Source organism: Aulonocara stuartgranti (assembly GCF_965226115.1).
Source record: "Aulonocara stuartgranti genome assembly, chromosome: 10".
NCBI classification, from domain to species: Eukaryota; Metazoa; Chordata; class Actinopteri; order Cichliformes; family Cichlidae; genus Aulonocara; species Aulonocara stuartgranti.
Genome location: NC_138946.1, coordinates 27,959,980 through 28,032,068, shown reverse-complemented (window position 1 = coordinate 28,032,068; position 72,089 = coordinate 27,959,980). Strand labels below are relative to the sequence as shown.

At 36.9% G+C, this 72,089-nt stretch overlaps 1 long non-coding RNA gene across 9 annotated transcripts; it reads right to left on the bottom strand.

Moving 5' to 3' along the window:
• Positions 1–41,143: 41,143 nt before the first annotated feature.
• Positions 41,144–52,239, bottom strand: LOC309715362. 9 transcript variants are annotated; one of them, XR_014279191.1, is made up of 11 exons: positions 52,154–52,239; positions 51,868–51,948; positions 50,490–50,650; positions 49,791–49,952; positions 49,430–49,538; positions 49,205–49,324; positions 48,901–49,062; positions 44,928–45,041; positions 44,044–44,201; positions 43,559–43,616; positions 41,692–42,165 (listed from the first exon to the last, which is right to left on the bottom strand). It is a non-coding gene; the product is annotated as an uncharacterized lncRNA (long non-coding RNA). The 9 variants fall into 9 exon arrangements; XR_014279187.1 differs by having other exon boundaries at positions 41,144–42,162; positions 43,559–43,613; positions 51,868–52,239; XR_014279188.1 differs by having other exon boundaries at positions 41,688–42,165; positions 43,559–43,613; positions 51,868–52,239.
• Positions 52,240–72,089: the final 19,850 nt, after the last annotated feature.

The window sequence follows — 72,089 nt, the reverse complement described above, 5'->3', positions numbered from 1 at the left end:
GCTTTATTTCGCCAAGACAATGCGTTTCTCACTGTTACATGCATTTGAATGGGAAACTCGCCTGAAACAACGTATAGGTTTTCATTATGTGAATAATTTTAAAATCTTAGCTCAAACGGCTGCAAAACCTGTTTGCCCAGCACGGGGATATTGAGTTCTATAAGATAAAGCCATAAACATGTTTGTCTGAGTCTTCTATCAAAAGTTACAGCGATTTATATGAAGTTGTTCAAAAACGCTTTATTTCGCCAAGACAGTGTGTTTCTCACTGTTACATGCATTTGAATGGGAAACTCGCCTGAAACAAAGTATAGGTTTTCATTATGTGAATAATTTTAAAATCTTAGCTCAAACGGCTGCAAAACCTGTTTGCCCAGCACGGGGATATTGAGTTCTATAAGATAAAGCCATAAACATGTTTGTCTGAGTCTTCTATCAAAAGTTACAGCGATTTATATGAAGTTGTTCAAAAACGCTTTATTTCGCCAAGACAATGCGTTTCTCACTGTTACATGCATTTGAATGGGAAACTCGCCTGAAACAAAGTATAGGTTTTCATTATGTGAATAATTTTAAAATCTTAGCTCAAACGGCTGCAAAACCTGTTTGCCCAGCACGGGGATATTGAGTTCTATAAGATAAAGCCATAAACATGTTTGTCTGAGTCTTCTATCAAAAGTTACAGCGATTTATATGAAGTTGTTCAAAAACGCTTTATTTCGCCAAGACAATGCGTTTCTCACTGTTACATGCATTTGAATGGGAAACTCGCCTGAAACAAAGTATAGGTTTTCATTATGTGAATAATTTTAAAATCTTAGCTCAAACGGCTGCAAAACCTGTTTGCCCAGCACAGGGATATTGAGTTCTATAAGATAAAGCCATAAACATGTTTGTCTGAGTCTTCTATCAAAAGTTACAGCGATTTATATGAAGTTGTTCAAAAACGCTTTATTTCGCCAAGACAGTGTGTTTCTCACTGTTACATGCATTTGAATGGGAAACTCGCCTGAAACAACGTATAGGTTTTCATTATGTGAATAATTTTAAAATCTTAGCTCAAACGGCTGCAAAACCTGTTTGCCCAGCACGGGGATATTGAGTTCTATAAGATAAAGCCATAAACATGTTTGTCTGAGTCTTCTATCAAAAGTTACAGCGATTTATATGAAGTTGTTCAAAAACGCTTTATTTCGCCAAGACAGTGTGTTTCTCACTGTTACATGCATTTGAATGGGAAACTCGCCTGAAACAACGTATAGGTTTTCATTATGTGAATAATTTTAAAATCTTAGCTCAAACGGCTGCAAAACCTGTTTGCCCAGCACGGGGATATTGAGTTCTATAAGATAAAGCCATAAACATGTTTGTCTGAGTCTTCTATCAAAAGTTACAGCGATTTATATGAAGTTGTTCAAAAACGCTTTATTTCGCCAAGACAATGCGTTTCTCACTGTTACATGCATTTGAATGGGAAACTCGCCTGAAACAAAGTATAGGTTTTCATTATGTGAATAATTTTAAAATCTTAGCTCAAACGGCTGCAAAACCTGTTCTGTTTGCCCAGCACGGGGATATTGAGTTCTATAAGATAAAGCCATAAACATGTTTGTCTGAGTCTTCTATCAAAAGTTACAGCGATTTATATGAAGTTGTTCAAAAACGCTTTATTTCGCCAAGACAATGCGTTTCTCACTGTTACATGCATTTGAATGGGAAACTCGCCTGAAACAACGTATAGGTTTTCATTATGTGAATAATTTTAAAATCTTAGCTCAAACGGCTGCAAAACCTGTTCTGTTTGCCCAGCACGGGGATATTGAGTTCTATAAGATAAAGCCATAAACATGTTTGTCTGAGTCTTCTATCAAAAGTTACAGCTATTTATATGAAGTTGTTCAAAAACGCTTTCTTTCGCCAAGACAATGCGTTTCTCACTGTTACATGCATTTGAATGGGAAACTCGCCTGAAACAAAGTATAGGTTTTCATTATGTGAATAATTTTAAAATCTTAGCTCAAACGGCTGCAAGACCTGTTGCCCAGCACGGGGATATTGAGTTCTATAAGATAAAGCCATAAACATGTTTGTCTGAGTCTTCTATCAAAAGTTACAGCGATTTATATGAAGTTGTTCAAAAACGCTTTATTTCGCCAAGACAGTGTGTTTCTCACTGTTACATGCATTTGAATGGGAAACTCGCCTGAAACAAAGTATAGGTTTTCATTATGTGAATAATTTTAAAATCTTAGCTCAAACGGCTGCAAAACCTGTTTGCCCAGCACGGGGATATTGAGTTCTATAAGATAAAGCCATAAACATGTTTGTCTGAGTCTTCTATCAAAAGTTACAGCGATTTATATGAAGTTGTTCAAAAACGCTTTATTTCGCCAAGACCATGCGTTTCTCACTGTTACATGCATTTGAATGGGAAACTCGCCTGAAACAACGTATAGGTTTTCATTATGTGAATAATTTTAAAATCTTAGCTCAAACGGCTGCAAAACCTGTTTGCCCAGCACAGGGATATTGAGTTCTATAAGATAAAGCCATAAACATGTTTGTCTGAGTCTTCTATCAAAAGTTACAGCGATTTATATGAAGTTGTTCAAAAACGCTTTATTTCGCCAAGACAATGCGTTTCTCACTGTTACATGCATTTGAATGGGAAACTCGCCTGAAACAAAGTATAGGTTTTCATTATGTGAATAATTTTAAAATCTTAGCTCAAACGGCTGCAAAACCTGTTCTGTTTGCCCAGCACGGGGATATTGAGTTCTATAAGATAAAGCCATAAACATGTTTGTCTGAGTCTTCTATCAAAAGTTACAGCGATTTATATGAAGTTGTTCAAAAACGCTTTATTTCGCCAAGACAATGCGTTTCTCACTGTTACATGCATTTGAATGGGAAACTCGCCTGAAACAACGTATAGGTTTTCATTATGTGAATAATTTTAAAATCTTAGCTCAAACGGCTGCAAAACCTGTTTGCCCAGCACGGGGATATTGAGTTCTATAAGATAAAGCCATAAACATGTTTGTCTGAGTCTTCTATCAAAAGTTACAGCGATTTATATGAAGTTGTTCAAAAACGCTTTATTTCGCCAAGACAATGCGTTTCTCACTGTTACATGCATTTGAATGGGAAACTCGCCTGAAACAAAGTATAGGTTTTCATTATGTGAATAATTTTAAAATCTTAGCTCAAACGGCTGCAAAACCTGTTCTGTTTGCCCAGCACGGGGATATTGAGTTCTATAAGATAAAGCCATAAACATGTTTGTCTGAGTCTTCTATCAAAAGTTACAGCGATTTATATGAAGTTGTTCAAAAACGCTTTATTTCGCCAAGACAGTGTGTTTCTCACTGTTACATGCATTTGAATGGGAAACTCGCCTGAAACAAAGTATAGGTTTTCATTATGTGAATAATTTTAAAATCTTAGCTCAAACGGCTGCAAAACCTGTTTGCCCAGCACAGGGATATTGAGTTCTATAAGATAAAGCCATAAACATGTTTGTCTGAGTCTTCTATCAAAAGTTACAGCGATTTATATGAAGTTGTTCAAAAACGCTTTATTTCGCCAAGACAATGCGTTTCTCACTGTTACATGCATTTGAATGGGAAACTCGCCTGAAACAACGTATAGGTTTTCATTATGTGAATAATTTTAAAATCTTAGCTCAAACGGCTGCAAAACCTGTTTGCCCAGCACGGGGATATTGAGTTCTATAAGATAAAGCCATAAACATGTTTGTCTGAGTCTTCTATCAAAAGTTACAGCGATTTATATGAAGTTGTTCAAAAACGCTTTATTTCGCCAAGACAATGCGTTTCTCACTGTTACATGCATTTGAATGGGAAACTCGCCTGAAACAAAGTATAGGTTTTCATTATGTGAATAATTTTAAAATCTTAGCTCAAACGGCTGCAAAACCTGTTTGCCCAGCACAGGGATATTGAGTTCTATAAGATAAAGCCATAAACATGTTTGTCTGAGTCTTCTATCAAAAGTTACAGCGATTTATATGAAGTTGTTCAAAAACGCTTTATTTCGCCAAGACAATGCGTTTCTCACTGTTACATGCATTTGAATGGGAAACTCGCCTGAAACAAAGTATAGGTTTTCATTATGTGAATAATTTTAAAATCTTAGCTCAAACGGCTGCAAAACCTGTTTGCCCAGCACAGGGATATTGAGTTCTATAAGATAAAGCCATAAACATGTTTGTCTGAGTCTTCTATCAAAAGTTACAGCGATTTATATGAAGTTGTTCAAAAACGCTTTATTTCGCCAAGACAATGCGTTTCTCACTGTTACATGCATTTGAATGGGAAACTCGCCTGAAACAACGTATAGGTTTTCATTATGTGAATAATTTTAAAATCTTAGCTCAAACGGCTGCAAAACCTGTTTGCCCAGCACGGGGATATTGAGTTCTATAAGATAAAGCCATAAACATGTTTGTCTGAGTCTTCTATCAAAAGTTACAGCGATTTATATGAAGTTGTTCAAAAACGCTTTATTTCGCCAAGACCATGCGTTTCTCACTGTTACATGCATTTGAATGGGAAACTCGCCTGAAACAACGTATAGGTTTTCATTATGTGAATAATTTTAAAATCTTAGCTCAAACGGCTGCAAAACCTGTTTGCCCAGCACGGGGATATTGAGTTCTATAAGATAAAGCCATAAACATGTTTGTCTGAGTCTTCTATCAAAAGTTACAGCGATTTATATGAAGTTGTTCAAAAACGCTTTATTTCGCCAAGACAATGCGTTTCTCACTGTTACATGCATTTGAATGGGAAACTCGCCTGAAACAAAGTATAGGTTTTCATTATGTGAATAATTTTAAAATCTTAGCTCAAACGGCTGCAAAACCTGTTCTGTTTGCCCAGCACGGGGATATTGAGTTCTATAAGATAAAGCCATAAACATGTTTGTCTGAGTCTTCTATCAAAAGTTACAGCGATTTATATGAAGTTGTTCAAAAACGCTTTATTTCGCCAAGACCATGCGTTTCTCACTGTTACATGCATTTGAATGGGAAACTCGCCTGAAACAACGTATAGGTTTTCATTATGTGAATAATTTTAAAATCTTAGCTCAAACGGCTGCAAAACCTGTTTGCCCAGCACGGGGATATTGAGTTCTATAAGATAAAGCCATAAACATGTTTGTCTGAGTCTTCTATCAAAAGTTACAGCGATTTATATGAAGTTGTTCAAAAACGCTTTATTTCGCCAAGACAGTGTGTTTCTCACTGTTACATGCATTTGAATGGGAAACTCGCCTGAAACAACGTATAGGTTTTCATTATGTGAATAATTTTAAAATCTTAGCTCAAACGGCTGCAAAACCTGTTTGCCCAGCACGGGGATATTGAGTTCTATAAGATAAAGCCATAAACATGTTTGTCTGAGTCTTCTATCAAAAGTTACAGCGATTTATATGAAGTTGTTCAAAAACGCTTTATTTCGCCAAGACAATGCGTTTCTCACTGTTACATGCATTTGAATGGGAAACTCGCCTGAAACAAAGTATAGGTTTTCATTATGTGAATAATTTTAAAATCTTAGCTCAAACGGCTGCAAAACCTGTTCTGTTTGCCCAGCACGGGGATATTGAGTTCTATAAGATAAAGCCATAAACATGTTTGTCTGAGTCTTCTATCAAAAGTTACAGCGATTTATATGAAGTTGTTCAAAAACGCTTTATTTCGCCAAGACAATGCGTTTCTCACTGTTACATGCATTTGAATGGGAAACTCGCCTGAAACAACGTATAGGTTTTCATTATGTGAATAATTTTAAAATCTTAGCTCAAACGGCTGCAAAACCTGTTTGCCCAGCACGGGGATATTGAGTTCTATAAGATAAAGCCATAAACATGTTTGTCTGAGTCTTCTATCAAAAGTTACAGCGATTTATATGAAGTTGTTCAAAAACGCTTTATTTCGCCAAGACAATGCGTTTCTCACTGTTACATGCATTTGAATGGGAAACTCGCCTGAAACAAAGTATAGGTTTTCATTATGTGAATAATTTTAAAATCTTAGCTCAAACGGCTGCAAAACCTGTTCTGTTTGCCCAGCACGGGGATATTGAGTTCTATAAGATAAAGCCATAAACATGTTTGTCTGAGTCTTCTATCAAAAGTTACAGCGATTTATATGAAGTTGTTCAAAAACGCTTTATTTCGCCAAGACCATGCGTTTCTCACTGTTACATGCATTTGAATGGGAAACTCGCCTGAAACAACGTATAGGTTTTCATTATGTGAATAATTTTAAAATCTTAGCTCAAACGGCTGCAAAACCTGTTTGCCCAGCACGGGGATATTGAGTTCTATAAGATAAAGCCATAAACATGTTTGTCTGAGTCTTCTATCAAAAGTTACAGCGATTTATATGAAGTTGTTCAAAAACGCTTTATTTCGCCAAGACAGTGTGTTTCTCACTGTTACATGCATTTGAATGGGAAACTCGCCTGAAACAACGTATAGGTTTTCATTATGTGAATAATTTTAAAATCTTAGCTCAAACGGCTGCAAAACCTGTTTGCCCAGCACGGGGATATTGAGTTCTATAAGATAAAGCCATAAACATGTTTGTCTGAGTCTTCTATCAAAAGTTACAGCGATTTATATGAAGTTGTTCAAAAACGCTTTATTTCGCCAAGACAATGCGTTTCTCACTGTTACATGCATTTGAATGGGAAACTCGCCTGAAACAAAGTATAGGTTTTCATTATGTGAATAATTTTAAAATCTTAGCTCAAACGGCTGCAAAACCTGTTCTGTTTGCCCAGCACGGGGATATTGAGTTCTATAAGATAAAGCCATAAACATGTTTGTCTGAGTCTTCTATCAAAAGTTACAGCGATTTATATGAAGTTGTTCAAAAACGCTTTATTTCGCCAAGACCATGCGTTTCTCACTGTTACATGCATTTGAATGGGAAACTCGCCTGAAACAACGTATAGGTTTTCATTATGTGAATAATTTTAAAATCTTAGCTCAAACGGCTGCAAAACCTGTTTGCCCAGCACAGGGATATTGAGTTCTATAAGATAAAGCCATAAACATGTTTGTCTGAGTCTTCTATCAAAAGTTACAGCGATTTATATGAAGTTGTTCAAAAACGCTTTATTTCGCCAAGACAATGCGTTTCTCACTGTTACATGCATTTGAATGGGAAACTCGCCTGAAACAAAGTATAGGTTTTCATTATGTGAATAATTTTAAAATCTTAGCTCAAACGGCTGCAAAACCTGTTCTGTTTGCCCAGCACGGGGATATTGAGTTCTATAAGATAAAGCCATAAACATGTTTGTCTGAGTCTTCTATCAAAAGTTACAGCGATTTATATGAAGTTGTTCAAAAACGCTTTATTTCGCCAAGACAATGCGTTTCTCACTGTTACATGCATTTGAATGGGAAACTCGCCTGAAACAACGTATAGGTTTTCATTATGTGAATAATTTTAAAATCTTAGCTCAAACGGCTGCAAAACCTGTTTGCCCAGCACGGGGATATTGAGTTCTATAAGATAAAGCCATAAACATGTTTGTCTGAGTCTTCTATCAAAAGTTACAGCGATTTATATGAAGTTGTTTAAAAAAACGCTTTATTTCGCCAAGACAATGCGTTTCTCACTGTTACATGCATTTGAATGGGAAACTCGCCTGAAACAAAGTATAGGTTTTCATTATGTGAATAATTTTAAAATCTTAGCTCAAACGGCTGCAAAACCTGTTTGCCCAGCACAGGGATATTGAGTTCTATAAGATAAAGCCATAAACATGTTTGTCTGAGTCTTCTATCAAAAGTTACAGCGATTTATATGAAGTTGTTCAAAAACGCTTTATTTCGCCAAGACAATGCGTTTCTCACTGTTACATGCATTTGAATGGGAAACTCGCCTGAAACAAAGTATAGGTTTTCATTATGTGAATAATTTTAAAATCTTAGCTCAAACGGCTGCAAAACCTGTTCTGTTTGCCCAGCACGGGGATATTGAGTTCTATAAGATAAAGCCATAAACATGTTTGTCTGAGTCTTCTATCAAAAGTTACAGCGATTTATATGAAGTTGTTCAAAAACGCTTTATTTCGCCAAGACAATGCGTTTCTCACTGTTACATGCATTTGAATGGGAAACTCGCCTGAAACAACGTATAGGTTTTCATTATGTGAATAATTTTAAAATCTTAGCTCAAACGGCTGCAAAACCTGTTTGCCCAGCACGGGGATATTGAGTTCTATAAGATAAAGCCATAAACATGTTTGTCTGAGTCTTCTATCAAAAGTTACAGCGATTTATATGAAGTTGTTCAAAAACGCTTTATTTCGCCAAGACAATGCGTTTCTCACTGTTACATGCATTTGAATGGGAAACTCGCCTGAAACAAAGTATAGGTTTTCATTATGTGAATAATTTTAAAATCTTAGCTCAAACGGCTGCAAAACCTGTTCTGTTTGCCCAGCACGGGGATATTGAGTTCTATAAGATAAAGCCATAAACATGTTTGTCTGAGTCTTCTATCAAAAGTTACAGCGATTTATATGAAGTTGTTCAAAAACGCTTTATTTCGCCAAGACCATGCGTTTCTCACTGTTACATGCATTTGAATGGGAAACTCGCCTGAAACAACGTATAGGTTTTCATTATGTGAATAATTTTAAAATCTTAGCTCAAACGGCTGCAAAACCTGTTTGCCCAGCACGGGGATATTGAGTTCTATAAGATAAAGCCATAAACATGTTTGTCTGAGTCTTCTATCAAAAGTTACAGCGATTTATATGAAGTTGTTCAAAAACGCTTTATTTCGCCAAGACAGTGTGTTTCTCACTGTTACATGCATTTGAATGGGAAACTCGCCTGAAACAACGTATAGGTTTTCATTATGTGAATAATTTTAAAATCTTAGCTCAAACGGCTGCAAAACCTGTTTGCCCAGCACGGGGATATTGAGTTCTATAAGATAAAGCCATAAACATGTTTGTCTGAGTCTTCTATCAAAAGTTACAGCGATTTATATGAAGTTGTTCAAAAACGCTTTATTTCGCCAAGACAATGCGTTTCTCACTGTTACATGCATTTGAATGGGAAACTCGCCTGAAACAAAGTATAGGTTTTCATTATGTGAATAATTTTAAAATCTTAGCTCAAACGGCTGCAAAACCTGTTCTGTTTGCCCAGCACGGGGATATTGAGTTCTATAAGATAAAGCCATAAACATGTTTGTCTGAGTCTTCTATCAAAAGTTACAGCGATTTATATGAAGTTGTTCAAAAACGCTTTATTTCGCCAAGACCATGCGTTTCTCACTGTTACATGCATTTGAATGGGAAACTCGCCTGAAACAACGTATAGGTTTTCATTATGTGAATAATTTTAAAATCTTAGCTCAAACGGCTGCAAAACCTGTTTGCCCAGCACAGGGATATTGAGTTCTATAAGATAAAGCCATAAACATGTTTGTCTGAGTCTTCTATCAAAAGTTACAGCGATTTATATGAAGTTGTTCAAAAACGCTTTATTTCGCCAAGACAATGCGTTTCTCACTGTTACATGCATTTGAATGGGAAACTCGCCTGAAACAAAGTATAGGTTTTCATTATGTGAATAATTTTAAAATCTTAGCTCAAACGGCTGCAAAACCTGTTCTGTTTGCCCAGCACGGGGATATTGAGTTCTATAAGATAAAGCCATAAACATGTTTGTCTGAGTCTTCTATCAAAAGTTACAGCGATTTATATGAAGTTGTTCAAAAACGCTTTATTTCGCCAAGACAATGCGTTTCTCACTGTTACATGCATTTGAATGGGAAACTCGCCTGAAACAACGTATAGGTTTTCATTATGTGAATAATTTTAAAATCTTAGCTCAAACGGCTGCAAAACCTGTTTGCCCAGCACGGGGATATTGAGTTCTATAAGATAAAGCCATAAACATGTTTGTCTGAGTCTTCTATCAAAAGTTACAGCGATTTATATGAAGTTGTTCAAAAACGCTTTATTTCGCCAAGACAATGCGTTTCTCACTGTTACATGCATTTGAATGGGAAACTCGCCTGAAACAAAGTATAGGTTTTCATTATGTGAATAATTTTAAAATCTTAGCTCAAACGGCTGCAAAACCTGTTCTGTTTGCCCAGCACGGGGATATTGAGTTCTATAAGATAAAGCCATAAACATGTTTGTCTGAGTCTTCTATCAAAAGTTACAGCGATTTATATGAAGTTGTTCAAAAACGCTTTATTTCGCCAAGACAGTGTGTTTCTCACTGTTACATGCATTTGAATGGGAAACTCGCCTGAAACAAAGTATAGGTTTTCATTATGTGAATAATTTTAAAATCTTAGCTCAAACGGCTGCAAAACCTGTTTGCCCAGCACAGGGATATTGAGTTCTATAAGATAAAGCCATAAACATGTTTGTCTGAGTCTTCTATCAAAAGTTACAGCGATTTATATGAAGTTGTTCAAAAACGCTTTATTTCGCCAAGACAATGCGTTTCTCACTGTTACATGCATTTGAATGGGAAACTCGCCTGAAACAACGTATATGTTTTCATTATGTGAATAATTTTAAAATCTTAGCTCAAACGGCTGCAAAACCTGTTTGCCCAGCACGGGGATATTGAGTTCTATAAGATAAAGCCATAAACATGTTTGTCTGAGTCTTCTATCAAAAGTTACAGCGATTTATATGAAGTTGTTCAAAAACGCTTTATTTCGCCAAGACAATGCGTTTCTCACTGTTACATGCATTTGAATGGGAAACTCGCCTGAAACAACGTATAGGTTTTCATTATGTGAATAATTTTAAAATCTTAGCTCAAACGGCTGCAAAACCTGTTTGCCCAGCACGGGGATATTGAGTTCTATAAGATAAAGCCATAAACATGTTTGTCTGAGTCTTCTATCAAAAGTTACAGCGATTTATATGAAGTTGTTCAAAAACGCTTTATTTCGCCAAGACAGTGTGTTTCTCACTGTTACATGCATTTGAATGGGAAACTCGCCTGAAACAAAGTATAGGTTTTCATTATGTGAATAATTTTAAAATCTTAGCTCAAACGGCTGCAAAACCTGTTTGCCCAGCACGGGGATATTGAGTTCTATAAGATAAAGCCATAAACATGTTTGTCTGAGTCTTCTATCAAAAGTTACAGCGATTTATATGAAGTTGTTCAAAAACGCTTTATTTCGCCAAGACAATGCGTTTCTCACTGTTACATGCATTTGAATGGGAAACTCGCCTGAAACAAAGTATAGGTTTTCATTATGTGAATAATTTTAAAATCTTAGCTCAAACGGCTGCAAAACCTGTTTGCCCAGCACGGGGATATTGAGTTCTATAAGATAAAGCCATAAACATGTTTGTCTGAGTCTTCTATCAAAAGTTACAGCGATTTATATGAAGTTGTTCAAAAACGCTTTATTTCGCCAAGACAATGCGTTTCTCACTGTTACATGCATTTGAATGGGAAACTCGCCTGAAACAAAGTATAGGTTTTCATTATGTGAATAATTTTAAAATCTTAGCTCAAACGGCTGCAAAACCTGTTTGCCCAGCACAGGGATATTGAGTTCTATAAGATAAAGCCATAAACATGTTTGTCTGAGTCTTCTATCAAAAGTTACAGCGATTTATATGAAGTTGTTCAAAAACGCTTTATTTCGCCAAGACAGTGTGTTTCTCACTGTTACATGCATTTGAATGGGAAACTCGCCTGAAACAACGTATAGGTTTTCATTATGTGAATAATTTTAAAATCTTAGCTCAAACGGCTGCAAAACCTGTTTGCCCAGCACGGGGATATTGAGTTCTATAAGATAAAGCCATAAACATGTTTGTCTGAGTCTTCTATCAAAAGTTACAGCGATTTATATGAAGTTGTTCAAAAACGCTTTATTTCGCCAAGACAGTGTGTTTCTCACTGTTACATGCATTTGAATGGGAAACTCGCCTGAAACAACGTATAGGTTTTCATTATGTGAATAATTTTAAAATCTTAGCTCAAACGGCTGCAAAACCTGTTTGCCCAGCACGGGGATATTGAGTTCTATAAGATAAAGCCATAAACATGTTTGTCTGAGTCTTCTATCAAAAGTTACAGCGATTTATATGAAGTTGTTCAAAAACGCTTTATTTCGCCAAGACAATGCGTTTCTCACTGTTACATGCATTTGAATGGGAAACTCGCCTGAAACAAAGTATAGGTTTTCATTATGTGAATAATTTTAAAATCTTAGCTCAAACGGCTGCAAAACCTGTTCTGTTTGCCCAGCACGGGGATATTGAGTTCTATAAGATAAAGCCATAAACATGTTTGTCTGAGTCTTCTATCAAAAGTTACAGCGATTTATATGAAGTTGTTCAAAAACGCTTTATTTCGCCAAGACAATGCGTTTCTCACTGTTACATGCATTTGAATGGGAAACTCGCCTGAAACAACGTATAGGTTTTCATTATGTGAATAATTTTAAAATCTTAGCTCAAACGGCTGCAAAACCTGTTCTGTTTGCCCAGCACGGGGATATTGAGTTCTATAAGATAAAGCCATAAACATGTTTGTCTGAGTCTTCTATCAAAAGTTACAGCTATTTATATGAAGTTGTTCAAAAACGCTTTCTTTCGCCAAGACAATGCGTTTCTCACTGTTACATGCATTTGAATGGGAAACTCGCCTGAAACAAAGTATAGGTTTTCATTATGTGAATAATTTTAAAATCTTAGCTCAAACGGCTGCAAGACCTGTTGCCCAGCACGGGGATATTGAGTTCTATAAGATAAAGCCATAAACATGTTTGTCTGAGTCTTCTATCAAAAGTTACAGCGATTTATATGAAGTTGTTCAAAAACGCTTTATTTCGCCAAGACAGTGTGTTTCTCACTGTTACATGCATTTGAATGGGAAACTCGCCTGAAACAAAGTATAGGTTTTCATTATGTGAATAATTTTAAAATCTTAGCTCAAACGGCTGCAAAACCTGTTTGCCCAGCACGGGGATATTGAGTTCTATAAGATAAAGCCATAAACATGTTTGTCTGAGTCTTCTATCAAAAGTTACAGCGATTTATATGAAGTTGTTCAAAAACGCTTTATTTCGCCAAGACAATGCGTTTCTCACTGTTACATGCATTTGAATGGGAAACTCGCCTGAAACAAAGTATAGGTTTTCATTATGTGAATAATTTTAAAATCTTAGCTCAAACGGCTGCAAAACCTGTTCTGTTTGCCCAGCACGGGGATATTGAGTTCTATAAGATAAAGCCATAAACATGTTTGTCTGAGTCTTCTATCAAAAGTTACAGCGATTTATATGAAGTTGTTCAAAAACGCTTTATTTCGCCAAGACAGTGTGTTTCTCACTGTTACATGCATTTGAATGGGAAACTCGCCTGAAACAAAGTATAGGTTTTCATTATGTGAATAATTTTAAAATCTTAGCTCAAACGGCTGCAAAACCTGTTTGCCCAGCACGGGGATATTGAGTTCTATAAGATAAAGCTATAAACATGTTTGTCTGAGTCTTCTATCAAAAGTTACAGCGATTTATATGAAGTTGTTCAAAAACGCTTTATTTCGCCAAGACAATGCGTTTCTCACTGTTACATGCATTTGAATGGGAAACTCGCCTGAAACAAAGTATAGGTTTTCATTATGTGAATAATTTTAAAATCTTAGCTCAAACGGCTGCAAAACCTGTTTGCCCAGCACGGGGATATTGAGTTCTATAAGATAAAGCCATAAACATGTTTGTCTGAGTCTTCTATCAAAAGTTACAGCGATTTATATGAAGTTGTTCAAAAACGCTTTATTTCGCCAAGACAATGCGTTTCTCACTGTTACATGCATTTGAATGGGAAACTCGCCTGAAACAAAGTATAGGTTTTCATTATGTGAATAATTTTAAAATCTTAGCTCAAACGGCTGCAAAACCTGTTTGCCCAGCACAGGGATATTGAGTTCTATAAGATAAAGCCATAAACATGTTTGTCTGAGTCTTCTATCAAAAGTTACAGCGATTTATATGAAGTTGTTCAAAAACGCTTTATTTCGCCAAGACAATGCGTTTCTCACTGTTACATGCATTTGAATGGGAAACTCGCCTGAAACAAAGTATAGGTTTTCATTATGTGAATAATTTTAAAATCTTAGCTCAAACGGCTGCAAAACCTGTTCTGTTTGCCCAGCACGGGGATATTGAGTTCTATAAGATAAAGCCATAAACATGTTTGTCTGAGTCTTCTATCAAAAGTTACAGCTATTTATATGAAGTTGTTCAAAAACGCTTTATTTCGCCAAGACAATGCGTTTCTCACTGTTACATGCATTTGAATGGGAAACTCGCCTGAAACAAAGTATAGGTTTTCATTATGTGAATAATTTTAAAATCTTAGCTCAAACGGCTGCAAAACCTGTTTGCCCAGCACATGGATATTGAGTTCTATAAGATAAAGCCATAAACATGTTTGTCTGAGTCTTCTATCAAAAGTTACAGCGATTTATATGAAGTTGTTCAAAAACGCTTTATTTCGCCAAGACAATGCGTTTCTCACTGTTACATGCATTTGAATGGGAAACTCGCCTGAAACAACGTATAGGTTTTCATTATGTGAATAATTTTAAAATCTTAGCTCAAACGGCTGCAAAACCTGTTTGCCCAGCACGGGGATATTGAGTTCTATAAGATAAAGCCATAAACATGTTTGTCTGAGTCTTCTATCAAAAGTTACAGCGATTTATATGAAGTTGTTAAAAAAAAACTTTATTTCGCCAAGACAATGCGTTTCTCACTGTTACATGCATTTGAATGGGAAACTCGCCTGAAACAAAGTATAGGTTTTCATTATGTGAATAATTTTAAAATCTTAGCTCAAACGGCTGCAAAACCTGTTTGCCCAGCACGGGGATATTGAGTTCTATAAGATAAAGCCATAAACATGTTTGTCTGAGTCTTCTATCAAAAGTTACAGCGATTTATATGAAGTTGTTCAAAAACGCTTTATTTCGCCAAGACAGTGTGTTTCTCACTGTTACATGCATTTGAATGGGAAACTCGCCTGAAACAAAGTATAGGTTTTCATTATGTGAATAATTTTAAAATCTTAGCTCAAACGGCTGCAAAACCTGTTCTGTTTGCCCAGCACGGGGATATTGAGTTCTATAAGATAAAGCCATAAACATGTTTGTCTGAGTCTTCTATCAAAAGTTACAGCGATTTATATGAAGTTGTTCAAAAACGCTTTATTTCGCCAAGACAGTGTGTTTCTCACTGTTACATGCATTTGAATGGGAAACTCGCCTGAAACAAAGTATAGGTTTTCATTATCTGAATAATTTTACAATCTTAGCTCAAACGGCTGCAAAACCTGTTTGCCCAGCACGGGGATATTGAGTTCTATAAGATAAAGCCATAAACATGTTTGTCTGAGTCTTCTATCAAAAGTTACAGCGATTTATATGAAGTTGTTAAAAAAAAACTTTATTTCGCCAAGACAATGCGTTTCTCACTGTTACATGCATTTGAATGGGAAACTCGCCTGAAACAAAGTATAGGTTTTCATTATGTGAATAATTTTAAAATCTTAGCTCAAACGGCTGCAAAACCTGTTTGCCCAGCACAGGGATATTGAGTTCTATAAGATAAAGCCATAAACATGTTTGTCTGAGTCTTCTATCAAAAGTTACAGCGATTTATATGAAGTTGTTCAAAAACGCTTTATTTCGCCAAGACAATGCGTTTCTCACTGTTACATGCATTTGAATGGGAAACTCGCCTGAAACAACGTATAGGTTTTCATTATGTGAATAATTTTAAAATCTTAGCTCAAACGGCTGCAAAACCTGTTTGCCCAGCACGGGGATATTGAGTTCTATAAGATAAAGCCATAAACATGTTTGTCTGAGTCTTCTATCAAAAGTTACAGCGATTTATATGAAGTTGTTAAAAAAAAACTTTATTTCGCCAAGACAATGCGTTTCTCACTGTTACATGCATTTGAATGGGAAACTCGCCTGAAACAAAGTATAGGTTTTCATTATGTGAATAATTTTAAAATCTTAGCTCAAACGGCTGCAAAACCTGTTTGCCCAGCACGGGGATATTGAGTTCTATAAGATAAAGCCATAAACATGTTTGTCTGAGTCTTCTATCAAAAGTTACAGCGATTTATATGAAGTTGTTCAAAAACGCTTTATTTCGCCAAGACAGTGTGTTTCTCACTGTTACATGCATTTGAATGGGAAACTCGCCTGAAACAAAGTATAGGTTTTCATTATGTGAATAATTTTAAAATCTTAGCTCAAACGGCTGCAAAACCTGTTCTGTTTGCCCAGCACGGGGATATTGAGTTCTATAAGATAAAGCCATAAACATGTTTGTCTGAGTCTTCTATCAAAAGTTACAGCGATTTATATGAAGTTGTTCAAAAACGCTTTATTTCGCCAAGACAGTGTGTTTCTCACTGTTACATGCATTTGAATGGGAAACTCGCCTGAAACAAAGTATAGGTTTTCATTATGTGAATAATTTTACAATCTTAGCTCAAACGGCTGCAAAACCTGTTTGCCCAGCACGGGGATATTGAGTTCTATAAGATAAAGCCATAAACATGTTTGTCTGAGTCGTCTATCAAAAGTTACAGCGATTTATATGAAGTTGTTAAAAAAAAAACTTTATTTCGCCAAGACAATGCGTTTCTCACTGTTACATGCATTTGAATGGGAAACTCGCCTGAAACAAAGTATAGGTTTTCATTATGTGAATAATTTTAAAATCTTAGCTCAAACGGCTGCAAAACCTGTTTGCCCAGCACGGGGATATTGAGTTCTATAAGATAAAGCCATAAACATGTTTGTCTGAGTCTTCTATCAAAAGTTACAGCGATTTATATGAAGTTGTTCAAAAACGCTTTATTTCGCCAAGACAGTGTGTTTCTCACTGTTACATGCATTTGAATGGGAAACTCGCCTGAAACAAAGTATAGGTTTTCATTATGTGAATAATTTTAAAATCTTAGCTCAAACGGCTGCAAAACCTGTTCTGTTTGCCCAGCACGGGGATATTGAGTTCTATAAGATAAAGCCATAAACATGTTTGTCTGAGTCTTCTATCAAAAGTTACAGCGATTTATATGAAGTTGTTCAAAAACGCTTTATTTCGCCAAGACAGTGTGTTTCTCACTGTTACATGCATTTGAATGGGAAACTCGCCTGAAACAAAGTATAGGTTTTCATTATGTGAATAATTTTACAATCTTAGCTCAAACGGCTGCAAAACCTGTTTGCCCAGCACGGGGATATTGAGTTCTATAAGATAAAGCCATAAACATGTTTGTCTGAGTCGTCTATCAAAAGTTACAGCGATTTATATGAAGTTGTTAAAAAAAAACTTTATTTCGCCAAGACAATGCGTTTCTCACTGTTACATGCATTTGAATGGGAAACTCGCCTGAAACAAAGTATAGGTTTTCATTATGTGAATAATTTTACAATCTTAGCTCAAACGGCTGCAAAACCTGTTTGCCCAGCACGGGGATATTGAGTTCTATAAGATAAAGCCATAAACATGTTTGTCTGAGTCGTCTATCAAAAGTTACAGCGATTTATATGAAGTTGTTAAAAAAAAAACTTTATTTCGCCAAGACAATGCGTTTCTCACTGTTACATGCATTTGAATGGGAAACTCGCCTGAAACAAAGTATAGGTTTTCATTATGTGAATAATTTTAAAATCTTAGCTCAAACGGCTGCAAAACCTGTTTGCCCAGCACGGGGATATTGAGTTCTATAAGATAAAGCCATAAACATGTTTGTCTGAGTCTTCTATCAAAAGTTACAGCGATTTATATGAAGTTGTTCAAAAACGCTTTATTTCGCCAAGACAATGCGTTTCTCACTGTTACATGCATTTGAATGGGAAACTCGCCTGAAACAAAGTATAGGTTTTCATTATGTGAATAATTTTAAAATCTTAGCTCAAACGGCTGCAAAACCTGTTTGCCCAAGCACGGGGATATTGAGTTCTATAAGATAAAGCCATAAACATGTTTGTCTGAGTCTTCTATCAAAAGTTACAGCGATTTATATGAAGTTGTTCAAAAACGCTTTATTTCGCCAAGACAATGCGTTTCTCACTGTTACATGCATTTGAATGGGAAACTCGCCTGAAACAAAGTATAGGTTTTCATTATGTGAATAATTTTAAAATCTTAGCTCAAACGGCTGCAAAACCTGTTCTGTTTGCCCAGCACGGGGATATTGAGTTCTATAAGATAAAGCCATAAACATGTTTGTCTGAGTCTTCTATCAAAAGTTACAGCGATTTATATGAAGTTGTTCAAAAACGCTTTATTTCGCCAAGACAATGCGTTTCTCACTGTTACATGCATTTGAATGGGAAACTCGCCTGAAACAACGTATAGGTTTTCATTATGTGAATAATTTTAAAATCTTAGCTCAAACGGCTGCAAAACCTGTTTGCCCAGCACGGGGATATTGAGTTCTATAAGATAAAGCCATAAACATGTTTGTCTGAGTCTTCTATCAAAAGTTACAGCGATTTATATGAAGTTGTTCAAAAACGCTTTATTTCGCCAAGACAATGCGTTTCTCACTGTTACATGCATTTGAATGGGAAACTCGCCTGAAACAAAGTATAGGTTTTCATTATGTGAATAATTTTAAAATCTTAGCTCAAACGGCTGCAAAACCTGTTTGCCCAAGCACGGGGATATTGAGTTCTATAAGATAAAGCCATAAACATGTTTGTCTGAGTCTTCTATCAAAAGTTACAGCGATTTATATGAAGTTGTTCAAAAACGCTTTATTTCGCCAAGACAATGCGTTTCTCACTGTTACATGCATTTGAATGGGAAACTCGCCTGAAACAAAGTATAGGTTTTCATTATGTGAATAATTTTAAAATCTTAGCTCAAACGGCTGCAAAACCTGTTTGCCCAGCACGGGGATATTGAGTTCTATAAGATAAAGCCATAAACATGTTTGTCTGAGTCTTCTATCAAAAGTTACAGCGATTTATATGAAGTTGTTAAAAAAAACGCTTTATTTCGCCAAGACAATGCGTTTCTCACTGTTACATGCATTTGAATGGGAAACTCGCCTGAAACAAAGTATAGGTTTTCATTATGTGAATAATTTTAAAATCTTAGCTCAAACGGCTGCAAAACCTATTTGCCCAGCACGGGGATATTGAGTTCTATAAGATAAAGCCATAAACATGTTTGTCTGAGTCTTCTATCAAAAGTTACAGCGATTTATATGAAGTTGTTCAAAAACGCTTTATTTCGCCAAGACAATGCGTTTCTCACTGTTACATGCATTTGAATGGGAAACTCGCCTGAAACAACGTATAGGTTTTCATTATGTGAATAATTTTAAAATCTTAGCTCAAACGGCTGCAAAACCTGTTTGCCCAGCACAGGGATATTGAGTTCTATAAGATAAAGCCATAAACATGTTTGTCTGAGTCTTCTATCAAAAGTTACAGCGATTTATATGAAGTTGTTCAAAAACGCTTTATTTCGCCAAGACAATGCGTTTCTCACTGTTACATGCATTTGAATGGGAAACTCGCCTGAAACAACGTATAGGTTTTCATTATGTGAATAATTTTAAAATCTTAGCTCAAACGGCTGCAAAACCTGTTTGCCCAGCACAGGGATATTGAGTTCTATAAGATAAAGCCATAAACATGTTTGTCTGAGTCTTCTATCAAAAGTTACAGCGATTTATATGAAGTTGTTCAAAAACGCTTTATTTCGCCAAGACAGTGTGTTTCTCACTGTTACATGCATTTGAATGGGAAACTCGCCTGAAACAAAGTATAGGTTTTCATTATGTGAATAATTTTAAAATCTTAGCTCAAACGGCTGCAAAACCTGTTTGCCCAGCACGGGGATATTGAGTTCTATAAGATAAAGCCATAAACATGTTTGTCTGACTCTTCTATCAAAAGTTACAGCGATTTATATGAAGTTGTTAAAAAAAACGCTTTATTTCGCCAAGACAATGCGTTTCTCACTGTTACATGCATTTGAATGGGAAACTCGCCTGAAACAAAGTATAGGTTTTCATTATGTGAATAATTTTAAAATCTTAGCTCAAACGGCTGCAAAACCTGTTTGCCCAGCACGGGGATATTGAGTTCTATAAGATAAAGCCATAAACATGTTTGTCTGAGTCTTCTATCAAAAGTTACAGCGATTTATATGAAGTTGTTCAAAAACGCTTTATTTCGCCAAGACAATGCGTTTCTCACTGTTACATGCATTTGAATGGGAAACTCGCCTGAAACAAAGTATAGGTTTTCATTATGTGAATAATTTTAAAATCTTAGCTCAAACGGCTGCAAAACCTGTTCTGTTTGCCCAGCACGGGGATATTGAGTTCTATAAGATAAAGCCATAAACATGTTTGTCTGAGTCTTCTATCAAAAGTTACAGCGATTTATATGAAGTTGTTCAAAAACGCTTTATTTCGCCAAGACCATGCGTTTCTCACTGTTACATGCATTTGAATGGGAAACTCGCCTGAAACAACGTATAGGTTTTCATTATGTGAATAATTTTAAAATCTTAGCTCAAACGGCTGCAAAACCTGTTTGCCCAGCACAGGGATATTGAGTTCTATAAGACAAAGCCATAAACATGTTTGTCTGAGTCTTCTATCAAAAGTTACAGCGATTTATATGAAGTTGTTCAAAAACGCTTTATTTCGCCAAGACAGTGTGTTTCTCACTGTTACATGCATTTGAATGGGAAACTCGCCTGAAACAACGTATAGGTTTTCATTATGTGAATAATTTTAAAATCTTAGCTCAAACGGCTGCAAAACCTGTTTGCCCAAGCACGGGGATATTGAGTTCTATAAGATAAAGCCATAAACATGTTTGTCTGAGTCTTCTATCAAAAGTTACAGCGATTTATATGAAGTTGTTCAAAAACGCTTTATTTCGCCAAGACAATGCGTTTCTCACTGTTACATGCATTTGAATGGGAAACTCGCCTGAAACAAAGTATAGGTTTTCATTATGTGAATAATTTTAAAATCTTAGCTCAAACGGCTGCAAAACCTGTTTGCCCAGCACGGGGATATTGAGTTCTATAAGATAAAGCCATAAACATGTTTGTCTGAGTCTTCTATCAAAAGTTACAGCGATTTATATGAAGTTGTTCAAAAACGCTTTATTTCGCCAAGACAATGCGTTTCTCACTGTTACATGCATTTGAATGGGAAACTCGCCTGAAACAAAGTATAGGTTTTCATTATGTGAATAATTTTAAAATCTTAGCTCAAACGGCTGCAAAACCTGTTTGCCCAAGCACGGGGATATTGAGTTCTATAAGATAAAGCCATAAACATGTTTGTCTGAGTCTTCTATCAAAAGTTACAGCGATTTATATGAAGTTGTTCAAAAACGCTTTATTTCGCCAAGACAATGCGTTTCTCACTGTTACATGCATTTGAATGGGAAACTCGCCTGAAACAAAGTATAGGTTTTCATTATGTGAATAATTTTAAAATCTTAGCTCAAACGGCTGCAAAACCTGTTTGCCCAGCACGGGGATATTGAGTTCTATAAGATAAAGCCATAAACATGTTTGTCTGAGTCTTCTATCAAAAGTTACAGCGATTTATATGAAGTTGTTAAAAAAAACGCTTTATTTCGCCAAGACAATGCGTTTCTCACTGTTACATGCATTTGAATGGGAAACTCGCCTGAAACAAAGTATAGGTTTTCATTATGTGAATAATTTTAAAATCTTAGCTCAAACGGCTGCAAAACCTATTTGCCCAGCACGGGGATATTGAGTTCTATAAGATAAAGCCATAAACATGTTTGTCTGAGTCTTCTATCAAAAGTTACAGCGATTTATATGAAGTTGTTAAAAAAAAACTTTATTTCGCCAAGACAATGCGTTTCTCACTGTTACATGCATTTGAATGGGAAACTCGCCTGAAACAAAGTATAGGTTTTCATTATGTGAATAATTTTAAAATCTTAGCTCAAACGGCTGCAAAACCTGTTTGCCCAGCACGGGGATATTGAGTTCTATAAGATAAAGCCATAAACATGTTTGTCTGAGTCTTCTATCAAAAGTTACAGCGATTTATATGAAGTTGTTAAAAAACGCTTTATTTCGCCAAGACAATGCGTTTCTCACTGTTACATGCATTTGAATGGGAAACTCGCCTGAAACAACGTATAGGTTTTCATTATGTGAATAATTTTAAAATCTTAGCTCAAACGGCTGCAAAACCTGTTTGCCCAAGCACGGGGATATTGAGTTCTATAAGATAAAGCCATAAACATGTTTGTCTGAGTCTTCTATCAAAAGTTACAGCGATTTATATGAAGTTGTTCAAAAACGCTTTATTTCGCCAAGACAATGCGTTTCTCACTGTTACATGCATTTGAATGGGAAACTCGCCTGAAACAAAGTATAGGTTTTCATTATGTGAATAATTTTAAAATCTTAGCTCAAACGGCTGCAAAACCTGTTTGCCCAGCACGGGGATATTGAGTTCTATAAGATAAAGCCATAAACATGTTTGTCTGAGTCTTCTATCAAAAGTTACAGCGATTTATATGAAGTTGTTAAAAAAAACGCTTAATTTCGCCAAGACAATGCGTTTCTCACTGTTACATGCATTTGAATGGGAAACTCGCCTGAAACAAAGTATAGGTTTTCATTATGTGAATAATTTTAAAATCTTAGCTCAAACGGCTGCAAAACCTGTTTGCCCAAGCACGGGGATATTGAGTTCTATAAGATAAAGCCATAAACATGTTTGTCTGAGTCTTCTATCAAAAGTTACAGCGATTTATATGAAGTTGTTTAAAAAAACGCTTTATTTCGCCAAGACAATGCGTTTCTCACTGTTACATGCATTTGAATGGGAAACTCGCCTGAAACAAAGTATAGGTTTTCATTATGTGAATAATTTTAAAATCTTAGCTCAAACGGCTGCAAAACCTGTTTGCCCAAGCACGGGGATATTGAGTTCTATAAGATAAAGCCATAAACATGTTTGTCTGAGTCTTCTATCAAAAGTTACAGCGATTTATATGAAGTTGTTAAAAAAAACGCTTAATTTCGCCAAGACAATGCGTTTCTCACTGTTACATGCATTTGAATGGGAAACTCGCCTGAAACAAAGTATAGGTTTTCATTATGTGAATAATTTTAAAATCTTAGCTCAAACGGCTGCAAAACCTGTTTGCCCAAGCACGGGGATATTGAGTTCTATAAGATAAAGCCATAAACATGTTTGTCTGAGTCTTCTATCAAAAGTTACAGCGATTTATATGAAGTTGTTTAAAAAAACGCTTTATTTCGCCAAGACAATGCGTTTCTCACTGTTACATGCATTTGAATGGGAAACTCGCCTGAAACAAAGTATAGGTTTTCATTATGTGAATAATTTTAAAATCTTAGCTCAAACGGCTGCAAAACCTGTTTGCCCAGCACGGGGATATTGAGTTCTATAAGATAAAGCCATAAACATGTTTGTCTGAGTCTTCTATCAAAAGTTACAGCGATTTATATGAAGTTGTTAAAAAAAACGCTTAATTTCGCCAAGACAATGCGTTTCTCACTGTTACATGCATTTGAATGGGAAACTCGCCTGAAACAAAGTATAGGTTTTCATTATGTGAATAATTTTAAAATCTTAGCTCAAACGGCTGCAAAACCTGTTTGCCCAAGCACGGGGATATTGAGTTCTATAAGATAAAGCCATAAACATGTTTGTCTGAGTCTTCTATCAAAAGTTACAGCGATTTATATGAAGTTGTTTAAAAAAACGCTTTATTTCGCCAAGACAATGCGTTTCTCACTGTTACATGCATTTGAATGGGAAACTCGCCTGAAACAAAGTATAGGTTTTCATTATGTGAATAATTTTAAAATCTTAGCTCAAACGGCTGCAAAACCTGTTTGCCCAGCACCGGGATATTGAGTTCTATAAGATAAAGCCATAAACATGTTTGTCTGAGTCTTCTATCAAAAGTTACAGCGATTTATATGAAGTTGTTTAAAAAAAACTTTATTTCGCCAAGACAATGCGTTTCTCACTGTTACATGCATTTGAATGGGAAACTCGCCTGAAACAAAGTATAGGTTTTCATTATGTGAATAATTTTAAAATCTTAGCTCAAACGGCTGCAAAACCTGTTTGCCCAGCACGGGGATATTGAGTTCTATAAGATAAAGCCATAAACATGTTTGTCTGAGTCTTCTATCAAAAGTTACAGCGATTTATATGAAGTTGTTAAAAAAAAACTTTATTTCGCCAAGACAATGCGTTTCTCACTGTTACATGCATTTGAATGGGAAACTCGCCTGAAACAAAGTATAGGTTTTCATTATGTGAATAATTTTAAAATCTTAGCTCAAACGGCTGCAAAACCTGTTTGCCCAGCACGGGGATATTGAGTTCTATAAGATAAAGCCATAAACATGTTTGTCTGAGTCTTCTATCAAAAGTTACAGCGATTTATATGAAGTTGTTCAAAAACGCTTTATTTCGCCAAGACAATGCGTTTCTCACTGTTACATGCATTTGAATGGGAAACTCGCCTGAAACAACGTATAGGTTTTCATTATGTGAATAATTTTAAAATCTTAGCTCAAACGGCTGCAAAACCTGTTTGCCCAAGCACGGGGATATTGAGTTCTATAAGATAAAGCCATAAACATGTTTGTCTGAGTCTTCTATCAAAAGTTACAGCGATTTATATGAAGTTGTTCAAAAACGCTTTATTTCGCCAAGACAATGCGTTTCTCACTGTTACATGCATTTGAATGGGAAACTCGCCTGAAACAAAGTATAGGTTTTCATTATGTGAATAATTTTAAAATCTTAGCTCAAACGGCTGCAAAACCTGTTTGCCCAGCACGGGGATATTGAGTTCTATAAGATAAAGCCATAAACATGTTTGTCTGAGTCTTCTATCAAAAGTTACAGCGATTTATATGAAGTTGTTAAAAAAAACGCTTAATTTCGCCAAGACAATGCGTTTCTCACTGTTACATGCATTTGAATGGGAAACTCGCCTGAAACAAAGTATAGGTTTTCATTATGTGAATAATTTTAAAATCTTAGCTCAAACGGCTGCAAAACCTGTTTGCCCAAGCACGGGGATATTGAGTTCTATAAGATAAAGCCATAAACATGTTTGTCTGAGTCTTCTATCAAAAGTTACAGCGATTTATATGAAGTTGTTCAAAAACGCTTTATTTCGCCAAGACAATGCGTTTCTCACTGTTACATGCATTTGAATGGGAAACTCGCCTGAAACAAAGTATAGGTTTTCATTATGTGAATAATTTTAAAATCTTAGCTCAAACGGCTGCAAAACCTGTTTGCCCAGCACAGGGATATTGAGTTCTATAAGATAAAGCCATAAACATGTTTGTCTGAGTCTTCTATCAAAAGTTACAGCGATTTATATGAAGTTGTTCAAAAACGCTTTATTTCGCCAAGACAGTGTGTTTCTCACTGTTACATGCATTTGAATGGGAAACTCGCCTGAAACAAAGTATAGGTTTTCATTATGTGAATAATTTTAAAATCTTAGCTCAAACGGCTGCAAAACCTGTTTGCCCAGCACGGGGATATTGAGTTCTATAAGATAAAGCCATAAACATGTTTGTCTGAGTCTTCTATCAAAAGTTACAGCGATTTATATGAAGTTGTTAAAAAAAAACTTTATTTCGCCAAGACAATGCGTTTCTCACTGTTACATGCATTTGAATGGGAAACTCGCCTGAAACAAAGTATAGGTTTTCATTATGTGAATAATTTTAAAATCTTAGCTCAAACGGCTGCAAAACCTGTTTGCCCAGCACGGGGATATTGAGTTCTATAAGATAAAGCCATAAACATGTTTGTCTGAGTCTTCTATCAAAAGTTACAGCGATTTATATGAAGTTGTTCAAAAACGCTTTATTTCGCCAAGACAATGCGTTTCTCACTGTTACATGCATTTGAATGGGAAACTCGCCTGAAACAACGTATAGGTTTTCATTATGTGAATAATTTTAAAATCTTAGCTCAAACGGCTGCAAAACCTGTTTGCCCAAGCACGGGGATATTGAGTTCTATAAGATAAAGCCATAAACATGTTTGTCTGAGTCTTCTATCAAAAGTTACAGCGATTTATATGAAGTTGTTCAAAAACGCTTTATTTCGCCAAGACAATGCGTTTCTCACTGTTACATGCATTTGAATGGGAAACTCGCCTGAAACAAAGTATAGGTTTTCATTATGTGAATAATTTTAAAATCTTAGCTCAAACGGCTGCAAAACCTGTTTGCCCAGCACGGGGATATTGAGTTCTATAAGATAAAGCCATAAACATGTTTGTCTGAGTCTTCTATCAAAAGTTACAGCGATTTATATGAAGTTGTTAAAAAAAACGCTTAATTTCGCCAAGACAATGCGTTTCTCACTGTTACATGCATTTGAATGGGAAACTCGCCTGAAACAAAGTATAGGTTTTCATTATGTGAATAATTTTAAAATCTTAGCTCAAACGGCTGCAAAACCTGTTTGCCCAAGCACGGGGATATTGAGTTCTATAAGATAAAGCCATAAACATGTTTGTCTGAGTCTTCTATCAAAAGTTACAGCGATTTATATGAAGTTGTTCAAAAACGCTTTATTTCGCCAAGACAATGCGTTTCTCACTGTTACATGCATTTGAATGGGAAACTCGCCTGAAACAAAGTATAGGTTTTCATTATGTGAATAATTTTAAAATCTTAGCTCAAACGGCTGCAAAACCTGTTTGCCCAGCACAGGGATATTGAGTTCTATAAGATAAAGCCATAAACATGTTTGTCTGAGTCTTCTATCAAAAGTTACAGCGATTTATATGAAGTTGTTCAAAAACGCTTTATTTCGCCAAGACAGTGTGTTTCTCACTGTTACATGCATTTGAATGGGAAACTCGCCTGAAACAAAGTATAGGTTTTCATTATGTGAATAATTTTAAAATCTTAGCTCAAACGGCTGCAAAACCTGTTTGCCCAGCACCGGGATATTGAGTTCTATAAGATAAAGCCATAAACATGTTTGTCTGAGTCTTCTATCAAAAGTTACAGCGATTTATATGAAGTTGTTTTAAAAAACGCTTTATTTCGCCAAGACAATGCGTTTCTCACTGTTACATGCATTTGAATGGGAAACTCGCCTGAAACAAAGTATAGGTTTTCATTATGTGAATAATTTTAAAATCTTAGCTCAAACGGCTGCAAAACCTATTTGCCCAGCACGGGGATATTGAGTTCTATAAGATAAAGCCATAAACATGTTTGTCTGAGTCTTCTATCAAAAGTTACAGCGATTTATATGAAGTTGTTCAAAAACGCTTTATTTCGCCAAGACAATGCGTTTCTCACTGTTACATGCATTTGAATGGGAAACTCGCCTGAAACAAAGTATAGGTTTTCATTATGTGAATAATTTTAAAATCTTAGCTCAAACGGCTGCAAAACCTGTTTGCCCAAGCACGGGGATATTGAGTTCTATAAGATAAAGCCATAAACATGTTTGTCTGAGTCTTCTATCAAAAGTTACAGCGATTTATATGAAGTTGTTCAAAAACGCTTTATTTCGCCAAGACAATGCGTTTCTCACTGTTACATGCATTTGAATGGGAAACTCGCCTGAAACAAAGTATAGGTTTTCATTATGTGAATAATTTTAAAATCTTAGCTCAAACGGCTGCAAAACCTATTTGCCCAGCACGGGGATATTGAGTTCTATAAGATAAAGCCATAAACATGTTTGTCTGAGTCTTCTATCAAAAGTTACAGCGATTTATATGAAGTTGTTAAAAAAAAACTTTATTTCGCCAAGACAATGCGTTTCTCACTGTTACATGCATTTGAATGGGAAACTCGCCTGAAACAAAGTATAGGTTTTCATTATGTGAATAATTTTAAAATCTTAGCTCAAACGGCTGCAAAACCTGTTTGCCCAGCACGGGGATATTGAGTTCTATAAGATAAAGCCATAAACATGTTTGTCTGAGTCTTCTATCAAAAGTTACAGCGATTTATATGAAGTTGTTAAAAAAAAACTTTATTTCGCCAAGACAATGCGTTTCTCACTGTTACATGCATTTGAATGGGAAACTCGCCTGAAACAAAGTATAGGTTTTCATTATGTGAATAATTTTAAAATCTTAGCTCAAACGGCTGCAAAACCTGTTTGCCCAGCACGGGGATATTGAGTTCTATAAGATAAAGCCATAAACATGTTTGTCTGAGTCTTCTATCAAAAGTTACAGCGATTTATATGAAGTTGTTAAAAAAAAACTTTATTTCGCCAAGACAATGCGTTTCTCACTGTTACATGCATTTGAATGGGAAACTCGCCTGAAACAAAGTATAGGTTTTCATTATGTGAATAATTTTAAAATCTTAGCTCAAACGGCTGCAAAACCTGTTTGCCCAGCACGGGGATATTGAGTTCTATAAGATAAAGCCATAAACATGTTTGTCTGAGTCTTCTATCAAAAGTTACAGCGATTTATATGAAGTTGTTCAAAAACGCTTTATTTCGCCAAGACAATGCGTTTCTCACTGTTACATGCATTTGAATGGGAAACTCGCCTGAAACAAAGTATAGGTTTTCATTATGTGAATAATTTTAAAATCTTAGCTCAAACGGCTGCAAAACCTGTTTGCCCAAGCACGGGGATATTGAGTTCTATAAGATAAAGCCATAAACATGTTTGTCTGAGTCTTCTATCAAAAGTTACAGCGATTTATATGAAGTTGTTCAAAAACGCTTTATTTCGCCAAGACAATGCGTTTCTCACTGTTACATGCATTTGAATGGGAAACTCGCCTGAAACAAAGTATAGGTTTTCATTATGTGAATAATTTTAAAATCTTAGCTCAAACGGCTGCAAAACCTGTTTGCCCAGCACAGGGATATTGAGTTCTATAAGATAAAGCCATAAACATGTTTGTCTGAGTCTTCTATCAAAAGTTACAGCGATTTATATGAAGTTGTTCAAAAACGCTTTATTTCGCCAAGACAATGCGTTTCTCACTGTTACATGCATTTGAATGGGAAACTCGCCTGAAACAAAGTATAGGTTTTCATTATGTGAATACTTTTAAAATCTTAGCTCAAACGGCTGCAAAACCTGTTTGCCCAGCACGGGGATATTGAGTTCTATAAGATAAAGCCATAAACATGTTTGTCTGAGTCTTCTATCAAAAGTTACAGCGATTTATATGAAGTTGTTCAAAAACGCTTTATTTCGCCAAGACAATGCGTTTCTCACTGTTACATGCATTTGAATGGGAAACTCGCCTGAAACAAAGTATAGGTTTTCATTATGTGAATACTTTTAAAATCTTAGCTCAAACGGCTGCAAAACCTGTTTGCCCAGCACGGGGATATTGAGTTCTATAAGATAAAGCCATAAACATGTTTGTCTGAGTCTTCTATCAAAAGTTACAGCGATTTATATGAAGTTGTTCAAAAACGCTTTATTTCGCCAAGACAATGCGTTTCTCACTGTTACATGCATTTGAATGGGAAACTCGCCTGAAACAAAGTATAGGTTTTCATTATGTGAATAATTTTAAAATCTTAGCTCAAACGGCTGCAAAACCTGTTTGCCCAAGCACGGGGATATTGAGTTCTATAAGATAAAGCCATAAACATGTTTGTCTGAGTCTTCTATCAAAAGTTACAGCGATTTATATGAAGTTGTTCAAAAACGCTTTATTTCGCCAAGACAATGCGTTTCTCACTGTTACATGCATTTGAATGGGAAACTCGCCTGAAACAAAGTATAGGTTTTCATTATGTGAATAATTTTAAAATCTTAGCTCAAACGGCTGCAAAACCTGTTTGCCCAGCACAGGGATATTGAGTTCTATAAGATAAAGCCATAAACATGTTTGTCTGAGTCTTCTATCAAAAGTTACAGCGATTTATATGAAGTTGTTCAAAAACGCTTTATTTCGCCAAGACAATGCGTTTCTCACTGTTACATGCATTTGAATGGGAAACTCGCCTGAAACAACGTATAGGTTTTCATTATGTGAATAATTTTAAAATCTTAGCTCAAACGGCTGCAAAACCTGTTTGCCCAAGCACGGGGATATTGAGTTCTATAAGATAAAGCCATAAACATGTTTGTCTGAGTCTTCTATCAAAAGTTACAGCGATTTATATGAAGTTGTTAAAAAAAACGCTTAATTTCGCCAAGACAATGCGTTTCTCACTGTTACATGCATTTGAATGGGAAACTCGCCTGAAACAAAGTATAGGTTTTCATTATGTGAATAATTTTAAAATCTTAGCTCAAACGGCTGCAAAACCTGTTTGCCCAAGCACGGGGATATTGAGTTCTATAAGATAAAGCCATAAACATGTTTGTCTGAGTCTTCTATCAAAAGTTACAGCGATTTATATGAAGTTGTTCAAAAACGCTTTATTTCGCCAAGACAATGCGTTTCTCACTGTTACATGCATTTGAATGGGAAACTCGCCTGAAACAAAGTATAGGTTTTCATTATGTGAATACTTTTAAAATCTTAGCTCAAACGGCTGCAAAACCTGTTTGCCCAGCACGGGGATATTGAGTTCTATAAGATAAAGCCATAAACATGTTTGTCTGAGTCTTCTATCAAAAGTTACAGCGATTTATATGAAGTTGTTCAAAAACGCTTTATTTCGCCAAGACAATGCGTTTCTCACTGTTACATGCATTTGAATGGGAAACTCGCCTGAAACAAAGTATAGGTTTTCATTATGTGAATAATTTTAAAATCTTAGATCAAACGGCTGCAAAACCTGTTTGCCCAAGCACGGGGATATTGAGTTCTATAAGATAAAGCCATAAACATGTTTGTCTGAGTCTTCTATCAAAAGTTACAGCGATTTATATGAAGTTGTTCAAAAACGCTTTATTTCGCCAAGACAATGCGTTTCTCACTGTTACATGCATTTGAATGGGAAACTCGCCTGAAACAAAGTATAGGTTTTCATTATGTGAATACTTTTAAAATCTTAGCTCAAACGGCTGCAAAACCTGTTTGCCCAGCACGGGGATATTGAGTTCTATAAGATAAAGCCATAAACATGTTTGTCTGAGTCTTCTATCAAAAGTTACAGCGATTTATATGAAGTTGTTCAAAAACGCTTTATTTCGCCAAGACAATGCGTTTCTCACTGTTACATGCATTTGAATGGGAAACTCGCCTGAAACAAAGTATAGGTTTTCATTATGTGAATAATTTTAAAATCTTAGCTCAAACGGCTGCAAAACCTGTTTGCCCAAGCACGGGGATATTGAGTTCTATAAGATAAAGCCATAAACATGTTTGTCTGAGTCTTCTATCAAAAGTTACAGCGATTTATATGAAGTTGTTCAAAAACGCTTTATTTCGCCAAGACAATGCGTTTCTCACTGTTACATGCATTTGAATGGGAAACTCGCCTGAAACAAAGTATAGGTTTTCATTATGTGAATAATTTTAAAATCTTAGCTCAAACGGCTGCAAAACCTGTTTGCCCAGCACAGGGATATTGAGTTCTATAAGATAAAGCCATAAACATGTTTGTCTGAGTCTTCTATCAAAAGTTACAGCGATTTATATGAAGTTGTTCAAAAACGCTTTATTTCGCCAAGACAATGCGTTTCTCACTGTTACATGCATTTGAATGGGAAACTCGCCTGAAACAAAGTATAGGTTTTCATTATGTGAATACTTTTAAAATCTTAGCTCAAACGGCTGCAAAACCTGTTTGCCCAGCACGGGGATATTGAGTTCTATAAGATAAAGCCATAAACATGTTTGTCTGAGTCTTCTATCAAAAGTTACAGCGATTTATATGAAGTTGTTCAAAAACGCTTTATTTCGCCAAGACAATGCGTTTCTCACTGTTACATGCATTTGAATGGGAAACTCGCCTGAAACAAAGTATAGGTTTTCATTATGTGAATAATTTTAAAATCTTAGATCAAACGGCTGCAAAACCTGTTTGCCCAAGCACGGGGATATTGAGTTCTATAAGATAAAGCCATAAACATGTTTGTCTGAGTCTTCTATCAAAAGTTACAGCGATTTATATGAAGTTGTTCAAAAACGCTTTATTTCGCCAAGACAATGCGTTTCTCACTGTTACATGCATTTGAATGGGAAACTCGCCTGAAACAAAGTATAGGTTTTCATTATGTGAATACTTTTAAAATCTTAGCTCAAACGGCTGCAAAACCTGTTTGCCCAGCACGGGGATATTGAGTTCTATAAGATAAAGCCATAAACATGTTTGTCTGAGTCTTCTATCAAAAGTTACAGCGATTTATATGAAGTTGTTCAAAAACGCTTTATTTCGCCAAGACAATGCGTTTCTCACTGTTACATGCATTTGAATGGGAAACTCGCCTGAAACAAAGTATAGGTTTTCATTATGTGAATAATTTTAAAATCTTAGCTCAAACGGCTGCAAAACCTGTTTGCCCAAGCACGGGGATATTGAGTTCTATAAGATAAAGCCATAAACATGTTTGTCTGAGTCTTCTATCAAAAGTTACAGCGATTTATATGAAGTTGTTCAAAAACGCTTTATTTCGCCAAGACAATGCGTTTCTCACTGTTACATGCATTTGAATGGGAAACTCGCCTGAAACAAAGTATAGGTTTTCATTATGTGAATAATTTTAAAATCTTAGCTCAAACGGCTGCAAAACCTGTTTGCCCAGCACAGGGATATTGAGTTCTATAAGATAAAGCCATAAACATGTTTGTCTGAGTCTTCTATCAAAAGTTACAGCGATTTATATGAAGTTGTTCAAAAACGCTTTATTTCGCCAAGACAATGCGTTTCTCACTGTTACATGCATTTGAATGGGAAACTCGCCTGAAACAACGTATAGGTTTTCATTATGTGAATAATTTTAAAATCTTAGCTCAAACGGCTGCAAAACCTGTTTGCCCAAGCACGGGGATATTGAGTTCTATAAGATAAAGCCATAAACATGTTTGTCTGAGTCTTCTATCAAAAGTTACAGCGATTTATATGAAGTTGTTAAAAAAAACGCTTAATTTCGCCAAGACAATGCGTTTCTCACTGTTACATGCATTTGAATGGGAAACTCGCCTGAAACAAAGTATAGGTTTTCATTATGTGAATAATTTTAAAATCTTAGCTCAAACGGCTGCAAAACCTGTTTGCCCAAGCACGGGGATATTGAGTTCTATAAGATAAAGCCATAAACATGTTTGTCTGAGTCTTCTATCAAAAGTTACAGCGATTTATATGAAGTTGTTCAAAAACGCTTTATTTCGCCAAGACAATGCGTTTCTCACTGTTACATGCATTTGAATGGGAAACTCGCCTGAAACAAAGTATAGGTTTTCATTATGTGAATACTTTTAAAATCTTAGCTCAAACGGCTGCAAAACCTGTTTGCCCAGCACGGGGATATTGAGTTCTATAAGATAAAGCCATAAACATGTTTGTCTGAGTCTTCTATCAAAAGTTACAGCGATTTATATGAAGTTGTTCAAAAACGCTTTATTTCGCCAAGACAATGCGTTTCTCACTGTTACATGCATTTGAATGGGAAACTCGCCTGAAACAAAGTATAGGTTTTCATTATGTGAATAATTTTAAAATCTTAGATCAAACGGCTGCAAAACCTGTTTGCCCAAGCACGGGGATATTGAGTTCTATAAGATAAAGCCATAAACATGTTTGTCTGAGTCTTCTATCAAAAGTTACAGCGATTTATATGAAGTTGTTCAAAAACGCTTTATTTCGCCAAGACAATGCGTTTCTCACTGTTACATGCATTTGAATGGGAAACTCGCCTGAAACAAAGTATAGGTTTTCATTATGTGAATAATTTTAAAATCTTAGCTCAAACGGCTGCAAAACCTGTTTGCCCAGCACAGGGATATTGAGTTCTATAAGATAAAGCCATAAACATGTTTGTCTGAGTCTTCTATCAAAAGTTACAGCGATTTATATGAAGTTGTTCAAAAACGCTTTATTTCGCCAAGACAATGCGTTTCTCACTGTTACATGCATTTGAATGGGAAACTCGCCTGAAACAACGTATAGGTTTTCATTATGTGAATAATTTTAAAATCTTAGCTCAAACGGCTGCAAAACCTGTTTGCCCAAGCACGGGGATATTGAGTTCTATAAGATAAAGCCATAAACATGTTTGTCTGAGTCTTCTATCAAAAGTTACAGCGATTTATATGAAGTTGTTAAAAAAAACGCTTAATTTCGCCAAGACAATGCGTTTCTCACTGTTACATGCATTTGAATGGGAAACTCGCCTGAAACAAAGTATAGGTTTTCATTATGTGAATAATTTTAAAATCTTAGCTCAAACGGCTGCAAAACCTGTTTGCCCAAGCACGGGGATATTGAGTTCTATAAGATAAAGCCATAAACATGTTTGTCTGAGTCTTCTATCAAAAGTTACAGCGATTTATATGAAGTTGTTAAAAAAAACGCTTAATTTCGCCAAGACAATGCGTTTCTCACTGTTACATGCATTTGAATGGGAAACTCGCCTGAAACAAAGTATAGGTTTTCATTATGTGAATAATTTTAAAATCTTAGCTCAAACGGCTGCAAAACCTGTTTGCCCAAGCACGGGGATATTGAGTTCTATAAGATAAAGCCATAAACATGTTTGTCTGAGTCTTCTATCAAAAGTTACAGCGATTTATATGAAGTTGTTCAAAAACGCTTTATTTCGCCAAGACAATGCGTTTCTCACTGTTACATGCATTTGAATGGGAAACTCGCCTGAAACAAAGTATAGGTTTTCATTATGTGAATACTTTTAAAATCTTAGCTCAAACGGCTGCAAAACCTGTTTGCCCAGCACGGGGATATTGAGTTCTATAAGATAAAGCCATAAACATGTTTGTCTGAGTCTTCTATCAAAAGTTACAGCGATTTATATGAAGTTGTTCAAAAACGCTTTATTTCGCCAAGACAATGCGTTTCTCACTGTTACATGCATTTGAATGGGAAACTCGCCTGAAACAAAGTATAGGTTTTCATTATGTGAATAATTTTAAAATCTTAGATCAAACGGCTGCAAAACCTGTTTGCCCAAGCACGGGGATATTGAGTTCTATAAGATAAAGCCATAAACATGTTTGTCTGAGTCTTCTATCAAAAGTTACAGCGATTTATATGAAGTTGTTCAAAAACGCTTTATTTCGCCAAGACAATGCGTTTCTCACTGTTACATGCATTTGAATGGGAAACTCGCCTGAAACAAAGTATAGGTTTTCATTATGTGAATACTTTTAAAATCTTAGCTCAAACGGCTGCAAAACCTGTTTGCCCAGCACGGGGATATTGAGTTCTATAAGATAAAGCCATAAACATGTTTGTCTGAGTCTTCTATCAAAAGTTACAGCGATTTATATGAAGTTGTTCAAAAACGCTTTATTTCGCCAAGACAATGCGTTTCTCACTGTTACATGCATTTGAATGGGAAACTCGCCTGAAACAAAGTATAGGTTTTCATTATGTGAATACTTTTAAAATCTTAGCTCGAACGGCTGCAAAACCTGTTTGCCCAGCACGGGGATATTGAGTTCTATAAGATAAAGCCATAAACATGTTTGTCTGAGTCTTCTATCAAAAGTTACAGCGATTTATATGAAGTTGTTCAAAAACGCTTTATTTCGCCAAGACAATGCGTTTCTCACTGTTACATGCATTTGAATGGGAAACTCGCCTGAAACAACGTATAGGTTTTCATTATGTGAATAATTTTAAAATCTTAGCTCAAACGGCTGCAAAACCTGTTTGCCCAAGCACGGGGATATTGAGTTCTATAAGATAAAGCCATAAACATGTTTGTCTGAGTCTTCTATCAAAAGTTACAGCGATTTATATGAAGTTGTTCAAAAACGCTTTATTTCGCCAAGACAATGCGTTTCTCACTGTTACATGCATTTGAATGGGAAACTCGCCTGAAACAAAGTATAGGTTTTCATTATGTGAATAATTTTAAAATCTTAGCTCAAACGGCTGCAAAACCTGTTTGCCCAGCACGGGGATATTGAGTTCTATAAGATAAAGCCATAAACATGTTTGTCTGAGTCTTCTATCAAAAGTTACAGCGATTTATATGAAGTTGTTAAAAAAAACGCTTAATTTCGCCAAGACAATGCGTTTCTCACTGTTACATGCATTTGAATGGGAAACTCGCCTGAAACAAAGTATAGGTTTTCATTATGTGAATAATTTTAAAATCTTAGCTCAAACGGCTGCAAAACCTGTTTGCCCAAGCACGGGGATATTGAGTTCTATAAGATAAAGCCATAAACATGTTTGTCTGAGTCTTCTATCAAAAGTTACAGCGATTTATATGAAGTTGTTCAAAAACGCTTTATTTCGCCAAGACAATGCGTTTCTCACTGTTACATGCATTTGAATGGGAAACTCGCCTGAAACAAAGTATAGGTTTTCATTATGTGAATAATTTTAAAATCTTAGCTCAAACGGCTGCAAAACCTGTTTGCCCAGCACAGGGATATTGAGTTCTATAAGATAAAGCCATAAACATGTTTGTCTGAGTCTTCTATCAAAAGTTACAGCGATTTATATGAAGTTGTTCAAAAACGCTTTATTTCGCCAAGACAGTGTGTTTCTCACTGTTACATGCATTTGAATGGGAAACTCGCCTGAAACAAAGTATAGGTTTTCATTATGTGAATAATTTTAAAATCTTAGCTCAAACGGCTGCAAAACCTGTTTGCCCAGCACCGGGATATTGAGTTCTATAAGATAAAGCCATAAACATGTTTGTCTGAGTCTTCTATCAAAAGTTACAGCGATTTATATGAAGTTGTTTAAAAAAACGCTTTATTTCGCCAAGACAATGCGTTTCTCACTGTTACATGCATTTGAATGGGAAACTCGCCTGAAACAAAGTATAGGTTTTCATTATGTGAATAATTTTAAAATCTTAGCTCAAACGGCTGCAAAACCTATTTGCCCAGCACGGGGATATTGAGTTCTATAAGATAAAGCCATAAACATGTTTGTCTGAGTCTTCTATCAAAAGTTACAGCGATTTATATGAAGTTGTTCAAAAACGCTTTATTTCGCCAAGACAATGCGTTTCTCACTGTTACATGCATTTGAATGGGAAACTCGCCTGAAACAAAGTATAGGTTTTCATTATGTGAATAATTTTAAAATCTTAGCTCAAACGGCTGCAAAACCTGTTTGCCCAAGCACGGGGATATTGAGTTCTATAAGATAAAGCCATAAACATGTTTGTCTGAGTCTTCTATCAAAAGTTACAGCGATTTATATGAAGTTGTTCAAAAACGCTTTATTTCGCCAAGACAATGCGTTTCTCACTGTTACATGCATTTGAATGGGAAACTCGCCTGAAACAAAGTATAGGTTTTCATTATGTGAATAATTTTAAAATCTTAGCTCAAACGGCTGCAAAACCTATTTGCCCAGCACGGGGATATTGAGTTCTATAAGATAAAGCCATAAACATGTTTGTCTGAGTCTTCTATCAAAAGTTACAGCGATTTATATGAAGTTGTTAAAAAAAAACTTTATTTCGCCAAGACAATGCGTTTCTCACTGTTACATGCATTTGAATGGGAAACTCGCCTGAAACAAAGTATAGGTTTTCATTATGTGAATAATTTTAAAATCTTAGCTCAAACGGCTGCAAAACCTGTTTGCCCAGCACGGGGATATTGAGTTCTATAAGATAAAGCCATAAACATGTTTGTCTGAGTCTTCTATCAAAAGTTACAGCGATTTATATGAAGTTGTTAAAAAAAAACTTTATTTCGCCAAGACAATGCGTTTCTCACTGTTACATGCATTTGAATGGGAAACTCGCCTGAAACAAAGTATAGGTTTTCATTATGTGAATAATTTTAAAATCTTAGCTCAAACGGCTGCAAAACCTGTTTGCCCAGCACGGGGATATTGAGTTCTATAAGATAAAGCCATAAACATGTTTGTCTGAGTCTTCTATCAAAAGTTACAGCGATTTATATGAAGTTGTTAAAAAAAAACTTTATTTCGCCAAGACAATGCGTTTCTCACTGTTACATGCATTTGAATGGGAAACTCGCCTGAAACAAAGTATAGGTTTTCATTATGTGAATAATTTTAAAATCTTAGCTCAAACGGCTGCAAAACCTGTTTGCCCAGCACGGGGATATTGAGTTCTATAAGATAAAGCCATAAACATGTTTGTCTGAGTCTTCTATCAAAAGTTACAGCGATTTATATGAAGTTGTTCAAAAACGCTTTATTTCGCCAAGACAATGCGTTTCTCACTGTTACATGCATTTGAATGGGAAACTCGCCTGAAACAAAGTATAGGTTTTCATTATGTGAATAATTTTAAAATCTTAGCTCAAACGGCTGCAAAACCTGTTTGCCCAGCACGGGGATATTGAGTTCTATAAGATAAAGCCATAAACATGTTTGTCTGAGTCTTCTATCAAAAGTTACAGCGATTTATATGAAGTTGTTAAAAAAAAACTTTATTTCGCCAAGACAATGCGTTTCTCACTGTTACATGCATTTGAATGGGAAACTCGCCTGAAACAAAGTATAGGTTTTCATTATGTGAATAATTTTAAAATCTTAGCTCAAACGGCTGCAAAACCTGTTTGCCCAGCACGGGGATATTGAGTTCTATAAGATAAAGCCATAAACATGTTTGTCTGAGTCTTCTATCAAAAGTTACAGCGATTTATATGAAGTTGTTCAAAAACGCTTTATTTCGCCAAGACAATGCGTTTCTCACTGTTACATGCATTTGAATGGGAAACTCGCCTGAAACAAAGTATAGGTTTTCATTATGTGAATAATTTTAAAATCTTAGCTCAAACGGCTGCAAAACCTGTTTGCCCAAGCACGGGGATATTGAGTTCTATAAGATAAAGCCATAAACATGTTTGTCTGAGTCTTCTATCAAAAGTTACAGCGATTTATATGAAGTTGTTCAAAAACGCTTTATTTCGCCAAGACAATGCGTTTCTCACTGTTACATGCATTTGAATGGGAAACTCGCCTGAAACAAAGTATAGGTTTTCATTATGTGAATAATTTTAAAATCTTAGCTCAAACGGCTGCAAAACCTGTTTGCCCAGCACAGGGATATTGAGTTCTATAAGATAAAGCCATAAACATGTTTGTCTGAGTCTTCTATCAAAAGTTACAGCGATTTATATGAAGTTGTTCAAAAACGCTTTATTTCGCCAAGACAATGCGTTTCTCACTGTTACATGCATTTGAATGGGAAACTCGCCTGAAACAAAGTATAGGTTTTCATTATGTGAATACTTTTAAAATCTTAGCTCAAACGGCTGCAAAACCTGTTTGCCCAGCACGGGGATATTGAGTTCTATAAGATAAAGCCATAAACATGTTTGTCTGAGTCTTCTATCAAAAGTTACAGCGATTTATATGAAGTTGTTCAAAAACGCTTTATTTCGCCAAGACAATGCGTTTCTCACTGTTACATGCATTTGAATGGGAAACTCGCCTGAAACAAAGTATAGGTTTTCATTATGTGAATAATTTTAAAATCTTAGCTCAAACGGCTGCAAAACCTGTTTGCCCAGCACGGGGATATTGAGTTCTATAAGATAAAGCCATAAACATGTTTGTCTGAGTCTTCTATCAAAAGTTACAGCGATTTATATGAAGTTGTTCAAAAACGCTTTATTTCGCCAAGACAATGCGTTTCTCACTGTTACATGCATTTGAATGGGAAACTCGCCTGAAACAAAGTATAGGTTTTCATTATGTGAATAATTTTAAAATCTTAGCTCAAACGGCTGCAAAACCTGTTTGCCCAAGCACGGGGATATTGAGTTCTATAAGATAAAGCCATAAACATGTTTGTCTGAGTCTTCTATCAAAAGTTACAGCGATTTATATGAAGTTGTTCAAAAACGCTTTATTTCGCCAAGACAATGCGTTTCTCACTGTTACATGCATTTGAATGGGAAACTCGCCTGAAACAAAGTATAGGTTTTCATTATGTGAATAATTTTAAAATCTTAGCTCAAACGGCTGCAAAACCTGTTTGCCCAGCACAGGGATATTGAGTTCTATAAGATAAAGCCATAAACATGTTTGTCTGAGTCTTCTATCAAAAGTTACAGCGATTTATATGAAGTTGTTCAAAAACGCTTTATTTCGCCAAGACAATGCGTTTCTCACTGTTACATGCATTTGAATGGGAAACTCGCCTGAAACAAAGTATAGGTTTTCATTATGTGAATACTTTTAAAATCTTAGCTCGAACGGCTGCAAAACCTGTTTGCCCAGCACGGGGATATTGAGTTCTATAAGATAAAGCCATAAACATGTTTGTCTGAGTCTTCTATCAAAAGTTACAGCGATTTATATGAAGTTGTTCAAAAACGCTTTATTTCGCCAAGACAATGCGTTTCTCACTGTTACATGCATTTGAATGGGAAACTCGCCTGAAACAAAGTATAGGTTTTCATTATGTGAATAATTTTAAAATCTTAGCTCAAACGGCTGCAAAACCTGTTCTGTTTGCCCAGCACGGGGATATTGAGTTCTATAAGATAAAGCCATAAACATGTTTGTCTGAGTCTTCTATCAAAAGTTACAGCGATTTATATGAAGTTGTTCAAAAACGCTTTATTTTGCCAAGACAATGCGTTTCTCACTGTTACATGCATTTGAATGGGAAACTCGCCTGAAACAACGTATAGGTTTTCATTATGTGAATAATTTTAAAATCTTAGCTCAAACAGCTGCAAAACCTGTTTGCCCAGCACGGGGATATTGAGTTCTATAAGATAAAGCCATAAACATGTTTGTCTGAGTCTTCTATCAAAAGTTACAGCGATTTATATGAAGTTGTTCAAAAACGCTTTATTTCGCCAAGACAGTGGGTTTTAGAGTCTTCATCATTAAATCTCTGGTTGCTTCATTTTTCTATCCTATATCAGATATTTTAAAGGTTATCTTAGGTAAAGTTCCATTCTCATGGTGAGGGAAAGTGCTTTATGTGTGTGTGTGCCCGTGTCATGAACGGCTATAAAAGGCCTATAATTAAAGAACAAAGCGGGGTTTGAGTTCGAGTTGCGGCAGACTGTCACTACTTGTAAATGGAACGCAGCCTTCCTACGGCGGACAGCTAATAACAGGAATCGGACGCGGTCCAGCCAAGTCCACAGCAACCACCATAGCAACCGCCTAGCATGACCTTAAAAACATATTCTGTCTTCATAACTATCAAAATCGTGAAATGATTTGCAAAGTGTGAAAGTGTTACAGCTGCAGAGAGCTATGGCGGTATCTATGGAAGCTGTTTACATAGCTAATAATATACGATGTAACCATGGAGACAGTCAGTCACTTGAGCTAGCGGTGCATGTTTACTACAGTGAATAAGGTGATTGAGTGCACAGCGTCCACACTCTGCAGGGGGTAAAGACATTACTTCAATATTGTTTTATATTGATATATATTAGCCTTCTGTTGACCATCACCTCAGGTTCACCATTACAGTTTCAGATTACAGATGCACACTGTCTAAACACATTCAAAAACTCATGTCTCAGAAATAAGCACAGCTGTTCATGTTTGTCATTAGAGTTTTATTTGTAAGAAAATTATGAACTTCATATTGTGCATTAAATAAAAGAACATTTCACAACTCTGAGTCAACAGAAACAGGTAACAGAAATGTCTCTAATGTGTACAGTGTAGTGTAAGCATTAAAAGATCATAAAGGAAAAACTAACATTTATGTGAAACTAATTGTAATAAAAAATGAGCAGGTGCTTTATAGATTTAAAAGAAAGAATCTGAAAACAACACTTTTTTGGTCTAAGTGATCAAAGTAGAAAACAGAACTGATGTTCAAGAACAAACCGTAGCTGCACTAATATTACACATCTCGATCGTTGTACTGAACAGACATGTTGCTTTTAAAACCACATGCAGTGTGTGACCATGACTGTTCACTGAGACCATGAACGCCACTTCGCTGAAGCATTCTTCTTCTTCTTCTTGCCATTAAATTGGAAGCAGAAGCAGCACGAGCTGATTTGATCTACTGAAAGGAAAAAGCAGAACATCTGAGTTGAAACCAGTCAGCTGAAATCATTAAGACAGGAACAAATTCAATGCAGTGTGTCAAGTGGCTTAGCCTGTTACAACTGTTGATACAAGCTAAATACGGTTAACACACAGTGTCAGGGAGCTCCAGTGTGGGAACTAGTGGCTTTAGGTTTGTAGTCATTTAACTTTCATCCATTCATTCATTTAATTCAGGAGGAAGAAATGCCAGGTTGGTGCAGGCTGGTTACATGCATTTGGTCCCATGCTGTCTTTAATTAAATGACTTGGTTCATTTTATGGCTGGGCTGTATGTGGGGTTATATCATGTTATTTGGGCAGGAGTACCTGTCCCCTGTTAGACTTAGAAAGTTTCTCCATAAGTAGAGTTTCTAACTCTTCTAGCACATCTGTGGCTGACAGCTTTTTGGTGGCTCTTTTTACCCCACACTGGTTGTGAGTGTGTAAATAGCCCCACTAGTTATTTTCAGAGCGTTCTCACTCCCGAGGCGTAACATGTCGACGTTTTGTCACGTCCCGCGGCGTTCCTGAGGAACGCGAAAGGAGACCTTCGGCGTTCTTATGGTACGCGGCGGGTTATGGCTGGAATCCAGTGCAATGACGCTCCCGCGGTAGTAGACGTTCCAGCCCTGTATTCCAGCCCTAAACCTAACCTTATCCCTAGCCCTGACCATAACCTTATTCCTGACCTTAACCAGGACTTTAATGATGTTAAATAGCGTGTTTCTAAGCGATTTGAAGAAAAAGAGCGAACATGTGTAGGTTCAGTCCAGACGGTTCTCATATTTCCTCTTTTTCCGAGGTCGTCATTTAGGAACGTGGTGGGTAGCCGAAAACGTAATATGGTGACGATTTGTCACCTAGCGTAAAATGTTACGCTTTGGGAGTGAGAACGGGTTGTTATTTTGGGTTGCAGTTAACTAGGGAGGAAGGGGTGGGTATGCCATGATTAGGTGAATAACAATTATATGTGATACATAAATTTCACAATGCATGCATATATCTCTATCAATTAAACCTGGCCTGAGGGCTGCCATTTTTTACATTCAGTTATTTCTCTTAGAAATGTTGGAACTAAATAATGAATGTGTTACAGTTAAAGTGAAACACTGGTCAGTGTAAATGGCTCATTGGGACACAGAAACCTTTAAATTAAACCTGATATCTAGTGTCAAACAATATCAAAGCTGTAAAAGATGTTTACATTCAGAATTTATAAAACTATGATTGTAAATAAATTCAAACAAGTGAGCTTTTCTCTTTGTGCTGAATATCAACACTGTGGTTTCTTAGACTGTAAGCTGTACTTTAGTGCAACCAGTTGCAGAAGCTGCCACTCCAAATGTCTTTTGATAACAAGAAAAAAATACCTTTTCAGTACACGGCCTGAAGTTCTTCTCCGAAATCTTCTGCAATCGGCTTTGTCTGCTGGTTTGAAGACAATAAACCATAAAAAAGATGATTTAGTCACTTTGTCTGTGTCATGCAGCTCGAATGTGTCGTGTAACGATGTTGAATAGCCGTCGTTATCCCTCTGCTGCGTCAGTAGGATTGTACTGTACAGCATCTCATTGATATGTGAGGAATGCTAATGTAACACGATAACAGACTTACATCATTAAAATATAAAGTGCAGGAGATATTTAGATATTTTTTATATTTATATTACATTTTATAGCTGACGGATATTACTAAATAGATAGAATTTACTAAATAGCTGGATGAACATGAAAAATATGTCTATAATAACAAATGACCATGAGAGCCAGTAGAATTAATTCAGCTGGACACTCAAAAGACGTCCTTAAATGCTCTTTAAGTGGCAGAACAGATGAACAAACAGTTAATCGCTTACTTGAGATGAAATCTGCTCAGCTACTTTGAAAACAGCTTCTAACTGGTTCCTCCTTTAACAGGATGACTGCTCAGGGGTAAGGCCATCATGCAATCCAGCAACCTTTATGGTTCTGCTTTGATTCACCAGGAACTATTAGGGAAACCTTCCAGCGCCTCCTGTGAAAGACACAGGCATAAACACACAAACATTTATTAACATGTTCCACAGTGTTCCAGTTTGATTTTCTTATCCTGTGGACAACAACGTACATGGATGCAGGTTTATTGTTAACTTTTGTAAGGTTTATTTAATGAACATATCCAGCTGCAGCTCCACTGTGATCCTGAACTGGATAAGCACTTAAGAAAATGTGTCAATAAATGGACAAACATCAACTTACTATATTTATCCAAACAGACAGGACCAATAATGCTTCGCTGAGTTAGAGACTTTAACAGACTCTTCTATGTAAGAATGTCTCGTGCTGATATACCTGCAAACTTGACAACAAAGGTTTTTTAGACTACATGTAGCTGTCCTCTATGTCAGCTAACACATTTACATTTATGTCACACTTATTTCTGCTTTCCCATTTTATAATTATTACTTACATTTTGATTAGATACCTTGAGTTTGTAAATGATCAGATTACATAATTGGAATACAATGTATCCAATTCAGGGTTGCGGGAGGATGAAGCCTATCCCAGCTGATACAGGACAAAGACAGGCTGCCAGTTTATTGCAGGGCTAATACAACATGTGTAACAGAAAATCCACTTAAATGTTTGATATTTCTTATAATAATCATAATTATGACTATTATTTAAAGGTTTCTTCATAAATACATTTTGATTTTTTATAACCCCTAAAATATAAACCTGAGCTGTTTCAGATTCTGACCTCTGACCTCAGTGACCTGGCTGTGTCCTCACTGCAGCTCCCTCTTGGAAGTACGTCTGCTTCTTGTCTTCCCCCAGTGTTGACCGCCTGATATCAAGATATCACGTACTGTAACTGAGGAACAAAAAAGGACAAACACTTGCCTTCATTTAAAAGTACATTCATACAGAGATAATCTATGGAAACACACTAGTTCACAGTTTGGGAGGAACCAGTTCCTGTGAAACATTTCTGTATATGAACATCATGTGGAGAATGAATGAAATGAGTTCTTCAGGTGACTCAGCAGTCCCACACTGACAAATGAAATCTAGTTAAACTATTAAGCATATTTGCTCTTCTGAAATCTGTGTTAAACAACAACAAACATAAATTAGTAACAAAAACTACAGCTGAGTATAGGCTTTACAAACCACCAGCAGCCATAATGCTAAATTTTAATCTTCAAATGTTTCTGAGCTGTCTTCAACCTGCTTTTAGCACATTAAAGTCTCAATAAATAAAGTCAATGCAGACTCAATCCTAAATGTTCAGCACACAGAGACACAGAGGTACTGTTTAAAGTTTAGTGTTAACTTGAGTCACTGATCATTCACAGTATTACAGAGTCTGGCAGTCTTTGCATGATGTCCACGTCACTGTAAGTTTCTAGCTGACTCTCAGGTGTGCCAGCAGGAAAGAGTAATAATAACCTGCATCCTGAGGTTTGTCATGCAGGATTAAAGGAGCCAAGCTTTGTTCACACAGCTAGGATTGTATTTTACACTGACCCTGGGTCAGTATCAACTTCAAGAAGACAGCTGTAACTGTTGATAGAAGAATCACACACACATATTTATGGCTTTGCCTTATAGAATTCAGCATCTCAGTGCTCAGGAAATAGGTTTTGCAGCTGTTTGAGCTAAGATTTTCAAGTTATTCACAAATTAAAACCTATACTTTGTGTCGGGCAAGAACTAAATTCAAATGCATGTAACAGTGAGAAACGCGTTTCTCATCAACTTCATAGAGCTTGCTGTAACTTTTGATAGAAGACTCAGACAAACATATTCATGGCTTTATCTTATAGACTTCAATATCCCCCCAATGTGTGTGTGAGTCTTCTCTCAAAATTTACAGCTGTCTTTATGAAGTTTATGGAAAAACGCTTTATTTCACCACGTTAGTGCGTTTCTCGCTATTACATGCATTTGAATGGAGTTCTCGCCCGACACAAAGTATAGGTTTTCAATTTGTGAATAACTTGAAAATCTTAGCTCAAACAGCTGCAAAACCTATTTCCTCAGCACGGAGATGCTGAATTCTATAAGGCAAAGCCATAAATATGTGTGTGTGTGAGTCCTCTATCAAAAGTTACAGCTGTCTTCATGAAGTTGATACTGACCCAGGGTCAGTGTAAAATACAAGTTATTCACATAATGAAAACTTATACTTTGTTTCGTGCAAGAACTCCATTCAAATGCATGTAATAGTCAGAAACGCACTGTCTCGGCGAAATGAAGCCTTTTTGTACAACTTCATGAAGTTAGCTGTAACTTTTGATAAAAGGCTCAAAGCAGAGGGATAACGACGGCTATTCAACATCGTTACACGACACATTCGAGCTGCATGACGCAGACAAAGTGACTAAATCATCTTTTTTGTGGTTTATTGTCTTCAAACCAGCAGACAAAGCCGATTGCAGAAGATGTCGGAGAAGAACTTCAGGCCGTGTACTGAAAAGGTATTTTTTTCTTGTTATCAAAAGACATTTGGAGTGGCAGCTTCTGCAACTGGTTGCACTAAAGTACAGCTTACAGTCTAAGAAACCACAGTGTTGATATTCAGCACAAAGAGAAAAGCTCACTTGTTTGAATTTATTTACAATCATAGTTTTATAAATTCTGAATGTAAACATCTTTTACAGCTTTGATATTGTTTGACACTAGATATCAGGTTTAATTTAAAGGTTTCTGTGTCCCAATGAGCCATTTACACTGACCAGTGTTTCACTTTAACTGTAACACATTCATTATTTAGTTCCAACATTTCTAAGAGAAATAACTGAATGTAAAAAATGGCAGCCCTCAGGCCAGGTTTAATTGATAGAGATATATGCATGCATTGTGAAATTTATGTATCACATATAATTGTTATTCACCTAATCATGGCATACCCACCCCTTCCTCCCTAGTTAACTGCAACCCAAAATAACTAGTGGGGCTATTTACACACTCACAACCAGTGTGGGGTAAAAAGAGCCACCAAAAAGCTGTCAGCCACAGATGTGCTAGAAGAGTTAGAAACTCTACTTATGGAGAAACTTTCTAAGTCTAACAGGGGACAGGTACTCCTGCCCAAATAACATGATATAACCCCACATACAGCCCAGCCATAAAATGAACCAAGTCATTTAATTAAAGACAGCATGGGACCAAATGCATGTAACCAGCCTGCACCAACCTGGCATTTCTTCCTCCTGAATTAAACGAATGAATGGATGAAAGTTAAATGACTACAAACCTAAAGCCACTAGTTCCCACACTGGAGCTCCCTGACACTGTGTGTTAACCGTATTTAGCTTGTATCAACAGTTGTAACAGGCTAAGCCACTTGAGACACTGCATTGAATTTGTTCCTGTCTTAATGATTTCAGCTGACTGGTTTCAACTCAGATGTTCTGCTTTTTCCTTTCAGTAGATCAAATCAGCTCGTGCTGCTTCTGCTTCCAATTTAATGGCAAGAAGAAGAAGAAGAATGCTTCAGCGAAGTGGCGTTCATGGTCTCAGTGAACAGTCATGGTCACACACTGCATGTGGTTTTAAAAGCAACATGTCTGTTCAGTACAACGATCGAGATGTGTAATATTAGTGCAGCTACGGTTTGTTCTTGAACATCAGTTCTGTTTTCTACTTTGATCACTTAGACCAAAAAAGTGTTGTTTTCAGATTCTTTCTTTTAAATCTATAAAGCACCTGCTCATTTTTTATTACAATTAGTTTCACATAAATGTTAGTTTTTCCTTTATGATCTTTTAATGCTTACACTACACTGTACACATTAGAGACATTTCTGTTACCTGTTTCTGTTGACTCAGAGTTGTGAAATGTTCTTTTATTTAATGCACAATATGAAGTTCATAATTTTCTTACAAATAAAACTCTAATGACAAACATGAACAGCTGTGCTTATTTCTGAGACATGAGTTTTTGAATGTGTTTAGACAGTGTGCATCTGTAATCTGAAACTGTAATGGTGAACCTGAGGTGATGGTCAACAGAAGGCTAATATATATCAATATAAAACAATATTGAAGTAATGTCTTTACTCCCTGCAGAGTGTGGACGCTGTGCACTCAATCACCTTATTCACTGTAGTAAACATGCACCGCTAGCTCAAGTGACTGACTGTCTCCATGGTTACATCGTATATTATTAGCTATGTAAACAGCTTCCATAGATACCGCCATAGCTCTCTGCAGCTGTAACACTTTCACACTTTGCAAATCATTTCACGATTTTGATAGTTATGAAGACAGAATATGTTTTTAAGGTCATGCTAGGCGGTTGCTATGGTGGTTGCTGTGGACTTGGCTGGACCGCGTCCGATTCCTGTTATTAGCTGTCCGCCGTAGGAAGGCTGCGTTCCATTTACAAGTAGTGACAGTCTGCCGCAACTCGAACTCAAACCCCGCTTTGTTCTTTAATTATAGGCCTTTTATAGCCGTTCATGACACGGGCACACACACACATAAAGCACTTTGCCTCACCATGAGAATGGAACTTTACCTAAGCTAACCTTTAAAATATCTGATATAGGATAGAAAAATTGAAGCAACCAGAGATTTAATGATGAAGACTCTGGGTTCTGTAGTGACCTGAATGACTCTTTGCATACAATTTATTGAAGAGGACTTTAGAATGCACTTTACATTTAGACTGTTGCTGTTTAATTTTTTACATTGTTGCGGTGTTATGTCATGAATAAAGTTCACCTGCTGGGGGTTTGATGGATCAGATCATCATAATCAATGGGTCCTGAGGTTGGCGGGACTGTCTCTGGTGATGTCACCATGAAGGAACAGCATCTGGCACGTGTTGCTGAAACATCCCAGTACACTGGTGTAGTTTCCTCTCCAGCTGTTTGACATTTGACACTTCAACATTAAGGAGAAGAAGAAGAAACAGTGTTAGGTCAGGTGACCACATGGTTTCTAAAGTAACTGACAGGAAGTAACCAGGCCGTTAGAAATGGATGGCATGTGTTTAGAGTTACTGGAGTTGGGTAACTCTACTTACCAAAAGCAGAAGCACACAGATGAAGGATCAGATGCTGAATGTTGCAGGAACATGCTCGTGCGGTGGTCATTCAGTGCTGCTCCGGCAGGTTAGACAGTCCAAGACTGATATACTGCCCATCTGAGAGTTTGAAAACACACATGCAAAGATTTATTTTGTATTACAGTCAAAGTTGGATGTTCATTTTTGTCCTTTAAAAATGTTTGTGTATTTGAAAGCGCTAACATTTAAGGATGACTTGGATCGTCTCCTTTAAAGGGGAGACAAGTGTATCCACTGATCCACGTCACTTTACCTGGATGATGACTCCTCTCCCCCTCACTCAGAAACGCTCCTAATATAACCAAGCAAATAAATAATATTGAAGATTTACTTACATCATTACAAAAACAGGAAAAACATCTCCCTTTGATTCTATTTCTCCATTCCTGCTGAACATCAGGCAACAAATATCTCAATAAATCACAGTAAAATGTAAAGCACATGTTTTCTCTGCTTTGTCTAACCTCTGCAGAGCCTCTGTCAAGAAAAACATATCTGTAAGCATAAAACAAATATACATTTCATAACACGTCACTGGACAAACCTCGGTCAGTTGATTTCCTCTGTGCAGTGTAGACGAACATCAGTCAGCAAGTCAAGGTGGTGAGATGGACTGGTGTCCTTTGTGACTCTGCTGGTTCTTCTGAGGAAATACCACCGTCTCTCCACACCGTCACCATCTGTGAGCACAAACTGCTGCTCTGCTCTGCCAGCATGTAGGAAATCACATATCACACACACAGGGGTGAAGAAACATTAGAACTCAACTTTGGATACTTTAGATCTAAACAGATCAAAGTAGCTCTTAGCTTCAACAATCAGTGAACAGACAAACAATGATACCATACTGATTCTGTATGAATACAATATGGTATTTTCAATACAGGTGTCAAATTAATTTACTAAAACTAATACAGATATATGTATTTTTTTTTTTATAAATTCGTTTGCTAAATTATAAGAATATATATTTTTTCATTTAACAATTGCAACTGAAAGAAATTAAATATTGAACAAAAATATATTGTCACATTCTGAGCATGCTCAGCATGCTGACAGACTTGAAGTTGCTACAGATTTTAAGAAGTGATAATTATAGGGAAAAAACTTCTCTTTTTCATCCGTTTAATCAAACATTTGATGCCTTAGATGTCTCAGTCCTATAGCATTCTGCAACTACAACTAAGCTGAAGCTTGGATTTGGCTGCAGGTGCCCTGTACATCCTTCTCAACATGTGGGTACCATTTAATCACACTTCTTCCTGAGCTTTGCTTCGTCACAAGACCAAAGGTGGCATCCCGTGTCACGGTCATATCATCATCCAGAAGAAACATTTGAAGAAACATCATGGAGAAGAAACATTTACGCGCCTCCCGGTTTTGTTTTCTGATCCTGCAAAAAGACTGAGGACAACAAAGCCCAGAGAACACGAGATACACAACATCCAACATTCAGACTCAACAGCCTCCATAAATGAAGAGCACCAGGTTGGTTCAGTTATAGTAGATGTCATGGAATTTTTTAAATAAAGTCTGCAACACAGAAAGAGCTGTGATCATGCTATTTATTACTGTGCACAGGAGAGCAAACACACATCAAACATCACAGTTCAGTCATGTCAGCTCTGCCACTTCACGTGTCTCGCTATGAAACCTAACGGATCAATGGTTATGCTGTTTTGTGCCCTTGACGTTATCAGCACCTGTAAAGGGAGTTGTTTTCTCAAACTGCTGAAGTAAGTTCATCTAGTTTTAGAAACCTTCATTGAACAGTCTATAACAGTGTCACAACTAAGCATATGCATAAGCACTTAAATGCTTTAAATGAGAATAACATAAAATTTCTATTACAGGAGCTAGAGCCTGTCCCAGTAGTCATAGGTAGAGCACACCTGGACAGGTCACCAGTCTGTCAGAGGACTAACACAGATGCAGCCTGACTCAATCCTAAATGTTCAGCACACAGAGACACAGAGGTACCGTTTAAAGTTTAGTGTTAACTTGAGTCACTGATCATTCGCAGTATTACAGAGTCTGGCAGTCTTTGCATGATGTCCACGTCACTGTAAGTTTCTAGCTGACTCTCAGGTGTGACAGGTGTGCCAGCAGGAAAGAGTAATAATAGCCTGCATCCTGAGGTTTTTCATGCAGGATTAAAGGAGCCAGGCTTTGTTCACACAGCTAGGATTGTATTTTACACTGACCCTGGGTCAGTATAAGTATCATACAGTTTAAACGAAGCACTGAAACTTGCACATATTTATTACAGATGCACTGAAGCTAATCGAGATATTTGCTGTCAGTCTGTGGCTGCAATTAAACACTTTACTGGAAACTTTATTAACTAGTAACTTCGTCAGTCATGACAGAAGCTAATATTTCTGTGCTAACATCGTTTAAACAGTAACAGCTTTACTCCAATATAAGCTAACGTTTACACCGTAACTTTAAGCTAGCACCATAAAGACGGTAAAACACGTAATAACATCTACAAATGCATCTTAAAGCTGTTATATTAGCACTCGGTGTATTACTAACATAACCACATTAACATTATTGACACTCGCTGGTCTGACTTTTAATAGTCATTCTATAAATGCTGTCCGTTTAAACTGTCTTACCTGTACACACTCCTGTATCCACCGGATTGCAGCCAGAGTGGATTCTGGAGTCTTCCCACGCTCCTGTTAGTGATCCTCCATCTGGATGGATGATAACAACCTTCTGAACAATCTAGCAGGAGATGGTCCATATCTAGGGGATATGGACTGACAACAGCCGAAGCGGGTGAATAAAGTCACCCAGTCGCTAGCTGTGCGATTACCCAGCATACACCAGCACAATATTAGGCACAGCACCACCATAGACATTTTCAGTGGTTTTGAATGCAGGACATGGTTATCTTACCTTGTAAAATGCATGACAATAAAACAGCTAACCACCATAAAATGGTATTGTGTATGTATGTATGTGCATGTGTGTGTGTGTGTGTGTGTGAGAGAGAGAGAGAGAGGGGGGGGGGGGGGGGGGGAGAGATCAAAGGCGTGCGCTTATGTTTTTTCTTGATCAAGAGTGTGCCTCCTCTCTCTTATTGGATGTATGGTATAGCATGTTTATTCAGGTGCACCTTTGAAGTCTATGAGAATACTTTGCAGCCTGGTCTGAGTGGTCATTTCTGCACAGACACAATGAAGCGTGCACTCAGTTTAGAGGAGGCTGTTGCTGCAGTTTTGCACTCTCCACAAGCAGTGGAGATACTTCTGACAGCGAAGAAGAATTTTTGCCAGGCACCGAGGAGCTTTGCAGCTCATGTGCGGAGGAGGAGAAGGAGAAGGAGGAAGAAGAGCAGGAGGAAGAGACAAGACTGGAGGATGGCCAGTGGAGATCTAAAAATGGAGAAATCATGTGGCAACCCACACACGAAGAGGTCCTGCCATTTTTTCCTCCCCCCATTTTAACCCCAGGACCAACCCATTATGCAATTCGTATAGGATCAGCAGCCCTGTGAGCACTTTCCATCTTTTTTTTGCAGAGGACATTATGCAGCTAATCCTGCATTTCACCAACCTGCAGGGGCAACAGGTCAGTAAAAGACTGGAAGGACATAGATGAGGAGTTGCAGGCTTACATGGGGCTTGTGATGCTGGCTGGCCTGTACAGGTCTCAACATGAAACGACAACAAGCCTGTGAAATGGGGAGACAGGGCTCTTCTGTTTCATGCTACCATGTCAAAAAAAAAAAATGATTTGAGCAAATTAATCGGGCAGTAAGATTCGATGATCGTCTCTCCCGTCCAGGTCGCTAGGGGGGGGGGGGGGGGGGGGGGGCAAGGCTGTGGTTTCCTACATCCCCAAGCAAAGAAAAAAGGTTGTCTTATTGAGCACCAGGCACCGTGAGCTACAAGTCCAGGACTCTGGGAAGAGAAAGCCCCACATCATCCTGGATTATAACAAATGCAAAGGGACTGTGGATCATTTGGACCAGGTAAGCACAATTATAAGTAATTTATTTGCCAAATTGTTTACCGTTTCTCATTGTTATAACTGATAAAGTCAGATAATGTGATTATAATAGTTTTGATATGAGATGATAGTTTTAGACTATGATAGTTTTGATAGTTACAGTAAGGAGGGGGGGGTCCAGTTTGACGCCCACAGGCAGGAAGAATCTCTTGCTTATGGCTGTATAAATCTGTTCATGTCACCTGATCATTTCTTTTTGTTTTGCAGGTTTGTGGCAACTACTCCTGCCGTAGAAGGACATGTAGGTGGCCCATGTGTCTGTTCTACCACATGATCGAGGTAAGCTGCTATAATGCTTTCATTCAAGACAGCTGTAACTTTTGATAGAAGACGCATATAAACATATTTATGGCTTTATCTTTTAAAGTTCGATATCCCCGTGTTGAGCAAACAGGTTTTGCAGCTGTTTGATCTAAGATTTTCAAGTTATTCACAAAATGAATACCTATACTTTGTTTCGTGCGACAACTCCATTCAAATGCATGTAATAGTCAGAAACGCACTGTCTTGGCGAAATAAAGCGTTTACAACTTCATGAAGACAGCTCTAACTTTTGATAGGAGACTCAGATATGCGTATTTATGGCTTTATCTGATCGAATTCAATATCCCCGTGTTGAGCAAACAGTTTTAAAGCTATGTGAGCTAAGATTTTCAAGTTATTCACAAGATGAAAACCTATACTTTGTTTCGTGCGAGAACTCCATTCAAATGCATGTAATAGTCAGAAACGCACGGTCTCGGCGAAATAAAGTGTTTTTGTACAGCTTGAAGTTACCTGTAACTTTTGATAGAAGGCTCAGACACACATCAATATGGCTTTGCCTTATACAATTCAGCATCTCCGTGCTGGGGAAACAGGTTTTGCAGCTGTTTGAGCCAAGAGCTTCCAGTTATTGAAAAAATGAAAGCCTATACTTTGTTTCGTGCGAGAACTCCATTCAAATGCATGTAAAAGTCAGAAACGCACTGTCTCGGCGAAATAAAGGGTTTACAACTTCATGAAGACAGCTGTAACTTTTGATAGGAAACTCAGATATACGTATTTATGGCTTTATCTTATAGAATTCAATATCCCCGTTGAGCAAACAGTTTTAAAGCTATGTGAGCTAAGATTTTTAAGTTATTCACAAAATAAAAAGCTATACTTTGTTTCGTGTGAGAACTCCATTTATGTTACGCCCCTAATCTAGGCGTGTAGGGACGCACATAAGGTTGGAGGAGAGAGATACAAATCCCCGCCCTGGTTCCCAAGCCAAACATCCAAACCAGTTGTGAGTAAAAAAAAGGTGATTTTATTTAAGGACAAGAAGCATAGCTCCAGGGTGAGCCCAAGCCAAAATAATAAACAAAACCAACTAAGACCCACCAGCAAAGACTAACTAAACCCTAGGAAAGAAAAAGAACAAACAAATGACAGAGCTATCCCTCGCTCCCTGACCAAGAAAACAGGAGAAAACGATTCCAAAAGAAAAGGCAGCTCACCCCTTCCGCTTCAGCCCACGAGTGCCTAAGCTCTCAGCTAATGCACTAGGAGCGGCTTTTACAATTCACCCTCACACAAATACACAAGATAAGCACAGGCTGGGAAAACCATGGTCAGGACCGCGACGGCTGTCAGGCTACTCGCTCGTTGCACACACTCTCTCCCTCTCTCCCCTCTGGAGCTGTCAGAGCGTGGTCACCTGTTCCATGGTCCAATCAGCTGCTAACTACTCTTCATTAGGGGAGGGACCTGTAAAGTGTCTTAAACACAGTAAAGAGACACGTCTCGCATGTAATAGTCAGAAACGCACAATCTTTGCAAAATAAAGCCTTTTTGTACAACTTCATGAAGTTAGCTGTAACTTTTGATAGAAGATTCAGATTTACGTAGTTATGGCTTTATCTTATAATATTCAGTATCCCCGTGTTGAGCAAACAGGTTTGAGCTAAGATTTTCGAGTTATTCACATAATGAAAACCTATACTTTGTTTCGTGCGAGAACTGCATTCAAATGCATGTAATAGTCAGAAACGCACAGTCTCGGCGAAATAAAGTGTTTTTGTACAGCTTCATGAAGACAGCTGTAACTTTTGATAGAAGGCTCAGATTGATGTATTTATGGTTTTATCTTATAGAATTCAATATCCCCGTGCTGGGAAAACAGGTTTTGCAGCTGTGTGAGCTAAGATTTTCAAGTTATACACATAATGAAAACCTATACTTTGTTTCGGTGAGTTCCCCATTCAAATGCATGTAACAGTGAGAAACGCACTGTCTTGGCGAAAGAAAGCGTTTTTGTACAACTTCATATAAATAGCTGTAACTTTTGATAGAAGACTGGGATACACATGTTTATGGCTTTATCTTATAGAACTCAAGGTCCCCGTGCTGGGAAAAAAGAACAGGTTTTGCAGCCGTTTGAGCTAAGATTTTAAAATTATTCACATAATGAAAACCTATACTTTGTTTCGGGCGAGTTCCCCATTCAAATGCATGCAACAGTGAGAAACGCACTGTCTTGGCGAAATAAAGCGTTTTTGTACAACTTCATATAAATAGCTGTAACTTTTGATAGAAGACTCGGATACACATGTTTATGGCTTTATCTTATAGAACTCAAGGTCCCCGTGCTGGGAAAACAAAACAGGTTTTGCAGCTGTTTGAGCTAAGATTTTCAAGTTATACACATAATGAAAACCTATACTTTGTTTCGGTGAGTTCCCCATTCAAATACATGTAACAGTGAGAAACGCACTGTCTTGGCGAAAGAAAGCGTTTTTGTACAACTTCATATAAATAGCTGTAACTTTTGACAGAAGACTCGGATACACATGTTTATGGCTTTATCTTATAGAACTCAAGGTCCCCGTGCTGGGAAAAAAGAACAGGTTTTGCAGCTGTTTGAGCCAAGATTTCCAAGTTATACACATAATGAAAACCTATACTTTGTTTCGGGCGAGTTCCCCATTCAAATGCATGCAACAGTGAGAAACGCACTGTCTTGGCGAAATAAAGCGTTTTTGAACAACTTCATATAAATAGCTGTAACTTTTGATAGAAGACTCAGACAAACATGTTTATGGCTTTATCTTATAGAACTCAAGGTCCCCGTGCTGGGAAAACAAAACAGGTTTTGCAGCTGTTTGAGCTAAGATTTTCAAGTTATACACATAATGAAAACCTATACTTTGTTTCGGTGAGTTCCCCATTCAAATGCATGTAACAGTGAGAAACGCACTGTCTTGGCGAAAGAAAGCGTTTTTGTACAACTTCATATAAATAGCTGTAACTTTTGATAGAAGACTCGGATACACATGTTTATGGCTTTATCTTATAGAACTCAAGGTCCCCGTGCTGGGAAAAAGGAACAGGTTTTGCAGCTGTTTGAGCTAAGATTTCCAAGTTATACACATAATGAAAACCTATACTTTGTTTCGGGCGAGTTCCCCATTCAAATGCATGTAACAGTGAGAAACGCACTGTCTTGGTGAAATAAAGCGTTTTTGTACAACTTCATATAAATAGCTGTAACTTTTGATAGAAGACTCAGACAAACATGTTTATGGCTTTATCTTATAGAACTCAAGGTCCCCGTGCTGGGAAAACAGGTTTTGCAGCCGTTTGAGCTAAGATTTTAAAATTATTCACATAATGAAAACCTATACTTTGTTTCGGGCGAGTTCCCCATTCAAATGCATGCAACAGTGAGAAACGCACTGTCTTGGCGAAATAAAGCGTTTTTGTACAACTTCATAGAAATAGCTGTAACTTTTGATAGAAGACTCGGATACACATGTTTATGGCTTTATCTTATAGAACTCAATATCCCCGTGCTGGGCAAACAGGTTTTGCAGCCGTTTGAGCTAAGATTTTAAAATTATTCACATAATGAAAACCTATACTTTGTCTCAGGCGAGTTTCCCATTCAAATGCATGTAACAGTGAGAAACGCACTGTCTTGGCGAAATAAAGCGTTTTTGTACAACTTCATATAAATAGCTGTAACTTTTGATAGAAGACTCAGACAAACATGTTTATGGCTTTATCTTATAGAACTCAAGGTCCCCGTGCTGGGAAAACAGGTTTTGCAGCTGTTTGAGCTAAGATTTCCAAGTTATACACATAATGAAAACCTATACTTTGTTTCGGTCGAGTTCCCCATTCAAATGCATGTAACAGTGAGAAACGCACTGTCTTGGCGAAATAAAGCGTTTTTGTACAACTTCATATAAATAGCTGTAACTTTTGATAGAAGACTCGGATACACATGTTTATGGCTTTATCTTATAGAACTCAAGGTCCCCGTGCTGGGAAAAAAGAACAGGTTTTGAAAGCCGTTTGAGCTAAGATTTTAAAATTATTCACATAATGAAAACCTATACTTTGTTTCGGGCGAGTTCCCCATTCAAATGCATGCAACAGTGAGAAACGCACTGTCTTGGCGAAAGAAAGCGTTTTTGTACAACTTCATATAAATAGCTGTAACTTTTGATAGAAGACTCGGATACACATGTTTATGGATTTATCTTATAGAACTCAAGGTCCCCGTGCTGGGAAAAAAGAACAGGTTTTGCAGCCGTTTGAGCTAAGATTTTAAAATTATTCACATAATGAAAACCTATACTTTGTTTCGGGCGAGTTCCCCATTCAAATGCATGCAACAGTGAGAAACGCACTGTCTTGGCGAAAGAAAGCGTTTTTGTACAACTTCATATAAATAGCTGTAACTTTTGATAGAAGACTGGGATACACAAGTTTATGGCTTTATCTTATAGAACTCAAGGTCCCCGTGCTGGGAAAAAAGAACAGGTTTTGCAGCCGTTTGAGCTAAGATTTTAAAATTATTCACATAATGAAAACCTATACTTTGTTTCGGGCGAGTTCCCCATTCAAATGCATGCAACAGTGAGAAACGCACTGTCTTGGCGAAAGAAAGCGTTTTTGAACAACTTCATATAAATAGCTGTAACTTTTGATAGAAGACTCAGACAAACATGTTTATGGCTTTATCTTATAGAACTCAAGGTCCCCGTGCTGGGAAAACAAAACAGGTTTTGCAGCTGTTTGAGCTAAGATTTTCAAGTTATACACATAATGAAAACCTATACTTTGTTTCGGTGAGTTCCCCATTCAAATGCATGTAACAGTGAGAAACGCACTGTCTTGGCGAAAGAAAGCGTTTTTGTACAACTTCATATAAATAGCTGTAACTTTTGATAGAAGACTCGGATACACATGTTTATGGCTTTATCTTATAGAACTCAAGGTCCCCGTGCTGGGAAAAAAGAACAGGTTTTGCAGCTGTTTGAGCTAAGATTTCCAAGTTATACACATAATGAAAACCTATACTTTGTTTCGGGCGAGTTCCCCATTCAAATGCATGTAACAGTGAGAAACGCACTGTCTTGGTGAAATAAAGCGTTTTTGTACAACTTCATATAAATAGCTGTAACTTTTGATAGAAGACTCAGACAAACATGTTTATGGCTTTATCTTATAGAACTCAAGGTCCCCGTGCTGGGAAAAAAGAACAGGTTTTGCAGCCGTTTGACCTAAGATTTTAAAATTATTCACATAATGAAAAGCTATACTTTGTTTCGGGCGAGTTCCCCATTCAAATGCATGCAACAGTGAGAAACGCACTGTCTTGGCGAAATAAAGCGTTTTTGTACAACTTCATATAAATAGCTGTAACTTTTGATAGAAGACTTGGATACACATGTTTATGGCTTTATCTTATAGAACTCAATATCCCCGTGCTGGGAAAACAGGTTTTGCAGCTGTTTGAGCTAAGATTTCCAAGTTATACACATAATGAAAACCTATACTTTGTTTCGGGTGAGTTCCCCATTCAAATGCATGTAACAGTGAGAAACGCACTGTCTTGGCGAAATAAAGCGTTTTTGTACAACTTCATATAAATAGCTGTAACTTTTGATAGAAGACTCGGATACACATGTTTATGGCTTTATCTTATAGAACTCAAGGTCCCCGTGCTGGGAAAAAAGAACAGGTTTTGCAGCCGTTTGAGCTAAGATTTTAAAATTATTCACATAATGAAAACCTATACTTTGTTTCGGGCGAGTTCCCCATTCAAATGCATGCAACAGTGAGAAACGCACTGTCTTGGCGAAAGAAAGCGTTTTTGTACAACTTCATATAAATAGCTGTAACTTTTAATAGAAGACTCGGATACACATGTTTATGGATTTATCTTATAGAACTCAAGGTCCCCGTGCTGGGAAAAAAGAACAGGTTTTGCAGCCGTTTGAGCTAAGATTTTAAAATTATTCACATAATGAAAACCTATACTTTGTTTCGGGCGAGTTCCCCATTCAAATGCATGCAACAGTGAGAAACGCACTGTCTTGGCGAAAGAAAGCGTTTTTGTACAACTTCATATAAATAGCTGTAACTTTTGATAGAAGACTCGGATACACATGTTTATGGATTTATCTTATAGAACTCAAGGTCCCCGTGCTGGGAAAAAAGAACAGGTTTTGCAGCCGTTTGAGCTAAGATTTTAAAATTATTCACATAATGAAAAGCTATACTTTGTTTCGGGCGAGTTCCCCATTCAAATGCATGCAACAGTGAGAAACGCACTGTCTTGGCAAAAGAAAGCGTTTTTGTACAACTTCATATAAATAGCTGTAACTTTTGATAGAAGACTGGGATACACATGTTTATGGCTTTATCTTATAGAACTCAAGGTCCCCGTGCTGGGAAAAAAGAACAGGTTTTGCAGCCGTTTGAGCTAAGATTTTAAAATTATTCACATAATGAAAAGCTATACTTTGTTTCGGGCGAGTTCCCCATTCAAATGCATGCAACAGTGAGAAACGCACTGTCTTGGCGAAATAAAGCGTTTTTGTACAACTTCATATAAATAGCTGTAACTTTTGATAGAAGACTTGGATACACATGTTCATGGCTTTATCTTATAGAACTCAATATCCCCGTGCTGGGCAAACAGGTTTTGCAGCCGTTTGAGCTAAGACTTTTAAATTATTCACATAATGAAAACCTATACTTTGTCTCAGGCGAGTTTCCCATTCAAATGCATGTAACAGTGAGAAACGCATTGTCTTGGCGAAAGAAAGCGTTTTTGTACAACTTCATATAAATAGCTGTAACTTTTGATAGAAGACTCGGATACACATGTTTATGGCTTTATCTTATAGAAGTTAAGGTCCCCGTGCTGGGAAAACAGGTTTTGCAGCTGTTTGAGCTAAGATTTCCAAGTTATACACCTAATGAAAACCTATATTTTGTTTCGGTCGAGTTCCCCATTCAAATGCATGTAACAGTGAGAAACGCACTGTCTTGGCGAAATAAAGCGTTTTTGTACAACTTCATATAAATAGCTGTAACTTTTGATAGAAGACTCAGACAAACAGGTTTATGGCTTTATCTTATAGAACTCAAGGTCCCCGTGCTGGGAAAAAAGAACAGGTTTTGCAGCCGTTTGAGCTAAGATTTTAAAATTATTCACATAATGAAAACCTATACTTTGTTTCGGGCGAGTTCCCCATTCAAATACATGCAACAGTGAGAAACGCACTGTCTTGGCGAAATAAAGCTTTTTTGTTCAACGTCATATAAATCGCTGTAACTTTTGATAGAAGACTCAGACAAACATGTTTATGGCTTTATCTTATTAAACTCAAGGTCCCCGTGCTGGGAAAACAGCTTTTGCAGCTGTTTGAGATAAGATTTCCAAGTTATACACATAATGAAAACCTATACTTTGTTTCGGTCGAGTTCCCCATTCAAATGCATGTAACAGTGAGAAACGCACTGTCTTGGCGAAATAAAGCGTTTTTGTACAACTTCATATAAATAGCTGTAACTTTTGATAGAAGACTCGGATACACATGTTTATGGCTTTATCTTATAGAACTCAAGGTCCCCGTGCTGGGAAAAAAGAACAGGTTTTGAAAGCCGTTTGAGCTAAGATTTTAAAATTATTCACATAATGAAAACCTATACTTTGTTTCGGGCGAGTTCCCCATTCAAATGCATGCAACAGTGAGAAACGCACTGTCTTGGCGAAAGAAAGCGTTTTTGTACAACTTCATATAAATAGCTGTAACTTTTGATAGAAGACTCGGATACACATGTTTATGGATTTATCTTATAGAACTCAAGGTCCCCGTGCTGGGAAAAAAGAACAGGTTTTGCAGCCGTTTGAGCTAAGATTTTAAAATTATTCACATAATGAAAACCTATACTTTGTTTCGGGCGAGTTCCCCATTCAAATGCATGCAACAGTGAGAAACGCACTGTCTTGGCGAAAGAAAGCGTTTTTGTACAACTTCATATAAATAGCTGTAACATTTGATAGAAGACTGGGATACACATGTTTATGGCTTTATCTTATAGAACTCAAGGTCCCCGTGCTGGGAAAAAAGAACAGGTTTTGCAGCCGTTTGAGCTAAGATTTTAAAATTATTCACATAATGAAAACCTATACTTTGTTTCGGGCGAGTTCCCCATTCAAATGCATGCAACAGTGAGAAACGCACTGTCTTGGCGAAATAAAGCGTTTTTGAACAACTTCATATAAATAGCTGTAACTTTTGATAGAAGACTCAGACAAACATGTTTATGGCTTTATCTTATAGAACTCAAGGTCCCCGTGCTGGGAAAACAAAACAGGTTTTGCAGCTGTTTGAGCTAAGATTTTCAAGTTATACACATAATGAAAACCTATACTTTGTTTCGGTGAGTTCCCCATTCAAATGCATGTAACAGTGAGAAACGCACTGTCTTGGCGAAAGAAAGCGTTTTTGTACAACTTCATATAAATAGCTGTAACTTTTGATAGAAGACTCGGATACACATGTTTATGGCTTTATCTTATAGAACTCAAGGTCCCCGTGCTGGGAAAAAAGAACAGGTTTTGCAGCTGTTTGAGCTAAGATTTCCAAGTTATACACATAATGAAAACCTATACTTTGTTTCGGGCGAGTTCCCCATTCAAATGCATGTAACAGTGAGAAACGCACTGTCTTGGTGAAATAAAGCGTTTTTGTACAACTTCATATAAATAGCTGTAACTTTTGATAGAAGACTCAGACAAACATGTTTATGGCTTTATCTTATAGAACTCAAGGTCCCCGTGCTGGGCAAACAGAACAGGTTTTGCAGCCGTTTGAGCTAAGATTTTAAAATTATTCACATAATGAAAAGCTATACTTTGTTTCGGGCGAGTTTCCCATTCAAATGCATGTAACAGTGAGAAACGCACTGTCTTGGCGAAATAAAGCGTTTTTGTACAACTTCATATAAATAGCTGTAACTTTTGATAGAAGACTCAGACAAACATGTTTATGGCTTTATCTTATAGAACTCAAGGTCCCCGTGCTGGGAAAACAGGTTTTGCAGCTGTTTGAGCTAAGATTTCCAAGTTATACACATAATGAAAACCTATACTTTGTTTCGGGTGAGTTCCCCATTCAAATGCATGTAACAGTGAGAAACGCACTGTCTTGGCGAAATAAAGCGTTTTTGTACAACTTCATATAAATAGCTGTAACTTTTGATAGAAGACTCGGATACACATGTTTATGGCTTTATCTTATAGAACTCAAGGTCCCCGTGCTGGGAAAAAAAGAACAGGTTTTGCAGCCGTTTGAGCTAAGATTTTAAAATTATTCACATAATGAAAACCTATACTTTGTTTCGGGCGAGTTCCCCATTCAAATGCATGCAACAGTGAGAAACGCACTGTCTTGGCAAAAGAAAGCGTTTTTGTACAACTTCATATAAATAGCTGTAACTTTTGATAGAAGACTGGGATACACATGTTTATGGCTTTATCTTATAGAACTCAAGGTCCCCGTGCTGGGAAAAAAGAACAGGTTTTGCAGCCGTTTGAGCTAAGATTTTAAAATTATTCACATAATGAAAACCTATACTTTGTTTCGGGCGAGTTCCCCATTCAAATGCATGCAACAGTGAGAAACGCACTGTCTTGGCGAAAGAAAGCGTTTTTGTACAACTTCATATAAATAGCTGTAACTTTTGATAGAAGACTCGGATACACATGTTTATGGCTTTATCTTATAGAACTCAAGGTCCCCGTGCTGGGAAAACAGGTTTTGCAGCTGTTTGAGCTAAGATTTCCAAGTTATACACATAATGAAAACCTATACTTTGTTTCGGTCGAGTTCCCCATTCAAATGCATGTAACATTGAGAAACGCACTGTCTTGGCGAAAGAAAGCGTTTTTGTACAACTTCATATAAATAGCTGTAACTTTTGATAGAAGACTCAGACAAACATGTTTATGGCTTTATCTTATTAAACTCAAGGTCCCCGTGCTGGGAAAACAGGTTTTGCAGCTGTTTGAGCTAAGATTTCCAAGTTATACACATAATGAAAACCTATACTTTGTTTCGGTCGAGTTCCCCATTCAAATGCGTGTAACAGTGAGAAACGCACTGTCTTGGCGAAATAAAGCTTTTTTGTTCAACGTCATATAAATCGCTGTAACTTTTGATAGAAGACTCAGACAAACATGTTTATGGCTTTATCTTATTAAACTCAAGGTCCCCGTGCTGGGAAAACAGCTTTTGCAGCTGTTTGAGATAAGATTTCCAAGTTATACACATAATGAAAACCTATACTTTGTTTCGGTCGAGTTCCCCATTCAAATGCATGTAACAGTGAGAAACGCACTGTCTTGGCGAAAGAAAGCGTTTTTGTACAACTTCATATAAATAGCTGTAACTTTTGATAGAAGACTCAGACAAACATGTTTATGGCTTTATCTTATAGAACTCAAGGTCCCCGTGCTGGGAAAACAAAACAGGTTTTGCAGCTGTTTGAGCTAAGATTTTCAAGTTATACACATAATGAAAACCTATACTTTGTTTCGGTGAGTTCCCCATTCAAATGCATGTAACAGTGAGAAACGCACTGTCTTGGTGAAATAAAGCGTTTTTGTACAACTTCATATAAATAGCTGTAACTTTTGATAGAAGACTCAGACAAACATGTTTATGGCTTTATCTTATAGAACTCAAGGTCCCCGTGCTGGGAAAAAAGAACAGGTTTTGCAGCCGTTTGAGCTAAGATTTTAAAATTATTCACATAATGAAAAGCTATACTTTGTTTCGGGCGAGTTCCCCATTCAAATGCATGCAAAAGTGAGAAACGCACTGTCTTGGCGAAATAAAGCGTTTTTGTACAACTTCATATATATAGCTGTAACTTTTGATAGAAGACTTGGATACACATGTTTATGGCTTTATCTTATAGAACTCAATATCCCCGTGCTGGGCAAACAGGTTTTGCAGCCGTTTGAGCTAAGACTTTTAAATTATTCACATAATGAAAACCTATACTTTGTCTCAGGCGAGTTTCCCATTCAAATGCATGTAACAGTGAGAAACGCACTGTCTTGGCGAAATAAAGCGTTTTTGTACAACTTCATATAAATAGCTGTAACTTTTGATAGAAGACTCAGACAAACATGTTTATGGCTTTATCTTATAGAACTCAAGGTCCCCGTGCTGGGAAAACAGGTTTTGCAGCTGTTTGAGCTAAGATTTCCAAGTTATACACATAATGAAAACCTATACTTTGTTTCGGGTGAGTTCCCCATTCAAATGCATGTAACAGTGAGAAACGCACTGTCTTGGCGAAATAAAGCGTTTTTGTACAACTTCATATAAATAGCTGTAACTTTTGATAGAAGACTCGGATACACATGTTTATGGCTTTATCTTATAGAACTCAAGGTCCCCGTGCTGGGAAAAAAGAACAGGTTTTGCAGCCGTTTGAGCTAAGATTTTAAAATTATTCACATAATGAAAACCTATACTTTGTTTCGGGCGAGTTCCCCATTCAAATGCATGCAACAGTGAGAAACGCACTGTCTTGGCGAAAGAAAGCGTTTTTGTACAACTTCATATAAATAGCTGTAACTTTTGATAGAAGACTCGGATACACATGTTTATGGATTTATCTTATAGAACTCAAGGTCCCCGTGCTGGGAAAAAAGAACAGGTTTTGCAGCCGTTTGAGCTAAGATTTTAAAATTATTCACATAATGAAAACCTATACTTTGTTTCGGGCGAGTTCCCCATTCAAATGCATGCAACAGTGAGAAACGCACTGTCTTGGCGAAAGAAAGCGTTTTTGTACAACTTCATATAAATAGCTGTAACTTTTGATAGAAGACTCGGATACACATGTTTATGGATTTATCTTATAGAACTCAAGGTCCCCGTGCTGGGAAAAAAGAACAGGTTTTGCAGCCGTTTGAGCTAAGATTTTAAAATTATTCACATAATGAAAAGCTATACTTTGTTTCGGGCGAGTTCCCCATTCAAATGCATGCAACAGTGAGAAACGCACTGTCTTGGCAAAAGAAAGCGTTTTTGTACAACTTCATATAAATAGCTGTAACTTTTGATAGAAGACTGGGATACACATGTTTATGGCTTTATCTTATAGAACTCAAGGTCCCCGTGCTGGGAAAAAAGAACAGGTTTTGCAGCCGTTTGAGCTAAGATTTTAAAATTATTCACATAATGAAAAGCTATACTTTGTTTCGGGCGAGTTCCCCATTCAAATGCATGCAACAGTGAGAAACGCACTGTCTTGGCGAAATAAAGCGTTTTTGTACAACTTCATATAAATAGCTGTAACTTTTGATAGAAGACTTGGATACACATGTTCATGGCTTTATCTTATAGAACTCAATATCCCCGTGCTGGGCAAACAGGTTTTGCAGCCGTTTGAGCTAAGACTTTTAAATTATTCACATAATGAAAACCTATACTTTGTCTCAGGCGAGTTTCCCATTCAAATGCATGCAACAGTGAGAAACGCACTGTCTTGGCAAAAGAAAGCGTTTTTGTACAACTTCATATAAATAGCTGTAACTTTTGATAGAAGACTCAGACAAACATGTTTATGGCTTTATCTTATAGAACTCAAGGTCCCCGTGTTGGGAAAACAGGATTTGCAGCTGTTGGAGCTAAGATTTTCAAGTTATACACATAATGAAAACCTATACTTTGTTTCGGTCGAGTTCCCCATTCAAATGCATGTAACAGTGAGAAACGCACTGTCTTGGCGAAAGAAAGCGTTTTTGTACAACTTCATATAAATCGCTGTAACTTTTGATAGAAGACTCAGACAAACATGTTTATGGCTTTATCTTATAGAACTTAAGGTCCCCGTGCTGGGAAAACAGGTTTTGCAGCTGTTTGAGCTAAGATTTCCAAGTTATACACATAATGAAAACCTATATTTTGTTTCGGTCGAGTTCCCCATTCAAATGCATGTAACAGTGAGAAACGCACTGTCTTGGCGAAATAAAGCGTTTTTGTACAACTTCATATAAATAGCTGTAACTTTTGATAGAAGACTCAGACAAACAGGTTTATGGCTTTATCTTATAGAACTCAAGGTCCCCGTGCTGGGAAAAAAGAACAGGTTTTGCAGCCGTTTGAGCTAAGATTTTAAAATTATTCACATAATGAAAACCTATACTTTGTTTCGGGCGAGTTCCCCATTCAAATACATGCAACAGTGAGAAACGCACTGTCTTGGCGAAATAAAGCTTTTTTGTTCAACGTCATATAAATCGCTGTAACTTTTGATAGAAGACTCAGACAAACATGTTTATGGCTTTATCTTATTAAACTCAAGGTCCCCGTGCTGGGAAAACAGGTTTTGCAGCTGTTTGAGCTAAGATTTCCAAGTTATACACATAATGAAAACCTATACTTTGTTTCGGTCGAGTTCCCCATTCAAATGCATGTAACAGTGAGAAACGCACTGTCTTGGCGAAATAAAGCGTTTTTGTACAACTTCATATAAATAGCTGTAACTTTTGATAGAAGACTCGGATACACATGTTTATGGCTTTATCTTATAGAACTCAAGGTCCCCGTGCTGGGAAAAAAGAACAGGTTTTGCAGCCGTTTGAGCTAAGATTTTAAAATTATTCACATAATGAAAACCTATACTTTGTTTCGGGCGAGTTCCCCATTCAAATGCATGCAACAGTGAGAAACGCACTGTCTTGGCGAAAGAAAGCGTTTTTGTACAACTTCATATAAATAGCTGTAACTTTTGATAGAAGACTCGGATACACATGTTTATGGCTTTATCTTATAGAACTCAAGGTCCCCGTGCTGGGAAAAAAGAACAGGTTTTGCAGCCGTTTGAGCTAAGATTTTAAAATTATTCACATAATGAAAACCTATACTTTGTTTCGGGCGAGTTCCCCATTCAAATGCATGTAACAGTGAGAAACGCACTGTCTTGGCGGAAGAAAGCGTTTTTGTACAACTTCATATAAATAGCTGTAACTTTTGATAGAAGACTGGGATACACATGTTTATGGCTTTATCTTATAGAATTCAAGGTCCCCGTGCTGGGAAAACAGGATTTGCAGCTGTTGGAGCTTAGATTTCCAAGTTATACACATAATGAAAACCTATACTTTGTTTCGTTCGAGTTCCCCATTCAAATGCATGTAACAGTGAGAAACGCACTGTCTTGGCGAAAGAAAGAGTTTTTGTACAACTTCATATAAATAGCTGTAACTTTTGATAGAAGACTCAGACAAACATGTTTATGGCTTTATCTTATAGAACTCAAGGTCCCCGTGCTGGGAAAACAGGTTTTGCAGCTGTTTGAGCTAAGATTTCCAAGTTATACACATAATGAAAACCTATACTTTGTTTCGGGCGAGTTCCCCATTCAAATGCATGTAACAGTGAGAAACGCACTGTCTTGGCGAAAGAAAGCGTTTTTGTACAACTTCATATAAATAGCTGTAACTTTTGATAGAAGACTCGGATACACATGTTTATGGCTTTATCTTATAGAACTCAAGGTCCCCGTGCTGGGAAAACAGGTTTTGCAGCTGTTGGAGCTAAGATTTTCAAGTTATACACATAATGAAAACCTATACTTTGTTTCGGTCGAGTTCCCCATTCAAATGCATGTAACAGTGAGAAACGCACTGTCTTGGCGAAAGAAAGCGTTTTTGTACAACTTCATATAAATCGCTGTAACTTTTGATAGAAGACTCAGACAAACATGTTTATGGCTTTATCTTATAGAACTCAAGGTCCCCGTGCTGGGCAAACAGGATTTGCAGCTGTTGGAGCTAAGATTTTCAAGTTATACACATAATGAAAACCTATACTTTGTTTCGGTCGAGTTCCCCATTCAAATGCATGTAACAGTGAGAAACACACTGTCTTGGCGAAAGAAAGCGTTTTTGTACAACTTCATATAAATCGCTGTAACTTTTGATAGAAGACTCAGACAAACATGTTTATGGCTTTATCTTATAGAACTCAAGGTCCCCGTGCTGGGAAAACAAAACAGGTTTTGCAGCTGTTTGAGCTAAGATTTTCAAGTTATACACATAATGAAAACCTATACTTTGTTTCGGTGAGTTCCCCATTCAAATGCATGTAACAGTGAGAAACGCACTGTCTTGGTGAAATAAAGCGTTTTTGTACAACTTCATATAAATAGCTGTAACTTTTGATAGAAGACTTGGATACACATGTTTATGGCTTTATCTTATAGAACTCAATATCCCCGTGCTGGGCAAACAGGTTTTGCAGCCGTTTGAGCTAAGACTTTTAAATTATTCACATAATGAAAACCTATACTTTGTCTCAGGCGAGTTTCCCATTCAAATGCATGTAACAGTGAGAAACGCACTGTCTTGGCGAAATAAAGCGTTTTTGTACAACTTCATATAAATAGCTGTAACTTTTGATAGAAGACTCAGACAAACATGTTTATGGCTTTATCTTATAGAACTCAAGGTCCCCGTGCTGGGAAAACAGGTTTTGCAGCTGTTTGAGCTAAGATTTCCAAGTTATACACATAATGAAAACCTATACTTTGTTTCGGGTGAGTTCCCCATTCAAATGCATGTAACAGTGAGAAACGCACTGTCTTGGCGAAATAAAGCGTTTTTGTACAACTTCATATAAATAGCTGTAACTTTTGATAGAAGACTCGGATACACATGTTTATGGCTTTATCTTATAGAACTCAAGGTCCCCGTGCTGGGAAAAAAGAACAGGTTTTGCAGCCGTTTGAGCTAAGATTTTAAAATTATTCACATAATGAAAACCTATACTTTGTTTCGGGCGAGTTCCCCATTCAAATGCATGCAACAGTGAGAAACGCACTGTCTTGGCGAAAGAAAGCGTTTTTGTACAACTTCATATAAATAGCTGTAACTTTTGATAGAAGACTCGGATACACATGTTTATGGATTTATCTTATAGAACTCAAGGTCCCCGTGCTGGGAAAAAAGAACAGGTTTTGCAGCCGTTTGAGCTAAGATTTTAAAATTATTCACATAATGAAAACCTATACTTTGTTTCGGGCGAGTTCCCCATTCAAATGCATGCAACAGTGAGAAACGCACTGTCTTGGCGAAAGAAAGCGTTTTTGTACAACTTCATATAAATAGCTGTAACTTTTGATAGAAGACTCGGATACACATGTTTATGGATTTATCTTATAGAACTCAAGGTCCCCGTGCTGGGAAAAAAGAACAGGTTTTGCAGCCGTTTGAGCTAAGATTTTAAAATTATTCACATAATGAAAAGCTATACTTTGTTTCGGGCGAGTTCCCCATTCAAATGCATGCAACAGTGAGAAACGCACTGTCTTGGCAAAAGAAAGCGTTTTTGTACAACTTCATATAAATAGCTGTAACTTTTGATAGAAGACTGGGATACACATGTTTATGGCTTTATCTTATAGAACTCAAGGTCCCCGTGCTGGGAAAAAAGAACAGGTTTTGCAGCCGTTTGAGCTAAGATTTTAAAATTATTCACATAATGAAAAGCTATACTTTGTTTCGGGCGAGTTCCCCATTCAAATGCATGCAACAGTGAGAAACGCACTGTCTTGGCGAAATAAAGCGTTTTTGTACAACTTCATATAAATAGCTGTAACTTTTGATAGAAGACTTGGATACACATGTTCATGGCTTTATCTTATAGAACTCAATATCCCCGTGCTGGGCAAACAGGTTTTGCAGCCGTTTGAGCTAAGACTTTTAAATTATTCACATAATGAAAACCTATACTTTGTCTCAGGCGAGTTTCCCATTCAAATGCATGCAACAGTGAGAAACGCACTGTCTTGGCAAAAGAAAGCGTTTTTGTACAACTTCATATAAATAGCTGTAACTTTTGATAGAAGACTCAGACAAACATGTTTATGGCTTTATCTTATAGAACTCAAGGTCCCCGTGTTGGGAAAACAGGATTTGCAGCTGTTGGAGCTAAGATTTTCAAGTTATACACATAATGAAAACCTATACTTTGTTTCGGTCGAGTTCCCCATTCAAATGCATGTAACAGTGAGAAACGCACTGTCTTGGCGAAAGAAAGCGTTTTTGTACAACTTCATATAAATCGCTGTAACTTTTGATAGAAGACTCAGACAAACATGTTTATGGCTTTATCTTATAGAACTTAAGGTCCCCGTGCTGGGAAAACAGGTTTTGCAGCTGTTTGAGCTAAGATTTCCAAGTTATACACATAATGAAAACCTATATTTTGTTTCGGTCGAGTTCCCCATTCAAATGCATGTAACAGTGAGAAACGCACTGTCTTGGCGAAATAAAGCGTTTTTGTACAACTTCATATAAATAGCTGTAACTTTTGATAGAAGACTCAGACAAACAGGTTTATGGCTTTATCTTATAGAACTCAAGGTCCCCGTGCTGGGAAAAAAGAACAGGTTTTGCAGCCGTTTGAGCTAAGATTTTAAAATTATTCACATAATGAAAACCTATACTTTGTTTCGGGCGAGTTCCCCATTCAAATACATGCAACAGTGAGAAACGCACTGTCTTGGCGAAATAAAGCTTTTTTGTTCAACGTCATATAAATCGCTGTAACTTTTGATAGAAGACTCAGACAAACATGTTTATGGCTTTATCTTATTAAACTCAAGGTCCCCGTGCTGGGAAAACAGGTTTTGCAGCTGTTTGAGCTAAGATTTCCAAGTTATACACATAATGAAAACCTATACTTTGTTTCGGTCGAGTTCCCCATTCAAATGCATGTAACAGTGAGAAACGCACTGTCTTGGCGAAATAAAGCGTTTTTGTACAACTTCATATAAATAGCTGTAACTTTTGATAGAAGACTCGGATACACATGTTTATGGCTTTATCTTATAGAACTCAAGGTCCCCGTGCTGGGAAAAAAGAACAGGTTTTGCAGCCGTTTGAGCTAAGATTTTAAAATTATTCACATAATGAAAACCTATACTTTGTTTCGGGCGAGTTCCCCATTCAAATGCATGCAACAGTGAGAAACGCACTGTCTTGGCGAAAGAAAGCGTTTTTGTACAACTTCATATAAATAGCTGTAACTTTTGATAGAAGACTCGGATACACATGTTTATGGCTTTATCTTATAGAACTCAAGGTCCCCGTGCTGGGAAAAAAGAACAGGTTTTGCAGCCGTTTGAGCTAAGATTTTAAAATTATTCACATAATGAAAACCTATACTTTGTTTCGGGCGAGTTCCCCATTCAAATGCATGTAACAGTGAGAAACGCACTGTCTTGGCGAAAGAAAGAGTTTTTGTACAACTTCATATAAATAGCTGTAACTTTTGATAGAAGACTCAGACAAACATGTTTATGGCTTTATCTTATAGAACTCAAGGTCCCCGTGCTGGGAAAACAGGTTTTGCAGCTGTTTGAGCTAAGATTTCCAAGTTATACACATAATGAAAACCTATACTTTGTTTCGGGCGAGTTCCCCATTCAAATGCATGTAACAGTGAGAAACGCACTGTCTTGG